Genomic DNA, 54,114 nt, shown 5'->3' with positions numbered 1-54,114 from the left:
TTTACCCTCATTATGGACCATGCTCCCCTGAAGTGGATGCACCAGAACAAATTAACAAATGGAAGAGTAACAAGATGGGTCCTGTCACTACAACCCTCCCACATCAGGGCGCAGCACAGGGCAGGAATCAAGCATGACAACGCAGATGGCCTGTCATGAGTATGCTGTTTCCTGACCCACGTAGCCGAAGTCCTAATGCTGAGCCGGAGTTGGGGGGCCAAGATGTGACTAAGTCGGAGCAGCTATAAGCGAGTGGTGGAAGGCAGGTGTATCTGTCCCATAATGGTGAAGGCTCTTTTCCCTATGAACTGAAATGGGGTTACCTCAGATTAATTAGAGACACCTGAGTCCAATTCAGGGCCACCTTTAATAACCTGGTGCTAGAGAGAGAGGAGAGAGAAAAAAACAAGTGACATCAGGGATGGAGCAGCAGGGAGAAAAGGCTTCTCCTAGGTGGAGGGCTCTTCCCTTATAGGGAGGAGAAACGTACTCCAACCACCCCCTCCACCAGAGGCTGACATGGCCAAAGAGGAGCCTGGCCACAGCACCCAAAATCAGAGGCCACTTTGGGAAGCGTGGCTGTTAACTTCAGCTTGGGCCAAGCCGTGTGTTAGCTCACATTCCAGGGAGCGCCGCGTCCTCGTCCCTCCCTCCTTCGCTTCCCCCATCCCCACAGCAGCAGCAGGAAAGGTGGAGTGGGGCTATTTTTGGGAGCATCTCCCTAGCAACGGCTGCCACCACCGTCTGTGGTGGTTTTTCCATAGGTGCTAAAATATTCTGTGCGGCTTATTAAAGAAAGCAGCTGGGGGAGAGTGGCGGGGATGGGGAGAGGTAGCCATCCGCTGCCTCACCCAGTAGTTTGCTGCTGGCAGCGTGGGGTACAGCCGACCCTGGCTGGAGACGGTGAAAGTGAACCAGGTGTATTTAAATGAAGACTGTCTCCATTGTGGGTCAGTGAAGTTCTCTATAGAAAACACCCAACGCCCCCTGCTGGCGATAGTCCTTCTGTCCTGCCATGCTAACTCTATAGAGAATGGCCGAGGAGGCACAATCAGCCGCTTGTTCGAGAGATGAAGGGGTAGAGTTCGTGCCTCATGTCTCGTCCTTTCTTTACCCACCATTCCTGACCTATGGCTGAGGTCAGATTGGCAGTGACAGCATTTTGGGGGGAGTCATGTCCAGGGAGGGGGAGAACAAGGTATCATAGAAGATTCATCTTCTGCCCCCCTTAAAGAAAAAAAAAGAATTTTGCCTTCTCATTCTATTGGGGGTTTTTGTATGGCTCCCATCACTGTAGTAGCTGAGCGCCTCACGAGTACTAAAGCGTTTTATCCTCTCACCCCTTCCCATGAGTCTGGGAAGAACTGTCTTCATGCTAGAAATGGGGCATTGAGGCACAGCGAGGTGAAGTGACTTGCCCGAGGTCACAGAGGGAATTGGTGGCAGAGCCAAGAGCTCCTGAATCTCACCCCAGCTCAAGCCCAGACTTCCTTCCTGGTTGCCTTGCTGTGAAGGAAGCACCTGGAGAGCTGTTCTGAGTGAAGACAGGGCCTGATCATGGAAATAATTCCACCATTCACATTTCTAGTGCCTTGACTCCTGAAGGGTTCCAAAGCACTTTCTCTCCTAGGCTGGGACACTGAAGCGTAGCTGCCTCTGAGCTGGAGCAGTGCACAACAACACAACAGTTTTCAGGAGGGGAAAACAACCATCTATAACTGAAGCTTCAGAGGGGATATTAGGTAGCAAGAATATAATTACCCAAACTGGAATTGGACTATGACAGCACCTAAAGCTCTTGGGGAAAGGGTCTTGGGACCTTTACGGCCACAAATTGTGGTTTGACAGTATGTCTCATTTGAAAGGTGGTGTTTACAGCTGCACAGCAGGCTCCTAGCATGCTGCTGATGTGAGTTCAGTACTGACTCAGAGGGAAGAGCACCCCCTACTGACTGACGCCAGCTCCTGCATCACCTGAGGTGCCTTGGAGGTCTCCCATCCAAGGGCTAAGCGAACTGTGCGCTGTGGGCTGCAAAGAGCAAGCTGGTTGCATGGTGCTGGCTCTTCTTCTTTACCACTGCTAAACTGCACTGAAAGGCGCTAAGACCACATCTTTCCCTATATTGCTGTTCCATGTAAGCGCTTGCTGTGGCTGCCACAGGGATGGTGTTTGATCACCAGTGAGGGGGAGGTGGTCTGTGGGATTACACATGGGAGGTGAGGTGTCCACAAGGCAGTGTTTTATTAGGATGTGATCCATGTTCTGAAAGGGTTTAGGAACCTCTGGCTGAGGAAATCCAATGAGACCATAACCTCCCAATGACTGGCCCTGAAGCCCAACGGTTAGGTGCCTAAGGGATACTGAGTAGCTAAAGGGAGAGCCCTGTTACCTGTACCTTGTTCTCATACGAAAATGAGGGACACCGCCTGTGCTTTCCTCTGATACAAAGCCCCTGTGCCTGCTAGAGGAGCAGCCCTGTGAAAAATAGCTGAAACATTTCCAGGAGGTGAGACCCAGAGAATGTTTTCCTGGCTGAATCTCTCAGCAGGTGAAGGTCACAGCAGGCCCTGAACTAACTCCACAGGGATCCTCAGAAGGCCCCTGGAGGCCCCTGCAAGGACATTCTTTGTAAATCTATAGTAGGATCACCCAGTACTGGGAACTGCTTCAAATCCAATGACAAGCAAAAACAGTGATGACACACGGCACCTTTGGAGAAAGTTCTGGAAGAGTGCGATAGCTGGTGAATTAGAGGGAGATCTCTGTACCTCCCTGGATTAGATGCTGGGTGCAGCATCTGGGAAGAAGGGGAAAAAAGGACCTGGATTTCTGTGCCTTCTGGTACAGACTGAGTGGTAAGCCTCTACAGGCCACTGTGCTCCATGCAAACATGCCTGGGGCATCTGAGTGCCAGCTGCATGTGTTCCCATTCCTGTTTCCATTGCTTTTGGTTGCACTCTCATCTCTCCCCATCTCTGCATCTGCAGTGTGTATCCATGGCTCTGAGATCACATGTGAGGATGGGCTAAAGTAGCGGAAAGCTGTTGGATTCTACCAGAGAGTTACTGACTTCTTAGCTACAGACTGCATAGCAATCTAAGAGAGAATGAGAGGGAGGAAGGAGAGAGGAAAAAATAGAATGGAGAAAAAGAGCGACTGGAGAGATTGTAAAATAGAGACAAACTGAGGGGGGTGGGAGTGGGGGGTGGGGAAAGTGACAACCAGAACAAAAAAGAGAAAGAGGGTGATAAACAGACAGAAGGGAGAAACCGGTTCAAGAACTCATCGATAAGCTGCAGACAAATAAAGCTTATGAAGGATGGAAATTCCTCAAAACAAAAAATGCTAAAAAGGGGGAGATACAAAGTGCAGGAAAGAGAAGGAGATAGAAACAAATGAGGGAAAGTTAGAGCATGCTAGAGGAAATTCTTAGGAGGAAGAACTAGCTACTTGAAAAATAGTGAGGAGACAGAAAAAGAGACTAAAAGGAGAGACATCCCCAGATTCCTTAAATCCAGGCTCGGTGACAGATTTCATGGTGGGATGAAGAAATCTCCCTCTTTTCCCTTTCCCTGACTTTTGGCTCTCCAGGACTCAAACAGGGAATAACACAGGACCTGGGTAAGAAATTATTATGGTTATTAGCCTCATTATAATTTTCCAGGATTTTTGCTATGCTAATAATGCATAATTTCATATGAATTATCGATGCAAATATATAATTATAAGTATGTGTGTGTGTATATACACGTATTTATGTCTGCGTGTGTGTGTGAGGGGGTTGTGTGTGCATATATAAATATATATAATAAACTGTGTGTGCATATATAAAGTGTAAGAGTGAGTGTGTGTGTGTGTATAGTTAGATAGACAGATAGATATACACACACACAAACACACATATATAGTTAAAGCTCCATAACTTTCCCTCCTTTTTTGACCTGGAATGTCAACTTTGGTTACATTTATGTGACTTTTTATTGTTAGCCGCAAATAATTTTTTGACTGCTCCCCTTTACAAGTTGTTTTTTGTTTTCTCTGTGTCTCTCACCCCCAATTGCTGGCACCCTCCACTTCTTCTGTGTGCCTTTCCAATCCATTTCCCTAATCAAGTCTAGAGATGAGGAGCTGGATTCCTTGAGGATGTGCTCAAAAACTCAGGCACTTCAGGGCACATGCCGGTTCTCTCTCTGTGAAGCTTGTCAGAATCGATAATCAATACCCCACACCCCTCTGTCCAACCTCTTCTAGGTCACTGATTGTCTGTGTTGCTGATCTAATTGGCAGAAATGAAGCCCAAATAAGCAGTCTAAAGAGGCTTCAAACTCTTGAGTTTCTTTGAAGCTGAGGAAGCAGCCAGCAAAATGCCAGGGAAAGTCTCTGCTCCATCTAATCTCTCCCTCTCCCTGTGTTTCTAGTGCATCCATCACTACAGTGCGTTGTGTTGTCAGAGCGTGTGGGTGAACCTGGCATGTCTCATGTGAACTCCTGCTGCCACCCCCCACCGTGGAGGTCCCTCCTGTACACATTGGACACTGCATCCTCATTAGTGGGCAAATTTCAGAGGGGCTCCCTCTGCTAGGAAGCTGACGTATTCCATCGCCAGAGTCCATCCATTCCCACATCACTTGATGGAGGTAGGAGGTGACAGCCATGGCTTGATGTCCCAGTTAGATTATTCCATTGTAACATACCCAGGAAGCACTGGTAATGAATGACCCAAATGGCTAGTAGGAAAGACATCTAAGGGCTGGTCTATGCACAGCTTTTGTGCTGTGGTATCTGTTGAGAAACTGATGTAATTAGATCAGTGCGACCCCCATCCCCACCATGGGCACAATTATTCTGGTATAAAATTGCTTACGCTGGTATAGCTTATTCCTGGAAATTTACCAAAGCAAGCGACAGTGGTATAAGGTACCTTTATACTGGTGCAGCTGTATCCGCATTAGGGGTTATACTGACTGATCAGATATAGCAGCACAAAAACTGCATCGCCGACCTTATAGAGCCAATCCCATTCGCTTTACTCAGCTGAACAGCCCCATTGACTTCAGTGAGGAGATAGTGACGTCAGTGTGCAAGGAGAGCGGGGTTTGGCCCAAAATGTATTTGAATGGGTGACATATGGCAAACAAAGCCATCCCCTTCCAATCCATGGGGCACAGTGCTAACATGGGTGCTAAAATGGACAGGGGCCCTTTGAAGTGCCCTGGCCTTGCTGGGAGGATGGAAAGAGAATAGTTTCCCTTCAGGATCTGCTCTTCACCTGCTGTGTTCTGAGGTGTAAAGCAGATGGGACTGGATATAGGAATTAACCTTTGGGGTTTTCTCTTGAAATCCCATTGAGTAATTTTTTTTCATTTGATCAAAAATGGAATGTGCTCTCACCCTCTCAAATGGGCAACGATCCATGGAAGGAGGCTGGAATCCCCGTCACTGGAGGTTTTTTTCAGACCACCCTGGACAAACACCTGTCCGGGATGCTCTACGTTTACTTGGTCCTGTCTCAGCGCAGGGAGCTGGACTTGATGACCTCTCAAGGTCCCTTCCAGCCTTACCTCTCTATGATTCTATGGATGTCAAAACTGGTGTTCCGTGTGGTCAGGTGAGGGAGAGAACCAGGGCCAGCGGCTGAAAGGGCCCAGAGGCCAGCGGCAGTGACAGTCAACTTGTTTCTTCCTTGTGTACATATATTCTCCCCATGGCTTCCAAGGGTGGAGGGGAGAATGGTTAGATTTACCTATCTATGTCCATGCACGTGTACAGTGTCATTATATTGCAGATTCTCGGGGCTGTGTGGTCTCGAGGCTCCTGACTTTGGAAGAAAGCTTCTTGGGACACCATGCTCTGAGAGGGATGGGCTCTGATTTCCTCTTGTTTGAAGTCTGTGTGTGGTTATTGGGGGGAGGCTCTATTCTCACTGCATCATTACCCAAGTGAGGGCCTTGCTGTCTGCCCTTCCCCTCCTCAAAGCCCATTTGGGCCCCTGCACTTTTTGTGCACAAGGGACAGAGTTGATGTGCGTCAAGCCTATTTGGTGCAAACTGAGTGCAAACATGTTTGCTTGTCTAAATGTAAGCCTTGCCTAGACGCTGCCAGTCCTTGCCCAGCAAAGTGTGCCAAGTTATTGTGCACCAGCCTGATTGTGAGCAGAAGCGAGCAATGCCTGGGTGCAAGTAAGGTTAAGCAATGAATATTGGCCTCTGTGCTGTATGAAGCCTGCACACCATCTGTCTCCTTTGCAAGGGGGCAGAGCGAAAACGGGGCGGTTTTGGTGTGCTGCAGGGGCGTGACTGACGAGACCTGAACATAGTCCTCATCATGCTAATGGAGCTCTTAGCTCTCTGCTCCCCTTAGGTTTTTCTGCTGAGGAGATCCCTGTTGGGAGCAAGCTCAGGATGGAGAGATGGGAGATCTCAGCTAAGCTCCTGTTCTCCCCACCCTACTCACACAGGAACCTCCATTCCTCAGGTTCCTGTCTAAAATGCTGCGTAGATCCATCTGGGTAGGCCCTGGTGCCGGACAAAGAAAGCAACGTCCCCATTCTTGTACATATATTATTTGCATTACTATAGCTCCCAGCAGGGCTAATTATGAATCAGGGCTCCATGGTGCTAGGGGCTATACAAACACAGAAATCAAAATCCATTTGGTTTCCCTGTTTTATGAGGCCTTGTCCACCCTGCCCATGTGGGAGCTAGAAGGATTGGCTGCATTGTGAGGGAACTATGTGATAACATGGAGTAAGTGATAGGGGGTTCTGCCCCCTTGAGATCCAGTGGAATATGGGGCTCCAGGTTTTAATAAATGTTTCCTAAATAGGGGGTTCCTTAATACTGAGTTTGGCTGTCACAGAAGGAATTGAAATGTGCCCCGCTGTTGATTTAGTAAGTGGAAATGGCGCCCCCACAAGGGATGAGTGATCGAAACATGCAGCCTACTGCATGTAGCTGTTGACAATAATAATTGTACAGGGGACACACATTCTTTAAAGAGAGGGCTGTTCTGGTGGGGATAGGAGGGGAAGAGGAAGGCGAGAGAACGGGAGGAAATAGAGAGGAAGGAGACAGAGGGAGGAGAAGGGGTTGAACTGGAAAGGAGGAGCTCTATTTCCTTCTCCTCTCTCTTTGTCCCTCCTCTCCTCTCCTCTCCTCTCCTTTTTGGAGGCCAAAACTGACTGGTGTGATCAGTTGTTTCAATTCTGAGACTAGCAGAGGCAGCAAACCCTACCCCTTACAGCATCGTCATGTAATTTGCAAGGAAAACTGACTTTTTTCAAATCAAAACTATCTTCTGTAAAATGTGTGAGGTGCTCAGGAAAACAAGAGGCTACTGCACAGTGCAAACCCCTTGCACCACACTTTGCCAATGCACCTCTTCCTCCCCACCCTGCCCTAGAGCTCTGTGAGTGCTCCTCAGCTTTGCCTCACAACTCCTGTTTGTTTAAAACAAACAAAAGGAAATATTTTTTCACACAGCGCACAGTCAACCTGTGGAACTCCTTGCCAGAGGATATTGTGAAGGCTAAGACTATAACAGTTCAAAAAATAACTAGATAAAGTTTATGGAGGATAGGTCCATCAATGACTATTAGCCAGGATGGGCAGGGATATTATCCCTAACCTCTGTATGCCAGAAGCTGGGAATGGGCAACAGGGGATGTATCACTTGATTATTACCTGGTCTGTTCATTCCCTCTGAAGCACCTGGTATTGGCCACTGTCAGAAGAAAGGATACTGGTCTAGACGAGCCTTTAGTCTGACCCAGTATGGCCGTTCTTATGTTCTTATTCCAGTCCTGGGGGATCCTTCATGCATCTCTTCCAGGGCCCCAGGTTATTACTCTGCCAATGTACTCCTTATGGATCCACTCCCTTTTGGCTAATAGCTACTGTAAATCATTCTGCAGTTTCACATGGAGAAATTATTCTTCATTTCTCCCCCTATGACTCTGGTGCATGGGGTGACAGGTACAAAGTGTCTGCTGCATTCCATCTCAGAGGCAGTTGCATTTCAGTGGTGAGATCACTTTGAAGGGTACCAGGAATCGGGAGAAGGACATAGCAATTGACACTGTGCTCCCCTGTGACCTACGCTCATGGCACATAGCCTTATGCATACACATTCCAGACTGGTTAATAGGAGTCTGACCTCAGCAAGTTCCAATTCTTCAGTGTTGTGACGTTATTTAGTTGTATTAGTTTAATCGAATGGAGCAGCCTGTGATCAATAGATGGCTGCTTGTGTCTTAGTGATCAATCCCTTATTCATAAATGTGTAGCTTCCCGGCCTCCTGCTAGCACTTATTTTCTATGAAAGGTAAAAATTGAGGGGAAGCAATTTCCCGATTCCTCACAGCCCTGCAAAACTATCTGACAACAGGTTAACAGCATTAGAATATACTGACTGTACATGCTTAAAGATAGTGGAGGGCTCTTTGATTTTGTACATGAAGGCTGAGCAAGATCCTATGGCTGGAAGTTGGAATTAGACAAATTCAAACTGGGAAAAAAGGTGCAGATCTTTCCCGGGAAGGGTAATTAACCAGTGACACAGATTACCAAGGAATGCAGAGGCTTCTCCATCACTTGAAGATGGTAAATCAAGACAGGAGGTCTTTTCAAAAGATATGCTCTAGTACAGAGATTCCCCAACTTTTTTTGCTGAGCACCCATTTGGAGATTTATGTCCCGTCGGCACCACCTCTCTCAGGGGAAGGGGTGTCCTGTATTCACAGCGGGTGACAGGTGGGGGGCAAGAATGCCCGGTACCCATAGGGATGGAGGGAGTATTCACCATGTGGCAGTTGAGGAAGTCTTCCACTCTCTGCAACAGTCAGGTGGTCTCAGCTGCCAGGACCCGTCTCTCTGCCTGTCTTGCTCCCCACCCCAGGTAGGAAGCAAAAGGGGCCATGCTGAAGGGCCGGGGTCAGGAGGGGAGCAGAAGGCTGTACCCATGAGTACTGCTTCCCTGCCAGTGACATCCCCCTGCCAGTGCCCCCGACCCTTCAGCACTGTCCATCCACTTCCCCTGCACTGTCTCTGTCTGACAGAGGCTCTGTGCCAGGGGTTGCGCTGAAAGGCCGCAGTCAGGAGGGGACTCTGTCTGGCAGGGGAAAGCGGACAGGGATCTGTGCTGAAGGGCCAGGGTCTAGGAGAGGTTCTGTCTGGCAGCAGGGTCAGCGCTCCCGAGACGCATCCTTTGGCTTTTGCTCACGCACCCCCACTGGCCTCCCCAGCAGAGGAAGGTAGCTGCCAGTTGGTGGCTGTGGCAGATGGGCATAGAGCCTGTTCCCAGCAGCTGAGACCACCTGTGCTCCCCTCCCCACAGCTGATAACCTTGTCACACCTCCCCAGGGGGGAGTGCCCCACAGTCTGAAAACATCTGCTCTAGTTCAAACGCCAGTTGTTGAATTTGACATAGGAATCATTAGCTGAAATTCTATGGCTTGTGTTATGTGGGAGGTCAGCCAGAGGGTCACAGTGTCCCTGGCCTTGGAATCTGACTGTGTGAAAACACAGAGGGGCAAGGAATCCTGCCACCAAACTAAAAAGTTCAAATGTTTCGAAACCACAATCAGCTCCCCAGCAGTTGTAAATGGGTGATGGGCACCTGCTGAGGAGCTGCCCCTGTGACTCTGCACTGCAGTTTTATTTCTGTGGCAACATGTCCCCTGAAATGTTTCACAGATCAAATAATTCTGGTGTCAACATGAAAAAGGCAACTTCCCCCTCCCCACCCCCTTATAAAAACTGGCCTGTAACCCCCGCACTCCTGACAATGGGATGTAGCACAGAGGCGATGGGCAGCCAACCTCAGAATGTGCAAGCCACTTAATGCGTGCTGTGACATTCCCAATCCTGATGCAAGAGAGGTCATTACTGGTGCAGGGTGGAGTTTAACACAATCAAACGTCCTGTCACTTTCACCTCTTCCCTTTCCCTTCCTGTGCATGGATGTGCCAGCCCACTCTACTTTTCCGTCTCACTTCCACTCTCTTTTCCTGGCTTTCTCTCTATCTACCTTTTTCTCTCTCTTCCACTCCCTTCCAGTTCACAGCCATCGCAAGTGGCCCACGGGCACAGAGGGGATCAAGGGCGAAGGTTTCTTTCTTTGTTTATTCTTTCCCATTGATAGCACAATGAAGAGGCTGCTTTTGAAACTGGGGCTGACAACTGAGTAGTTCAGAGTTTGGTTATGTCCTAGAATCTGATAGGTTTCAGAGTGGTGCCATGTTAGTCTGTATCAGCAAAAAACCCGAGGAGTCCTTGTGGCACCTTAAAGACTAACAAATTTATTTGGGCATAAGCTTTCGTGGGCTAAAACCCACTTCATCGGATGCATGCAGAGGAAAATACAGTAGGAAGATATATATATACAGAGAACAAGAAAAAATGGGTATTGCCATATCAACTGTAACAAGACTAATCAATTAAGGTGGGCCATTATCAGCAGGAGAAAAAAAGCTTTCGTAGTGATAATCAGGATGGTCCATTTCCAACAGTTGACAAGAAGGTGTGAGTAACAGTAGGGGAAAAGTTAGCATGGGGAAATAGTTTTACTTTGCGTAATGACTCATCCACTCCCAGTCTTTATTCAAGCCTCATTTAATGGTGTCCAGTTTGCACATTAATTTCAATCTGCAGTTTCTCTTTGGAGTCTGTTTTTGAAGTTTTTTTGTTGGAGAATTGCGACTTTTAGGTCTGAAATTGAGTGACCAGAGAGATTGAAGTGTTCTCCGACTGGTTTTTGAATGTTATAATTCTTGATGTCTGATTTGTGTCCATTTATTCTTTTACATAGAGACTGTCCAGTTTGGCCAATGTACATGGCAGAGGGGCATTGCTGGCACATGATGGCATATATCACATTGGTAGATGTGCAGGTGAACGAGCCTCTGATAGTGTGGCTGATGTGATTAGGTCCTATGATGGTGTCCTTGGAATAGATATGTGGACAGAGTTGGCAACGGGCTTTTGTCATAAATATAAAGGGAAGGGTAAACCCCTTTAAAATCCCTCCTGGCCAGAGGAAAAATCCTCTCACCTGTAAAAGGTTAAGAAGCTAAAGGTAACCTCGCTGGCACTTTACCAAAATGACCAATGAGGAGACAAGATACTTTCAAAAGCTGGGAGGAGGGAGAGAAACAAAGGGTCTGTGTCTGTCTGTATGCTGCTTTTGCCAGGGACAGAACAGGAATGGAGTCTTAGAACTTTTAGTAAGTAATCTAGCTAGGTATGTGTTAGATTATGATTTCTTTAAATGGCTGAGAAAAGAACGGTGCTGAATAGAATGACTATCCCTGTCTGTGTGTCTTTTTTGTAACTTAAGGTTTTGCCTAGAGGGATTCTCTATGTTTTGAATCTAATTACCCTGTAAGGTATCTACCATCCGGATTTTACAGAGGTGATTCCTTTACTTCTATTAAAAGTCTTCTTGTAAGGAAACTGAATGTTTTTTCATTGTTCTAAGATCCAAGGGTTTGGGTCTGTGGTCACTTATGCAAATTGGTGAGGATTTTTACCAAACCTTCCCCAGGAAGTGTGGTGCAAGGGTTGGGAGGATTTTGGGGGGAAAGACGTGTCCAAACTATGTTTCCCAGTAAACCCAGTTAAAGTTTGGTGGTGGCAGTGGAAATTCCAAGGGCAAAGGGTAAAATTAATTTGTACCTTGGGGAAATTTTAACCTAAGCTGGTAAAAGTAAGCTTAGGAGGTTTTCATGCAGGTCCCCACATCTGTACCCTAGAGTTCAGAGTGGGGGAGGAACCTTGACAGCTTGTTGAAAGAATAGGTTCTTGGGTTAGTGTTTTTGTTGCACATCTGCCAATGTGATACATGCCATCATGTGCCAGCACTGCCCCTCTGCCATGTACATTGGCCAAACCGGATAGTCTCTACGCAAAAGAATAAATGGACACAAATCAGACGTCAAAAATTATAACATTCAAAAACCAGACAGAGAACACTTCAATCTCCCTGGTCACTCAATTTCAGACCTAAAAGTTACAATTCTCCAACAAAAAAACTTCAAAAACAGACTCCAATGAGAAACTGTAGAAGTGGAATTAATTTGCAAACTGGACACCATTAAATGAGGCTTGAATAAAGACTGGGAGTTGATGGGTCATTACACAAAGTAAAAACTATTTCCCCATGCTAATTTTTCCCCTACTGTTACTTACACTTTCTTGTCAACTGTTGGAAATGGGCCATCCTGATTATCACTACAAAAGCTTTTTTTTCTCCTGCTGATAATAGCTCACCTTAATTGATTAGTCTCATTACAGTGTGTATGGCAACACCCATTTTTTCATGTTCTCTGTATATATATATCTTCCTACTGTATTTTCCACTGCATGCATCCGATGAAGTGGGTTTTAGCCCACGAAAGCTTACGCCCAAATAAATTTATAAATTTATAAATTATAAATAAATTAGTCCACAAATACTCCTCGTTTTTTATAGAATCTGATCTTAACCACATTTTAAGAGTTAGTCAAACTTTTTCTTTTCTTTTCTTTTCACTTTTTCTTTTCGGTGTAGTTGTAGCCGTGTTGGTCCCAGGCTATTACAGACACAAGGTGGGTGAGGTAGTCTCTTTGGTTGGACCAACTTCTGTTGGTGAAAGAGACAAGTTGCCCACTTCACATTCAACGGCCTCTTGCAATGTGTGTAAACTCCTTATGCGTAACAATCTGTTCCACCTTGTATTTTGCTGCAACATTCTTGAGTACTCTGAAGAAGAGTTCTCTGTAGATCAAAAGCTTGTCTCTTTCACCAACAGAAGTTAGTCCAACAAAGGATATTACTTCATCCACGTTGTCTTTCTTTCCATCAACAGTCATTGCTTCTTTCTTTCTCTAATCTTAGTTTCCTATCCCCTTGTGTGTTAGACCATCCCCTTTGGAGTAAAGGAGAGTGTTTCTGGAAAAGGCATTCTAAAAATTACACCAAAATAGGAAAGTATAATCTGCCCCCGTTATCTGTGTGAGTTTCCCAAGTGAGCAGCAGCCTGGGGTTGTATTTCCATGAAGATGTGACAGTTAAGGTGAGACAGCATTTGCTTATGTATCCTGAAAGCACCCTCTTTTATGGTTTCTGGAGACCCAACACACATCACATTGCCAGCAAACATAGCAATCAGCTCAAATGTTATGCATAGCACAGAGGTCGTAGGAGGTGATGCTATTGGCACAACTAGGTACAAAGGCAATAAACATGTAGAAAATAGGAATGCAGCCCAGAATCCCAGGAGAGATTATAATAAAACATCACAGTGGAGGTAAATCATAGGTGTACAAACATTGCTACTATGTGCTGTTCCTAACAGGGGTGCATTTACAGTATCACTGCCAGTTTTACTGTGCATGTCTGTTCTTGCTGAGTCTGGAACCGTAGGCTCAGTGATCCCTATGCTGTTGGAAATCCACAGTAGGGTTACATGCAATCTGAATGTCTGCTGCATTCCAGCCCAGAGGTGGCTGCATTTCAGTGGTGGAGCATCAATTTGGAGAGTGGCAGGAAAAGGGACAAGGGCCACTGCACTCTCTCATCCATAGTGAACACACTCAGTTCCATCGGATGGGACATAGCCCACTACATACACATTCTAGACAGAGGTGGTAGTGATCTGCCCTCAGCAAACGCCAACTCTTCCATGCTGTAACATTATTTAGTGATACTAGTTTAGCTGGACTGAGCAGCCTGTCATCATTAGATAGCTGCTTGCTCTAAATCATCAATCCCTTGTTTATAAATGGGCAGTTCTGCAGCCTCCCAGTGACACTGCTTATGATGATTTTTGAAGTGTGGGGCAACTTGGCGGAAGTAACTTTCCCATTTCTTATTGCACTGCAGCATATAGGGGTTACGTTCATATCACATGAACAATGGTACTGCTAGGGCCTGCTTAAAAGTCACTTTTCCTTTGCTGATGTTTTGCGACTAACCCTGTCGTATCCGGCTGTGATCTAGTACCAGTGCTGCAAACCATGACTGCCCAGGATAGGAGGTACCCTTTCTTAGCAGTGTGGAAGAGTGAGATGAATGTCTTTTTTGTAATTACATACCCAATAAACATATTTATTAGTAATTGATGATCAGTGATCAGGGCTCTGTTATGCTAGGTGCTCTATATACACAGAGTGAAAGACAGTTCCTGCCCTCAAAAAGCTTACAATCTAAGTGGACAAGACAGACAAAAAGTGGCCTTAATGAATGTTAAGCTTCAAGAGGCTATTTCTACAGGCCCATGGAATTACTAGGGTCAGCCAGAGAGTAGCCTGTTGGAAGCATCCGAATATATTAAAGATACTGTGCCAGATCCTTCACTAATGTAAATAGGCAGAGCTTCATTTAATTCTGAGCTACACCAGCAGTGGTTCTAGTCCTTAATATACTCTATCAATATCACTGTCCTATCACAAATGTATCTTATTTTCCATTTGTCAGTGGACGATATCCCAGCAATGCTCAGCGTCCCTCAAGAACCAAAGAGCCAGCGGCAATCTTAGATTGTAAACTCTTCAGGACTGTCCCTCAGTCATTCTATGTTTGTACAGCGCCTGGCACAAGGGGGCCCTGGCCTCTCAGCTCTGCCGTAATACAACAATAAATGACAAAAACAATTTCTCTTATGAGTGTGGAGCAGAGAAGATGCAACTTAAAATTCTCTCAAACAGTTTTAACTTAATTCCATTTTTATGCTGCTTTTGGAGGCAAGCGTGTCAAATAAAGGAACTGATCTAGGTAATGACCCCTTTTTAGAAGGCATCATCTACCGTTTTCACCACCAAAATGGGAATTCTGTTTTATGCCTAAAAAAGTGATTGAGCCAACGGCACTACTGAGTCAAATGCTCCTCTTGTTTGCATGGACATTAGCGGATGCAGTGGTGCCGCTGAACAGCATTTGGGTCTGTGCCTCCTCGCTTGTGTTGGGCACACAGCGGAGTACGTCTCTCAGGGCACTCTTCTAGAGAGGACTAGCTGTAACTTGTACCCTTCTAGTCAAGCATGCATTGTGCAATGCATCAGGCCCCGGATGAGAGTTCTGGGCCCTGGGTCTTTCCCGCTTCTCTGTTCCCATAACTCCCTCTCTCTCTTTGCCCTTTGTACTCCTTTCTCCATCTCTTTCTCCCCAGCTACCTCTCTCTCCTGACCCTAGCCTTCCCTGATGTCTTGCTTGCTCTCTCTCTCTCTCCCCCAATTTTGGAAGAAGTTAGCTTTTTAACATTTGCCCCAATACCTGCCTCATACCCTCTCTCAACCATGATGCACAGTGGCATATTCTCTTTCCTCTCAGCAGAGAGACGCAGGGAGCACTAGAGTATGTGTCTAGTTGTTTCAGAGTGATCTTTGCATGACCCATGCAAATGGTGCCTCAGTTGACATGGGTTGTGTGTGTTGGGGTGGGAGGGAGCTGGCAGAAGCCAGAGGTGGCTGAGAATGCTTAACCTTTTTGCATCTTTCCCTCTGACTTTGTCATCCAGGGGATCTTTGTGTACGTCCCTTTCTAGCTGTGTTTTCTTCCTCTCCCTCCCTCAGCATGTGGGCTGATCGCTGCTCAAACTTTTAATTCAGATGGTAATTGGAATAATAATACGGGCAGAGCCCTTCTGGCTCTGTTGCTGCAGCTGGCTTCAGGGAGCTATGAATAGCTCTGAGTCACACGCACGGAGCTGGTTTCACATCAGATCATTTTGTTTTGTTTTCATATTCCCCATCCCCATCCCCGGGACTTCAAAGAAAAAAAGTTCCCCCCTCACACTACCCCGCAATATAACTCAGGCAAAAGTATGTCAATAAAATCTCTATTTGGGTGCCAGAGAATGGGATGCCTAAAGAAATCAGTTGATTAATGAGGGTTTGGGGGGCGGATGGGGATTGCAGGCATCTATTTATACTGATGGAAAGAAAAGGCATACGTGCATGTGTAAAAATAGTGCACAGTTGATTGCAGCTTCCTCCGCTTACCTTCCACCTGTCACTTTTCTTCTTGGATTGTAAGATGTTTGGGGTAGGGAGTGTCTTTGATTGTGTTTGTACAGCACCTAGCACAATGGGATCTCTGTGTGCGACTGTGATACATAAGAACAACATAATGTAAAAATAGCCATACCGGGTCAGACCAGTGATCCATCTAAGCGAGTATTCTATCTTCTAACAATGGCCAATGCCAGATGCTTCATAGGGAATGAACAGAACAGGGCAATTATCAAGTGGTCCATCCCCTGTCATCCAGTCCCAGGTTCTGGCAGTCAGAGGCCTAGGGATGCCCAGAGCACAAGGCTGCATCCCTGCCCATCTTGGCTAATAGCCATTGATGGACCAATCCTCCATGAACTTATCTAATTCTTTTTTGAACCCCATTATAGTTTTGGCCTTCACAGCAGCCCCTGGCAATTAGTTCCACAGGTTGACAGTGTGAAAAAGTACTTCCTTTTGTTTCTTTTAAACCTGCTGCCTATTAATTTCATTGGGTGACCTCCTGGTTCTCCTGTTATGTGAAGAGATAAATAACACTTCCTTAGTCACTTTCTCCACACCCTTCATGATTTTATAGACCGCTATCATATCTTCACTTAGTCGTCTCTTTTCTAAGTTGAACAGTCCCAGTCTTTTTTAATCTCTCCACACCTGGAAGCTGTTCCATACCCCTAATCATTTTTATTGCCCTTCTTTGTACCTTTTCCATTTCTAATCTATCTTTTTTGAGATGGGGCAACCAGAACTGCCTGCAGTATTCAAGTTGGGGGTGTACCATGGATTTATAAAGTGGCGTTATGATACAGACGCTCCCCGACTTACGCAATTGTTCCGTTCCGGAACGCTTTGCGTAACTCGAATTTTGCGTAAGTCGGAAACGTATACCCGACCATTAAGCAAAAAAAAACCCCCAAAAAACCAAACTCCTATTTCTAGCTTATGGAACTTTTTCCATAAATGCGGATTTGCATACGTCAGGTCTTGCGTAACCCAGGGAACGTCTGTATTTACAATCTTATTTTTATCCCTTTCCTAATGGTTCCTAACATTCTGTTAGCTATTTTGACTGACGCTGCACATTGGGTGGATGTTTTCAGAGAACTCTCCACAATGATTCCAAGATCTCTTTCTTGAGTGGTAACAGCTAATTTAGACCCCATCATTTTGTATGGATAGTTGGGATTATGTTTTCCAGTGTACATTACTTTGCATTGATCAACATTGAATTTCATATGCCAGTTTGTTGCCCAGTCACCCAGTTTTGTGTGAGACCCCTTTGTAACTCTTTGCAGTCTGCTTGGGACTTAACTATGTTGAGGAATTTTGTATCATCAGCAAAATTTGCCACCTCACTGTTTACCTCTTTTCCGAGATCATTTATGGATCAAATAATAAATAATATTAAGGGATCTGAGTTCTATGTGCAGTTCCAAAGTTCTATGCCCGCTGTTTCTGTGACGGTCGAAAGAACCATAGATCTTTTCCACATGATCAAATTCTATATCCGTAATTCACCTGCTGTGCAGCTCCAGCAGTGGTAGCAATGGCAGGAGTACTATGGAATGCAGGGCTCAGAGTAGAGTTAGACAACACAGTGGTGAAAATGTCTGTGCCGTGTACACACTTGTGCTGTCACCATTGCAGTCACTGATGGAGGTGCACCAGTGGTGAATTATAGCTATGAAGTTTCCTTGTGCAGGCATAGCCAAAGTGCACAGCAAAATGGCAACCAGGAAATCCTTGGTGGCCACAGATTTGTTACAACATTATTGGAATCACCAAATACAAGGCCTAGGAGGGAGAGGATTAACTTGAAGAGCTGCAGGGGGGGGGCGTGTTTCAGGCTGCTGATGAAATCAGGGCTAGAGAGGGTGGCTTAGTGGTTTAAGTGTTATCCACACTAGGAGAGTGGGGTCTTTGTCCCCCTCTGATGGATGGCACATGTGAGAGGTTAGTTGGTCAGCTAAATCCGGGGAGTCAGTCCTATAGCTCACATGGTAGCAGATCATGCTTTTAGGTGCTGAAGGCCTAGGGCTCATACCCGGCTGAGGTAACATTGCTCTTGTAACCCATACCTATAGGGAAGGTTACAAGAGCAATGCCCAATGTGGAGCTTGAACTTCTATAGCCCTCAAAGGCTTAAGATGAGCAGCCCCAAGCAGCAAAGTCTGTAATCCCCACTAGCAGAGAGGAGATTGCTGTCTTTCTCAGAGGCATCAGGTATGAATCTCCTAGATTTTCCTCCATAACCATTGGTTTGAATCCTATCAGGCTAGAGTCAGCCCTTCATCTTTCTGAGGTAAATAAACTCTGTGTGGGTGGGTGTGTATGGATAGATGGGGGGAGGCGAGGCAGTGTTTTAGATGAGACCTTCCTGTTTCCTCTCCATGAGCAGTAAACCCCTTGGCACTTTTTGCATGAGTAGACTTCAGTGTCTGTGCCTGCAGGCAGTATGCCCTCTCCTTCACTGTGGTGCAGCGCACTGCACGCCAGCTGGCTACCACCCTCCTACACCAGAGATGACTGCGGTTCGGTGGTTCTGCCGAGCTATAAAGCCTTTAGAGATTAAATGTACTATATTTTTGTCCCCGGGGAACCATTTGGCTCTTTCTTCTGCTACTGTAATACCATTAAAAATAAATCGTAGATCTGATAATGCCCATGAGATTCAGATTAAAGTGGATCACATGGTGCTTTCTGAAGACAAGACAGAGATCTCTGAGGTGGCCCTGACATAGAGAAGCTGGTCATTGACCAGGGGGTAGTGTCATGGCAGACTCTGAAGCAGCACCTGCAACAAGGCACTGAGCAACAGCTGCCTCCCATCCCTGGACTAGTCGCTGGTATGTTTTTCTCTTCCAGGTTATGATAGATGTTGGGGGGGCATATCCAGATGGAAACAGCTAACAAGTTTATTTCTGTCTTGCTCCTGATTTGGGTAGCTCCGGGTTTTGTGATTCTACGGCTTCCCTTTGCCAGTCAGGGGAGTGCTGATTCAGACTGCCACACCACCTCTCTGGGCCTATCCTGGCCAGCCTCTCAGTGGGTCATGCAGTCACATAGCACTCTGGCAATCCACTCGGTCTCCTCTCTGGTCCTCTGGGCTGGCCCAAGACACAGTCCCTGCCCCCTCAGAGGAAGGAGCATCATAAATGCATTTAGACAAGTTGTCCCAGTAAACCAATGAAATCCTATCACCGGGCAATGACACACCCGGTGTGTTAAGCCTAGGATGCATGTAGGGTTTTCAACAATCCCGTATTACAAGGGATGTCCCTTATTTAAATAGATAATTGCCTGTCCTGTACTTAATTTCCATACAACAAGATCAGGAGTTGCTGGGTGCTACAAAAGCAGCAAGGAATATGCCTGGCGAATGTAGGTGAGGACTGCGTATTTATTATTAATAATGATGATAATAATTAATATTGGGAGGTGGAGGGGGGGTGCTAAGAAAACAGTCCCTTATTTTTTAAATAAATGTTGGCAACCTTAGACACGGGTGATTGAGCTATCCACACACATTGAGGGTTTCTGGTGACATCCTGTAATCCTGAGAACAAAGCTCAGCTCACCTGATCCTTGGGAGAGATAAATTGAGTCAATCACAGTTTCCCGGGATTGTGGTTGTTTGTAACAGAAGGTCTTCATCACCAGATTTTGACACAATGCATGTTTTTATTAAAATCGGATCCAAATTCTTCTCCTGGCCCTGATCCTCATGAACCTCCCTCCCCACCATTGTGGCCTTATTCCTTTACCATGAACATCCTCACCTAATGCCTTACAACCCTGGCATGAATCCTACTGGTCCAAATCCCCATGCTATGTAGCCTTTAGTGACCTTATCTTCCTGCCATGAGATCCTTCTGCAATGATCCCCTGGCTAACCCTTAGTCTTGCCAATAGCCCATTGGCCATGATCCCCTCTGCCTTAAGGCTCCTCCTTTGAATTCCCCCTCCCCGTTACTCTGTTCCCTCTGCCCTGATCCCAAAACAGGAGATGGATCATTTGATGATTACATGTTCTGTTCATTCCCTCTGAGGCACCTGGCACTGGCCACTGCCAGAAGACAGGATACTGGGCTAGATGGACCTTTGGTCTGACCCAGTATGGCCATTCTTATGATTTCAGATTGCTTTGTATAAACTCATTTGCATGTCAAGGCTATTAATGAACAACCCCATGGCTGTGAGGCCCAGAGTATGGGACTGGGATATCAGAACTGACCTGGCCTATCCTACGCTTGACAGTTATTTGTATAGTTCAGTCTCATTGGCTGAAATGCTGTGAACATTGATCTGGCTGTTTCTCTTTCCCCTGGCTGCGAAGTCACAACATGAAATGCAGTTGTCTGATGACATCACAAACCTAGGTGACTTCTGCTCCCTCCATTATTAAAGCTACAGACACATGCACACCCAGAGATGATTTAAGTACAGATACTTCTGTAACTCACTGTCACACTTTGAATGGTGCCTAGGCTAAGACAGCTGCTACAGAGGATGGCACAACAGTGGACGGCTCAGACAGCCCTGTCACAGAAGAGATGTGACCTGTGCTGGAGCTAATTTGCAGACTGCTACTTCTGTTGGAGTCTACAGCACTTCAAAAATGCCACGGCCGCTTTTCCCCTCAGGAACATTGGAGAGGGCCTGTCCACAGTCCCAAGGCCTAGCTAATGAGGAGGAGGAGGAACCCATATGCTGTTACCCGCATCACCCGCCACCTCCTCCGGACCATACTAAGAGCCTCATCAGCCCAGGGGACAATCATCTGGAAGATCCAGAGGGAGCCATTCCATTTTCCTTAAAGGGATTTGTAAAAACGAAAACTCGTGGCACAGCGAAAGAAGAAGAGTCGAAAAATAGAATGTTTGCAAAGAAATTGGCCAGACACAATCTAGGCCTTGAAGATGACTCCTTATCTCCAGAAGCACTGGGCTTGAGCTTGGAATTTCAGGAACCATTTTACAAAGACCTGGAGATGTGTGATACCTTATCAGATGATGAGGATGATGACTGGGGTGGGAGCTATCATCACCCTGCCCTTGAAAAAGCCCGTAAGTCCAGGTTTGCCAGCATGTCACCTTGTAGCCCGCATGATTCTTTATATCACAACACAGCTAGACAGTTGGGAATTGAGACATTTGCTCCCTGCCTCCATCCCAGCAACTTGTATGTTTCCTGCACAGCTCATGACAAGGCACCTGAAAGTTGTGCTCTTCATGAAGAATCCATAGGAGACAGGGAGTATCCATCTCTGCAGCTGAGCTATGAAGAACTCAGAGAGGAGAATTCCATGCTCAGGAGGAAGATCAAAAGTATCCAGAGTTTCTCAGAAAGTCAGACACGCATGGTGAGAAACCTGGAGAGAAGACTGAGAGCCAGTGTGGTCAAAGAGGAGAAAGAGGCTCAGGGTTTAGAATCCATTGTCCATCAGGCAGAACGGAATCTGCAGGGGATGACCCAACGGGCCCTGAAGGCAGAAAGTAAGGCTGCAAAGCTGAAGCAGGAGATGTCCCTTCTCCAGGTGGAGCTGGAGAGCTTCAAGGCAGAGAATGACGTGCTGCGTGCAGGCCAGTCTGCCAGCCTGGGGGCAGTGCAACAAAATGTAGACGTTGCCTTGCAGAATCTCTGCCAGGTTATAGCCAATGCACACTTGTCAATCAAACAGCTGGTCTCAGGAACGGAAATGCTGCATTTTGTGGCTGACCTCCTGAAATCCATAGACAAGATTTCTGAAGTCAAAAAGGAAGATGATGGATGAAACAGCACTTAGGGGGCTCCCACCTGTGAGTGTATAGACTGAGATCACATTGTTCCCAGACTGCAATCAGAAATGCAATGTTTGCTTTCACATGCTGAAATGTTGCGTGTCTTCAAATAGGTGGCCTTTATCCTTCCCAGAAGTACTTTTATTGTAATTAAATATGAATTTCATGTACTAATGGAGTGTTAGCCCCCGGTGTTCTGTTTCAGTAGTGCAGTGCCACAGGCTGGGAGAACCAGCTCTTTGTCCTGTCCTCGACAGAGGTCCCGTGTCGAGGTATTTTACAGGCTTTGGGCTACAAGCCAGAGCCCACATTGGGAAGGGGGTGGCACAGAGGCTCGGTACCAGCAGGAGGCCCTGCAGATGCACTGGCTGACTCAACCAGAGTTCTTTCACGGGAGCTGGGGCAGAGCACACCAGAGGGGGCTGTGTTATCCTTTATCAGATAGCAATCTACACTCCCACCTGGCTTATTTGTGCTGGCTGGCACAGAAGGTGGCTGGGCCTCAGCTCTGTGCACATCTCACCTGTCCCTCTCCCCCTGCCCCCGTTGGTGGCTTGGGGAATGGAAGGAACCAGAGTTCTGGGCATGTTTGCATAGGGTTACAACGAAGGGAAAGCTCCTTATACCTTCTTAGCACTTACCTTGAACTCAGGGTCAATCACAGTCTGTCCCCTTTAGATGCAGAGGGTTCCTCTCCCTGGAACCTTTACATCCATGCATGGAGAAGGATGAGAGAGACTTGCTCAGTAACCTTTATGAAGTTGTTAAATATCCAAGTGTGATCTGAGACAATGTCCCTTTCTTCACACTACTAGTTCCAGTGCGCCCTAACTGTGTGTGAAAATGCTTTGATTTCCATGTCCTTGTCCCATGGCAGAAAGGGAAAGTGCTGAGATTTAGCCATCATGGTAGCTGTACTATCTCAAGAAGGGGATGTTCCTCCTCCCACTGCTAGACCTGCGTGTGTTGATGTGGCAACCCTAACTCTGAATCTCCTACCTATTGCAGTTTGCTAAAGAATATACAGCACAGGCAGTCTTGTCCTTGCTCTGGTGGGACCATCTCCAGGGATGAGGGGGGATAGTCTCCATCACCCCTTAGCCTTTCTGTTGGGCTTAGATTATCAACCACAATTCTGCTGCAATATATGCAACTGCACAATTGCATTTTACACTGAGGGCCTCATCTATTTTACTAGAATTTTCTCAACAGCCTTTAATGCTCTTGGCCACCAAGGAAGGGTGGCAAGGCTCCAGCCCCTGATGGAGCTGGGTGGGGTGGCTCTCAAGTGGCTGTGTTTATTTCTGCCCAGGTAGGCTAAGAGGGTAATTATGGACAATTATTTGTCTTCACCTTGAGCCCAGCCAGTAGAGTACCCAAGGTTCTATCATGTCTTCACTGCTGTTCACTCATGATTCCATTCTGTCCATGCTCCTCTTCAAGTGGCCATGTATGGATGGTCTCAGATACCAAAGTGCCTGAGCAACACTTTTATCTGGCTGTGAGGCAGCTGGTTGAAACTCAGCCCAGCCAAGCCAGAGGTAGGAGAAAGTGTTTTGAGGAGCTGGCTTGTGGTTTGTCCATGTTCATTATTCAGGGAGTGTGTCCACCACTAGTTAGCCAGAAGCAGAACCTGGGGATCACCCTTAGCAGCGTGGAACTCCATTTTGCACCAGTGATCAGAAGCGGCTATTACTGTCCCTGGCTTAGAAACCCAGATGTTTCACTTAGACTTGGACCGTGACCAAATCATCCACCATGCCTTTCTCACATCCAGGCTAGTCCACTGTAATGTGTTCCTAATCGCGCTTTCCTTGAATTTGCCCTGGAAAAATGGCTGCTTACTTGCTCCTGATGATGGGAGTGAGGGAGTGGGCTGCTTATGCCTGCATTCTGCAATGGCTGCCAGGAACCCAAAGAGTACAGTGCAGGATTAGCACTGGTCCACAAAGCCCTTCCTCATCTAAGAGTCATCACCCCTTGCAGTATGTCACTGCAGCTCCAGTCAGCCAGGACAAGTTGATTCTTGGTCCTTCGGGTTCATGGTTCTTTGGTTTAATCAAGACCAGGCCAGGGGCATGGCTTTCTCAGTCCACTGAACCCTCTGCAGCTGGTTATCTAGCAGAGTCCTTCCTTGGCTGCTTTGGGGGCATGTTGTAAGGCCTGTTTATTACTGCAGCCTTGTCCCTATCTCTGGATACTTCCTGTGTATCACTTTGCTTTTTTGTATCCGTTAACCACTTTCCTTCTCTGTCTTTGGGGTGTGTTCACTGGGAAGCGTTCCCTCTTGCCTGGGGTGGTGGGGGTGGTTTGCCTGAAGGCTTCTGAGCTCCTTTAGCCCTTGTTTTTGGTGTATTCTGACCATCTGATCTCTAATCCCCATGTAAGCTTTTATGTTACTGTAGTGCATAATGCTAGGTGCCTTAGAAAAGTGCTAAATCATGGGTTCTTGACCTGGGAGTTATGACTGACCTGCCCTTCCCATATTGCTACCTGGGAGGGGAGACTGGGTTAGGTACACGGGAGCCTTGGGGGCTGTGGTATGGCAAAGGGGGCTGCAGTATGGTGATTGCTGGGAACGGCTGTACTGTCTGTATAAATCAGTTCTTTATACCTGTTTTTACAACTAGTGGATTGAGACCAAGTCTTGGCGAGATAGAGCAACATTATGAGGCCTCTCCTGAGTGATCACAGAGACCTGGGAACTCCATGCTCTGCTAGCTTGGCCAGGGACTGCTCTTTTTGGTTGTCATGTTGATGGGATTTTCCTTTGTTGTTTGTCTCTAAGGTGTGTGCTCAGCACCAATCACAGGTATGGCTGGAGCCACAGCTCATCAGGGGTGAGTCCCAGCCTCACCCGGTCCCATCTGAGCTCCGCTGTTTGAGACTCGAGACACGTACAACTCCCACTGCATTTCACGATCTGAGATACCCTGATGATAAAGCGAGCCATGGGTAGCGTCCGAGTTAACAGGTGAGTGACCCCTTCTCAAAGGCTGTCGTCATCCCTGGGATTATGGGATTCCTTGCCCAACCCCTTCTCCCCCCAGCGGCATGTGTGTCTCTTTAAATCTATTCCAAACTACACCTCATCACTCCCCACAGTGTCAATGGCTGCCAGGCCACACCTGCTCTGCTTCTCCACTCCAAGTTTATGGCCCTTTTCCCCTGCTCCCACCTTATTAGGAATGTGCCACACATATGTGAGGAGTTACCAGTTCTCAGCCAGATCAGTCCCTTTAGTGGAAAGGGGAAGCAGATGAGGGGAAGGTGACGGGCTGAGGCAGTTGCCCGGCAAGAGGGGAGATGAATTACAGATTTCTGCTTGTAATCATCAGGAAATAAATGCCCACCTTCCATAGACCTCACTTTGCCCTTCCCAAATGAAGGGAAGAGGGTGAATGATTTGGGAGATGATTATTATCACCTTGAAGAGACCCCCATGTTTGACTCATGCGGCATCTCAGGAACAGTTAGAGACGGGGTCAAGGAAGCCATCTTGGAGAACTCCAGATGGTATGCTAACCTAGGGAGATCAATGGAGTACAGAGACGGTCCTTGAAGGAGAGGCACTGAAAGCCAGGATGCCCCCTGTGGGCTCCCTCCTCCTGAAAGTCTATCAACTTAATTCTACCAATGGTCAGAGCATCCACTCTGATTATGGGATCAGGGAACAACTGTGATGTCATAGAGAGCCTTATGTGACCTAACAGTAGCAGCTGTCTTCCTGACAGGGAGCAGGAAAGTGGTTGGGATATTCTGAGGGAGAGGGGAGCGTGAAAGCGGGACAAGCAGCTCTCAGAGAGAGGGAGTTTCTCACAGGGAATCTGCCAGCACTTTGGCTGTTGTTGATCTCTAAATTACACCTTTGGCTCTGGATACAGGATGCTGGGAGCCATGTTCGTTGCTGTGGCAACAGAATTGTCCTGAACTCAGGAAGTGTATAAACATTGTCACAGATGCACAATTAGATCAGTGAGGAGAAGGCAACAGAAAATAGAAACTTCCAACCTTATATAATTCAGGGCCAAAATGTTATAAGATCCCAGGCCCTTGTGCTTAGTCTTCTCTGCTGGCTGCATCTGCACCTCATTGTAAATTAAGACTCTCAGGGCTTTGAGGTATTTTCTCAGAGTTAAGGCAAGTCAAGATTTCAGTGTTGTGAGCTTCCTCACAGTGGAGTTCAGTCAGGACTTGGGTAGAATGAGTTTCCTTGCAGCGATGCTCTGCAAAATGTCCAACCAGGGATCCACCAATCTTTAGAGCCCTGCGTGGATACAAACACGTGTATCCACATCCAAGCTGTGACCCGCACAATGTATCTGCGGATATCCGCAGATTTGCAGGTCTCTACACCGGGGGCCGGGCTGAGGCTCTGAGGTACCGCACCCCCCCTCCACCGGAGCCCAGTCGAGGAGAGCCACGCAGGCAGCTGTGAGGAGCCCGCCTGGAGTTGTGGACCCTCCACCTGCCCTTGGCTGGGCGGGGAGCCTGAGGGGCGGGGACACGGCCGGGAGCTGCTCTTAGGTCCCGTCACCCCCCACATCGCAGGCAGATGGAGGGTCCGCTGCGGCTCCTCACGGCTCCCCAGTTGGGCTCCACGCTGGCCTGGCCTGGGGAGGGGGGTGACCTGGGGAGCTGTCCGAGGAGTGCTTGGGCCCCCAGCCCAGGGCAGGTGGAGGGTCTGCCGCAGCTTCCCGCAGCTCCCTGCCTGGCTCTGACTGTGGCCGGGCTGCTGCTCCGAGCTGGCCGGAGCCAGAGAGCTGTGCTGGCAGCTGGCTCCCTCCACCTGCCCCGGGCGAGGGGCCCAAGCAGCCCCCGGCCTCTGTCCCTGCCCTGCAGGCCTCCCACCCAGGACAGGTGGGGCGACCCAGGCTCCCCACAGCTGCCCGTGTGGCTCTCCCAGACCGGGCTCCAGTGGGGGGACGGGGGGGGCCTCAGAGCCGCAGCCCAGCCACAGTAAGAGCCAGGGGGGTAGCCGCAGAGGACCCTCCACCTGCCCTGGGTGGGGGGCCCGAGCAGCACCCGGTCCCTGCCCCCCAGACCCTGCACTCAGGGCAGGTGGAGGGTCCACACCGCATTCCTCACAGCTGCTCGCCCGGCTCTTACCGTCAGAGCCCTGTGTGGATACATTTGCATCCGCATCCGCACTGCTGTCCATGGACATAAAGCGGATACTTGTGGATTTGCAGGGCTCTACCAATCTTACTGCTGTGTCTTGGTAGAACCAGCTGGGGAATCCAGTGTTGTGAACTTCCTCATGACAGTGCCCTGTCAGGACTCCAACACTTCCTCACAGCAGCATCCTGACAATGCCAAAGAGGACCCAGACAGTGCCAGAGGAGGACTCGTGCTCTTCCTCAGAGCTCTCCCTTGGCAGTGCCCAGCTAGCCACAACTCCAGTTGTTTCCACTTTTTCACAGCAGGACTTTGTCTCTGAGAGCATGAGCTTCCTCCTGGGGAGCCAGTGACCCTGTAAGTGCTCAGGTCCCCCCCCCCACTCTTTTTGTTTATACCTCAGCAGTTTTTTTTCTCTGAAAGGTACAGCATTGTCTCAACTGAAGAGGATGGGCACAAGGTCTCTGCTCTAGGCAACATGAATGGGCACAGCTGGAATGGGAAAGGACATGTCCCCAGGCGGAAACGCCGTAACCGTTTTGTGAAGAAGAATGGCCAGTGCAACGTGTACTTTGCCAACCTGAGCAACAAGTCTCAACGCTACATGGCCGACATCTTCACCACATGTGTGGACACTCGCTGGCGCTACATGTTTATGATCTTCTCAGCAGCCTTCCTGGTCTCCTGGCTCTTCTTCGGCTTCCTCTTCTGGTGCATTGCTTTCTTCCATGGTGATCTGGGTGCCACTGGGGTGGGCGGTGTCCCCAGTACTGCAAAACCCTGCATCATGCATGTCAATGGCTTCCTAGGAGCCTTTCTCTTCTCGGTGGAGACACAGACCACCATTGGGTATGGGTTCCGTTGTGTGACTGAGGAGTGCCCGCTGGCCATCATGGCAGTAGTGGTCCAGTCCATCGTGGGCTGTGTCATCGACTCCTTCATGATCGGCACCATCATGGCCAAGATGGCGCGGCCCAAGAAACGGGCCCAGACCCTCCTTTTCAGCCATCATGCTGTCATCTCTGTGCGCGATGGCAAACTGTGCCTCATGTGGCGAGTGGGAAACTTGCGGAGGAGTCACATTGTGGAGGCTCATGTCCGGGCTCAGCTCATCAAGCCCTACATGACACAGGAAGGTGAGTACCTCCCGCTGGACCAGCGGGACCTCAATGTGGGCTACGACATAGGCCTTGACCGCATATTCCTGGTGTCCCCCATTATCATTGTCCATGAGATTGATGAGGAGAGCCCACTCTACGGAATGGGCAAGGAGGAGCTTGAGATGGAGGACTTTGAGATTGTTGTCATCCTGGAGGGGATGGTGGAGGCCACAGCCATGACCACCCAGGCTCGCAGCTCCTACCTGGCCAGTGAGATCCTCTGGGGCCACCGTTTCGAGCCTGTGGTCTTTGAGGAGAAGAACCGCTACAAAGTGGACTACTCACACTTCCACAAGACCTACGAGGTGGCTGGCACCCCTTGCTGCTCAGCCCGGGAGCTGCAAGAGAGCAAGATCACCATCCTGTCTTCTCCGCCACCTCCTAGTGCCTTCTGTTATGAGAACGAGTTGGCCTTAGTCAGCCAAGACGAAGATGAGGATGAGGATGAGGTGGAAGTGGGGCCCGGGTTAGGAGGAAGCACCAAGAAGGATGGAGGAGTCATCCAGATGACGGAATTTGGGAGTCACTTGGATCTGGAACGGCTACAGGCTACCATCCCCCTGGACACCATCTCCTACCGCAGAGAGTCAGCCATCTGACTCCTCCTGCCTTTCCATTCCACATCTATTGCCCACCATCTCCTTCTCCCTTTCACTCCAGTGCTTAGTTGAAAAATTCCCCAGAGAACCTCCTTTGCCTAGGTCTCAGCCCCTGAGCATGTACAGTGTGAGACATGCTCATGTTTCCAGTGGGCACAACCCACACTGGAACAGACTTCTTGCAACCAGATGGGAGAGCAATATGTGTATTTTGAACTCCCACATTGACAGCTGATGTGAGGGAATGCCCCCCACAAGCCCCACCACTGTTTGGGGCTGGAACCATGGGAAGACAGGCTTGGACCCAAAGCAATCACCTCAGTACAACCGTTGGCCACTAAATGGGTCCAGCTTGTTACCAGAGACGAAGTAGGCTATAAATGCCAACCAAACTGGGAGGACAGGAGAATCTGGGGGTCATGGGGAAAGAGTGAAAAGGATCCGAGAAGTGGGGTGTATTTTGCATGTTTTTTGCTTGTTGTACATGATATTATTGTATATAAAACAGATCAAGAACCAAAATCCATATTCTTCCATTTAAAATCCCAGATCAGGAGTCAAGGACTCAGTAGCCCTCTTGACTCTCTCTCTGGCCCTTGGCATCCTTGACTCTCAGAGGCAGGTTGACTCCACCGACCCATCCCAAGTCTCCCTTGGTTCTTTTTTAAAACTAGTCCTGACTTTTCCCAGAGACGCCCACCAGAGGAGGCAGAGCTCTGTGTGTGCAGAGGGAATGTTAACTGGGGCAGTGTCTGGATGACAGACAAATGACTCGTTCAGGACAGTGGTTCCTCCACAAACTCTTTCCACCTCCTCTATCCTCCTCCCTCTGTGAGCAGCTCTACAACTGAATTTGTAACTATTTATTTTTAAAAAGAAAAGGAGTATTTGTGGCACCTTAGAGACTAACTTCATCGGATGAAGTGAGCTGTAGCTCACGAAAGCTTATGCTCAAATAAATGTGTTAGTCTCTAAGGTGCCACAAGTCCTCCTTTTCTTTTTGCGAATACAGACTAACATGGCTGCTATTCTGAAACCTGTTTATTTTTAATAAAGTATAATGCCCCAGGGGAAGTCTGGAAAGAAGAGAGAGAAAGAGACCCCACGGCTGAGGTAGTGTGTAGTATTATTACTGCTAGCATCTATTTGATATTTATATTGCAGTAATGCCCGGGAGCCCCAATCAGGGCCACATTGGCCTAGGTCCTGGAGATGCCCATACGAAGATGGGCCCTACCCTAAAGAGTTTGCAGTCTAAGAACACAAGTGGCATATGAAAAGTGTTGGGACAGGGATACCACCCGTTATATACGCATAAACATATCCACTTGATATAGCACTCGGTGCCCTTCGGATGGGGGCAAGGCCACCTAGAGGTTGATGAGCCTCCTAGGGGAGAGCGGGGTCTTTTAGCTCAAGCAGGAGAGGTTCATGCATTAAGAACCACAGGTCCCAGCTTCAATCATATTGCCAATAGCCCACCCAGGGTTACAGACATTGTATTCAATTATTATACATGTACATACCTTTGCTTAAAAATGATGATACGTGAAGTGTCAGCTATGCCCATGAGGAGACCAATCCTGCTCTTGTTGAAGCCAATGGGAGTTCTGCCAGCGACGTCAACAGCAGCAGAATTAGAACCTTAGTGAGCAGCAGGCCAAAGCACCAGATCTATCTAAAGCTTTCTCTTACTTCAGTAAAGTGGTGTGCTCTTAACTTGTGTTAGCTAACTGGACGTATAATCCTAGTGAACACAAGGCACTTTATAGTTGTCACACACATTGGCAGGTTGAGTTAAAGCCCACCCCTGCCATACTCTTTAATTCAACCTGCAAACTTGGAAGAAGACTACAAACTGCTTTGTCTTCACTAGGATTTCATCTCAAGTTCATTAACTCAAACACACCTTTTTTTGGTCGTGAAGACAAGGCCTAAAAGAGACTGTCTTGGAAGTTATCCCACTACTGCCACCCAGTGATTTATTTATACAGGAGGAAGCCAGGGAAATCCTCCCCCTCCTAATTTTCTCTTCCTTGGTTCTAAGCATTCACTAGCTTCCCAGCCCAAGGAGCTGTATTTTCCTCTTCTCACTAGGCCAGAGCCTGAAGTCATTACTCAAGTTTTGCTCAGATAAGATTCTCACTGAAGTCAAGGGGAGTTTTGCCTGAGAAAGGGCTCCAGGTCACCAGTTATATTACAGGCATGCTTAATAGGTAGGTGAAGAAATGGGGGTTACAGCAGCTATTGGTAGGTTTTATTAACAATTGCAAAAACTCCTCCATTAGTGGGCATATAAAATATGTGCAGAGAAGGGGGGAGGGAGTGAGGAATCTGTGAGTGCACTGCACTGCCGCTTAGTGGTTCAGTGTGGCCTACGGGAACTATGGAGACGCTTTCCACCCAGGAAATGGAAGCCGTGGAGACAGTCCTTCAAAACTACAGAGAAAAAATACAAGAGAGAAAAAACAACCAGATTGACGGAATAGCTGCTCTTGGTCCATACAGCTAAACCCCATGGGAGAGCAGCTGCTTTACATGAAAGAATGACCTCCCACCCCATCTCCTGGGGCACCTACGACACAAGGAAACAGGAACAAAATACACATGTAGCATGACAACATTTTGTAACTGGCACAAAATGGGGGAAGGGAAGGAGGGAATGGATAGCACAGGGAGTAGAAGAGAGGAGATTAGGAGGAGGGGATGAGAAGGAGAAGCTTAGGGAGCAAGAGTAGGAGAAGGATGAAGTGAAAGTGGGGGGGATGAAGGAATAAGAAAGATGAAGGGAGCGAGGTTGTGAGGGGATCAGGGAATAGGTAAGGGAGAGTTAGGAGGAGGAGAAAGGAAGGGGGAGTAGGTGAGAACCGCCAGGTATGAGGAGGAGGAACGAGGGTAGATGTGTAAATGGTCCTTCACCCACCTCCCTAAATAGGTCAGCAATGATTCATTCATACCTCCCCCATTGGAAGGTACATATTAGTAAATGTGCGTAGGAGCCACATAGATTATTGTGTCTCTAATGGATTTTCCCATCACTAGCATGACATGCACCCTCATGTACCACTTGCTGATCCATGTGTGTCCCTGTCCCTACTTCTCCTCTCTTCTCTCCCAGCTGCTAATTAATGAAGGGTTTTGTTTGTTTGTTTTTCCCCTTGAGGGCATAAACAAGGCTCAGTATTGACCTGGCTTTTAATATAGCTTTCAGAGGCTTGTGCCTGTCGCTGGGGCACTGTACTGGAAACAACTAATGGACCGAGAAGGAAGGACTCCCTGTGTGAGGACACAGGAATCCAGGACACACATCCACAGACTGGGGAGGTGTACACAGGGAGAGGAACCCACACAGCTGTGCACCTGTGTGCCATGTAGCAGTGTACACCAGCGATAAGGCAGTGAATGTGCAGACACAGGATGCTCACAAGATCGTCATGTGTCTGCATGTGCACAAGACTCTGCACATGCAGACATAAGGATGGGCACAAATACGTACACATGCAAACATGGTGACATGAATGTGTGTACAATGCTCAGTGCATGCAGACATGCAGCCTTAGGGGAATGTGAACAATGGTCTACGTGGGCAAATACATCAATATGGGGCCCTGTGCTCTTTGCACAGGACTCAGCTTGTGCAAACATTGGTTTGGGCCTGTGCACACAGCTATCCATGTGCACACATACAGAGAAAGCATGCACACAAAGGTCTATGTGTGCAAACGTATAGAGATGGAGAAAGTGCGCAATACTCTGATGTGTAAAGATGAGGTGTGTACAATGCAATAAATGTGCAAGCATGCAGAGGCAGAGGTGTGTACAAGCAAACATGTAGAGATGGGGTAGGTAAACAAGGCTCTACACCCGAATTGACAACTCATAGCATTCAGGTATTGGGAGTATGGCCTCAAAAATATCATAAGATCGGCTACAAATCGTGAGACTTTTAAAAAATAGTAGGTTTGGGGATCATTTTATTTGTCTTCTGGTTTCTGTTTTTATATTTCCTCTGTAACCAGGAGGACTAGAAATATACTTTTTAAAAAATGAAAGCTGAGAGTCTCATTGAATCACATGATCCGAGCAGCTGGGGCTTTAAGGAAAAAAACACCAAATATTGAGAGACTCGCAATCAAACTGTGAGAGCTGGCAACATTGCCACACATACAGAAAGAACAGAAGAGAAAGCTGAGGGAGACAGATGGAAGGAATGGTGGAGAGAAGAAGGAGAAGAGAGATGAAAGGAGGAAAATGAGCTCCTAATTCTTCCTCTCTTTCCCTTTGCTTTCACATGACACCCTGCCTTGCTCCAGCCCCTCCATTGCACCACGGGAGGGAGTGCCTCTCTCGGGAAAAAAGGGAAACTGAATGCCCAATGGTGAGGTGAGTGCTCTCTCCGGTGGAGTGATATGGAGTTAAGACAGAAATAAGATCTGCTACCCCCTAACCCCCAAACACCATAACCACAGTCACAACTCAACCTCAACTCTGGGAGTCCAAAGCCAGTGAAAATGGCATCATTGAAGCCCTGTGGCCTGGTAAATATGTGGAAACCCTGCAGTCTGGCCTATGGTGTTGCCATGGAAACCAAAACCTTACTGAGTTATTATTATTTCCCTGGAGAACTCTTAGACCAGGACATGACACCCTTGAGAAGGGCTCCCATATGTCCCTAAAAATGAGGAGGGTGCTTGTTTCCAGGCCTTGCCCTGGTCACCCAGGGTTACAGCCAACTCCCACAATTTGTTGTATTTCTTAAACCCGCAGCTCCTGGAGTCTTGTGAATACCTGAGAGTCTCTGCTTTCATTTTAAAAACAAAGTACAGTACGTTTCTATCCCGCATGGTTGCAAAGAAAAGCTTGAAAACTAGAGACTCAGAAACAAGATGGCAAATAAAAAGATCTCCAATATTTATTATTTTTTTAAATCTTCAGATGTTGTGGGGCCTGACTCATGCTACTTCCATGCTTGGAGTTGCTTTCACGGCTTGTCCCTGTTGCCTGTACAAAAACGGTCTGGTAGTGATTTGTGTAACACCTGCAGACTGGCTGCCTGAGTGGGTGATATTCAGGACAGGCTGGTGTGGCTGGGAGCGTGTGCACTTTAGGAACCATGTATCCCCCCTAGCATACCTGTCACACGTTGCTACCCCCTCCCTTCCCCTCTGCAAAGAGGACTCCCTGTGTAGCCCTTCTCCAGCTCTCCAGCCAAGTCCTCACAGCGGCCTTCCCCAGGCACCTAGCAGCAAAACCACAGGTGAAGAAGGAGAGGACAAGCCAAAGCCTGGTGGAACATACTCTCCCACACACAAACACTTGTACACCACACTCACTTACTCTATACATACACTAACACATCCCAGGCATACCACAACCTCTTCCCACAAACATACTGTCACCATAAGCTCCACAAAGACACATCACTCACACCATGTATAATCACCTAGAACAAATCCACTCTCACAGCACATGCACACACTGCCAATTCCCCACAGACATATAAACACCGAGACACAAACGCTCCCTACACATGCAGACACCACAATCTCCTCTGCATACACTACTATACAGCGCATGGGGCTGTCCAGCCCACATGTCCCCTGTCATATGTTCCAGGATGCTTGCTTTCCTGAAGCGGGTCCCGCAGGAGAGTGCTTCCCACCTGCCTCTCATCCCTGGCCCTCCACACTTTGTCATCGGGCCCGTCCTGCGAGCCTCCCCGGCTGCCCCTTACATGCAACCTAAATTGGCTACACAAGAAACAGATGGTCTGCCTCTGAACTGCACCCAGGAAACATCTGTATGTGCTTGTGCTTCACACCATCCGCTTCCTTGCCCTCATGTCCTGCCCTGACACCAGGTGGTGGGACCTGCTGCCACCTGAGGAGGGTGAGGAACCCCAGCAGGTCAGTCTGTACTCCACTCTGATCCTTCACGGAGCCATGAGCATGGGCATGGCTCACAAACACTTGTCCCTTTTTGCGGTGAGAGGGAGACCCTAGCGCATCTCTACGTCGAGTGCATCAGATTGCGGCCCCTCCTCCGGCTCCTTCAGAACCTCCAACTGCGGTTCTGGCTGCACTTCTCCCCACACCTCCTGCTCTACCCACGCCCCATCGGTGGCCCCACAAAGTTGTGAGACCTCCTCAGCAACTGCCTCCTGGGGCTGGCCAACTCGGCTGTCCATCATACCCACAGGAGGAAGCTGGGTGGGGTGGGGCGCTCTGTGACAGTGGGGCCCCTTTCTGTTCCCTTCTCACATCATGTCTCTGGGCAGAGTTCCTCTGGATGGTGTCCGCTGACTGCTTAGATGCCTTTGTGTAGCAGTGGGTGTCATCTGAGGGGCTCTCCTCAGTATCCCCCTCAGGATCCCTCGTTATTAACCTTTGACTCCACTTCTACTCCTGTTTTCTCTTTTGTTGGCCCCTGTAATCACTCGTAACCTGGGCTCAGTGATTCCGCCCCCTTAGCTAAGGGGACTGGTGCCCAACTCCAGTACTACTAATAGTTCACACTACCATGCATACAACACCCATCAGCTATATAAATTAGAGATATAAACACAAACTACCCTTTCATAGTCTCCTAGCATACACACGCCCACCACGAATACATAAACCACACAGCGTCCCCATACACACCACAAACTCCTAACACATGCGCACTCCCATCGCAGACGTACCCACACACCACAAATGCCACCTAGTCAAACTTCACAGATATACTCAACACACGTGGAGTTTTGCCTATGGTGCTATGTATGTGACATTCAGAGCACTACACCTGCTTCTCCATAACAGACTCCATACCGCCTCACCCCAGCTTTGACTAAAGCAGATTGGTCCTACTACCTGCTAGGGCACAATATTGGACTTCTTCCCTTCGGCAGGATCTCTTAAAGCTCCAGTGCTCTGGAGGGTTTCTCCCTCTCTTTGCTTGCCACCACTCCCCCCTCCCCCCCCCCTTCTGTGGGTACTTCCCCCATCCTCTTTTAACTTACTGTTAGGCCCCTCCACACTGGGCCCAGGGAGCAAACAAAGGGCTTCATCCTACCTTTAACCTCAGGATCAAGACTCAGGGCCCAACCCCACAGCTTATGGAAAATTGCTGTAACAGCTGCACCACCGCCTTCGCTGACATTTGCTGAAGGAACATTTTTTCATTTTTGAGAAATGGTCTTTTTTCCGCCAAAATGAAAAAAAAAAACCGTCTTTTTTTTTTTTTGAAACCACTCTCAGCATTTTGCAATTTACCAAAAGCCCGGCAAATGAAAAGTGTTGACTAAAAAACATTTTTTGCATAAAGGTTCAAAATAGTGAAAAAAATGGGTCCAATTTGAATTCTGCAAAATGGAAACACATTTGACATCTTTCACACTGAAAAGCAAATGTACTATTTTGTCAACCAGCCCCTGATTGGGTCACGTCTGGGCAGGGGCTGTTAACACGTTGTACTGGTGTAGGTCGCTGCCTTCTACAGCGGGACTTCAGGTCTTCCCGAGATCCTGTATTTTTGCAGCAGAGGTCTTGAGTTCTCTCATTGCTTGTCCATGTGAAATACTAAGTGGCCATGGTTATAGGGGCCAGGGGAAGAGCGAACCTGCCTTCATAAGCTATTAAGGGCTTGCTCCTGCTCCCATTAAAGTCAATGGGAGTTTTGCCATTGACTTCAGGAAGAGCAGAATTAGGCCCTAATGGACTGCCACTAATAGTGACAGCATTGGAAAAGCCCAAAGGGTGCCAACTATGCACTGAATCTGTGAAGTTGGGATTAACTATTCCAGACTGTGGAGGGGGGATTAAGCTAGGGAGGAATCTGGCACTGGGGAGTTGAATTCCTCATTCAGGCCTGGAGATGGCCTTGGTCAGACTGTTACAGCATTGCAAAGGGCTCCAGTCCGTGTTGCTACTCAGCTGAAGGGCGGGGGGGGGGGAGGGGGGGCAGAGGAGATAAGAAAACGCCCAGTAGGGGGGATGCGTTGCGGGAAGGAACCCTCCTAGAGCCAGAGATCTATGCAGTGATCTCCCAGTGCCACTGAGTGTTTCTAAAAATTCCAGTAAGGAAATGGAAATAAGCAGGAGGTGGGAAGAACCCTGGGTATGGAGGGGTGAACATATTGTATCCTGGCTTTTACTATTGACAACCTCAGCTCACTCAGCCCATTGCCTTCTCCGTTCCAACCTAAATTTCTATCCCTGCTCACGTAGGTGCCAAATTCATTAGCAAGGCAGAAATCACCCTTACAGTTAGATGCTGCTTCTTGCTTTCCCCACTCCCAGGAGACTAAATCACGCCCTGAGGGGAGAGAAACTACAATGAGGTTTGACTGGAACTCTTTACTGAAGAAACCTAGCCCATTGTCTGTCCTAAGAGCACCACCTAGGGACCAAAGGGTAGAGTGCAGCTCAAAACCATAGAATCATAGGACTGGAAGAGATCTTAAGAGCAGGGCCAGCCCACAATATTTTGGCACCTGAGGCGGGGAGCTCAAATGATGCCCCCATGCCCCCTCGCTTGGGCCAAAACTTTGAAAGGTCTCAATTCTGCCATCTTCCTGTTCTACTGCTCTCATGGTACTGCTCTGCTACCTACCCCAATAAAGGAGAACTAACAACTTAAAATGCCTTGTTCAAAAATTTTAAGTATCACTTAACTTTCAAACGCCTGAACAGCAAATGTAACTCTTCTTGTCTGCATAGTAAACACTGGCATTTTTATCTGTTTGAATAATCAAAGTGGTGCTTTCCGTGCCTTCTTGATTGCAAAGATTTGAACTGCTTGACAGGCTGTGTGCGCAAAAAATTTCTTCTGTGCAAATTTTTGAAGCAGAGTTCAAATTTGTGTGCCATGAGGCAAATGCGCCCAAGCGAGTAAAATGCTTATACATTTAAAAAGTTTTAATTTACAATTTGTGATAATAGTTTTACACCATGTTATTTTATAAATGTCATTTTTAAATACTTAGAAAAAGGAAATTTAACCATTCTTCATGAAGCAGAAGTTAGTTTTAAGGATTATGTTTTATGATCTTTTTTATAGACAATCACGAGCATATATCAAGCACATATTAATCATGATCATTATCAGTCCATAGGCTTCTGCCCGTTGGTGTCCGCTTTCACCTTTCATTCTATACACATTTCCGAAAAGGTTTTGATAAACATATAATAAAGACAATTTAATAAGTATGCCATTATGTTAATTTATATGGGTTTTCAGATAGAGACATCATAAGTAAAAAAAGAAAAACAAGAGTTTGTGTTTTAAATTTAAAATTTTCCTAAAAAATATCAATAAATGATTATCAGCCAAGAATAAGATATGTAATTACAAATGCATTTTAATTTCCTTATTGGTCGAAATGTCAAAGACTGCTAAACTAACCTTACTATTTTTCCCTACGATCTTTTTCATTTGCCCATTCAATATAAACTCTGTCCAGATCTATCAGTCCTCCATCCAGCTGGTAACTCTTAATACACATTAGCATGTCCAAATGATCTACTTTACTTGTAAATGATTCCGTAGTTTGTTTTTTAGAGTGTTCATTAAGCTAAAGTCACGCTCACAGTCTGCACTTGATACTAGGAATGTTCCTCCCATATCCATCAACTTTGCAAGATCCTGAAACTGTTCGTTCTGGTGAGCAAATGTCACCATATCCGGGATACTTAAAACCAATTGGCTTTTGATTCTTTCAGCTACTGCAAACTTGAAGTCATTGTACTGACTGACTATAACAATCTCTTCAACAAGGAAGTCTTGTATTTTGAACATAGGGATTTGACAGATGACGCTTTAAGAAATCCAACTTCCATACATCATTCCACATTCTTCCTGTTGAATATTCTCCCAAAGCTCTGGCATCTCGACAATATACACAAACCACTCCGTTGTCCTCATCATATGTGAATATTTCACGAAGTTTAACACTATGTGACTTCGGTGTAACCATCTCTATAGTCTCATCCAGCCATCCATATTTAAATGAAGTCACTGTTCTTTTACACTTTAGACCTTTAAACAGTGACATTTTGGGATTGATTTTTTTACCAGATTGGCTTATTTAAAATTAATACTTTTATTATATGGCTACTATTTCAATGCGCTTAACAGCGTGACTTGACAAAAGGGCAAACGGGAGATCATTCAGATCAGGATACCGGAAGTTTGTACATAGCTCCAATCACGTCCATGCATCTGCGGCAAAAACCTAAAGCAAAGTTTCACTAACAAAGTAAAAGTAACTTTTAACAAGTTAATGTTTGTACTTCCACTTGGTTCCTTCTCACAGGTGAGTCTGAGAAGCAGTTTCAGCCCCATGCTTGAATGTGTCCACGTTCAAGAGGAGACCAATGAAGTAAATGGAGAAACATGGGGTTTAAAGTCAAGTCATTTTGATTACAGTTTTGCTTCATGCCCATACTTTAATTTCTACATTATTATAGCAACAAATAGTCTCAATACCCCCTAGAGGGCTATATACTCTTCGAGATATCAGCTTGCAAGCTTTGAGAAGGTACAGTCTTGACTCTCAATCAAACAGATGTCAGGATAGCAGCTACTAAAATCAGGGCAGAATCCGAGGAGGAGGCAAGGCACATTGCTAACTGGAATGATGTGAGTTCAGTGCCCTGTACTTTGTGATGAAATCCAGGATGGAAATGAATGCTCCAGTGGAATAGTTGTGAGACATTGGATGTTAAAATAGTCACTGGCCCCTTGAACTAGCAGGACTATTCTGGCTCCATCCCAGGACTTAAAATAGCAAGTCTGGGAATGCTATCCCAGTGAGATTTTTTTTATCCTTGATTGAGGCGTGTTGGTAGAGCTATTAGAGGTTCCCTGGGCTACAATAGCTGAGATTGCTGCAGATCAGGAGTGAGGGGCATTGGCAGGATTGTGTGGTGCAAGGGGTGAAATGCATGGTCCTTGTCTGCTCTGTTTCAGATTCTGTCTATTCTGCAGCATTGACATTATCACATTGAAGTTCTAAATGCGTAGCACTTTCTAAAACAGAAGGAACAAGTCTGTGCCACCCACAGAATATTCCAGGCTCACATGCTTATTTATTTACACTATTAATTTATATTATGATAGCACCTAAAGGCCCCCGCCATGACTGAGGCTCCGTTGTGCTAGCTATTGTACAATCACATAATCAGAGACAGTCCCTGCCCCAAAGAACTTACAATCTAAATCAGAGGTGGGCAGACTACGGCCCGCGGGCCACATCTGGCCCGCGGGACCCTCCTGCCCAGCCCCTGAGCTCCTGGCCCTGGAGGCTAGCCCCCAGCCCCTCCCCTGCTGTTCCCCCTCCCCCACAGCCTCAGCTCTCCGCGCCGCTGGGTGGCTGGGCAGTGCAGCTGCAGAGCCGCGGGCTGACCGGTGCTCTGGGCGGCATGGCTGTAGCACCGCCAGCCACTGGTGCTCCAGGCAGCGCGGTAAGGGTGCAGGGAGCAGTGGGGGTTGGATAGAGGGCAAGGGAGTTCGAGGGGGTGGTCAGGGGTCAGGGCGGTCAGAAGGCAGGGAACAGGGGATTGAATGAGGGTAGGGGTTCCAGGGGGGACAGTCAGGAAGGAGAGGGAGGTTGGATGGGGCAGCAGGGGGCAGTCAGGGGCAGGGGTTCCGGGCGTGGGCAGGGGACAGGGAAAAGGGGTGGTTGGATGGGGCAGAGGTCCTGCGGGGGCAGTCAGGAATGAGAGGAGGGGTTGGATGGGGTGGTGGGGGGCAGTCAGGGGCAGAAGGTCCAGGGGCAGTCAGGGGACAGGAAGCAGGGGGTGGTGGATGGAGCAGGAGTCCCGGGGGGGGGGCATCAGGGAATGGGGGGGGCCATCAGGGAACGGGGGGGTTGGATGGGGTAGGAGTCCCGGGGGGGCTGTCAGGGGGCGAGAAGCAGGGGAGGTTGGATAGGGGTCGGGGGCCAGCCCACGCCTGGCTGTTTGGGGAGGCACAGCCTCCCCTAACCGGCCCTCCATACAATTTTGGAAACCCGATGTAGCCCTCAAGCCAAAAAGTTTGCCCGCCCTGATCTAAATAGACAAGACAGGCAACGGATGTGAGGGGAAATAGAGGCACAGTGAAGTGAAGTGACTTGCTGCAGGTCAGTGGTAAAGCTAGGAACTGAATCCAAGTCTCCTGAGTCTCAGTCTACCTGAGTTTATCCAACAAACTCTATACACACGTCAAGAAATATAAAATAATAACTCATGAATACTGATTAAGTGCCCCCTCCCCCAAAAAATAGTTTTCAGCCCTCCCTTCAATCAAAAGCTTCAAGGAAAAGATGAGCCTTACATTATAGTATTTTAGCCCCTAACTAGATAACCAAATGAGCTTTGATGGACCAAAGGCGAGGTGCATATTCCAGAGGCTGAGACCCTATGCTGAGAATGCCCTGCCTGCAGCCATTCAGATCCAGGGACTATTAGCTAAAATACCTCAGCTGCTCTTGAGAAGAGAGGAGGTTTCCATCAGCCATCTGACCATATAGGACTTTAGAGATAAAAATCAACACCTTGCATTATATCTAGAAGTGAACAGGGGGCCATTGCAACCTCTAGAGAACAGGTCGGGTATGTTTCCAAATTGACAGCACAATGCAAGGAGGCAGCTGCAATCTACACTGGGCTTCTGAGTTGCCAAGCGCAGGCCCCTGTAGAGAGGACTGCACTAATCCAAGGTTAGTCCTGGAGTTGACCGGGGCCTATCCAGCGCAACTAGGGGAAGGCCTCCATGTGTTTCTATTGTGGGAACTGGTCATCCAAAAGGCGTGGTAGCTGAGCAAAAAAACCCACCCTCCTGAGTTATTGCAGGAAGTAATTCCCTGCCACCTCCCACCCTGTGCTGTGTGAGCAGGCTGTTGAGATGCCCTTTGTTAATCGGTGCCCCGTGCCTGGCATTTGGCTGGCCAGCACAAGCTGTCCCTGCCGGAGAAGCCCCTTGCATAAGTATTAAAGTGAAGCTGGGTTGAGATGTTGAACTAATCCACTGGGGCATGGTGGGAAGCCGCATATTAAAGCTGTTCTCTCTGCCCTCCCTTCTCTCCACGTGTTGTTTATCACTCCTGCCCCTCCCACGGAGGAGGTACAGTATGTGAATTATCCTGAGAAAGCTGGTTTCATAACCGCCTGTCCTCCTCAGGCCGCATGGGGGCAGCACGCACACTGAAGTCTTTCCAGGATTAAGGCCAACCGCATTGAGCATGGTGTGAAAAACAAGCTCAAGCAAACACAGCACACACGACATGTACAGCAGCACCCCCACACAGTACCTGCACATGGCACACATATTTAGTCACCGTGCCCACATGCTCACACAGAACTCACACGACACACATATTCACTGCAAACTCACAAGCACGTTCACCACCAATACACCACACATATATACACAGACATGATATGCACACTTCTCACCAATATACCACACGTACTCAGGACAAGCACATTCCTCACCAATATACCACATGTACACACGCTCACTGCAAACTTACTACACCAAGTCCTCACAAATACACCACATGTACAAATGACACACTCACCACAAACTTACAAGACACATTCCTCACAAATGTACTATATGTGCATGACGCACTCTGAGACAAAAAATTGATCCAGAATGGTCTCTGAAAAAGTAATCTTCTTCATGATGAATGTTGAGGTGAGGACTTACTCCCATTCACATAAAAAGGGAGGATCTTGTTTTTCCAGAGGCATAGGAAGGTTTAAGGCTGGTTTTCTAAGACAGTGGTCCTAATTCTGGTCCACAGTCCACTGGTAGTCTGTGGAGCATTTGTATAACCCACGCTGGCAGAGTGCACGTATGAGTCGTGGAGGAGACTCTACCTTTTACAGCTGCCCCTGCAAGCATCCAGGAACTTCATCAAAGCCACTTGTTCTGGGGGTTTTAGTGGTTTGGTTCCCAGACGAGACACCTTTGACCAGATTTTTAGATGCAACGGGCACCTGCAGCTCCACCTGAAATCAATGGGAGCTGTGGGTGCTCAGGGCCTCAGAAAGACCGGCACAAAGTGTCTCAAGCTGAGCACTCAAATGGGAGGCAACCGAAATCTGAGGCTACTTTTGAAAATTTTGGCCAAAGAGTTTGGTTGGCTGTAGAAGCAGGTGAGGTGCTAGCAGCCTCCACTAAGGGCTCCAGCAGCTAAGGCCAGGTCTACACTCAAATGTTGAGTCAATTCAGCTATGTCATGCAGGGGTATGAAAAATCCACACCCATGAGTGATGCAGTTAAGTCGACCTAACCCCCAGCGCGTAGACCGTGGAAGAATTCTTGCATCGACCTAGCTACCACTGCTCAGGGAGGTGGATTACCTATGTTGACAGGAAGACCCCTCCCGTCGCTGTAATGGTGGCTACACTGAAGTGCTACAGTAGCATTTCAAGCATAGACTAGCCCTAAAAGAAGGATTGGGGAGATAAGTCAATGTCCACCAGCAGGAGAAGCGCCAGGAGTTACTACTGGGACTTAAGCCACTTGTGAGGTCAGAGCCTGGATCTTCCTAAATGAAGTACCTCATGGAGGAGCGGAACATAACAAGCTGTTTTTATGAGGTAATCCACATTCTGAAAAAGGGTGAGAACCCCTATTCTGGAGTAGGGATGTCTGCACTTAGGCTTCCAACAGCATGGGCTGTGGTGTGGTGGGAGAGTTTAGCTCTTCAGATGAAAGGTAACAGATTTCATGCGAGAAGTGAGCAATTTTGTCTGCTGGATCAGGCCTCAGCCTCTGATACTGTAGATCTGGCCTCCCTGGCTCCACCTCGAAAAGCTCTCTTTCCGTGTTGGCTGCTTTCTATTTGGCAATCTCCCGAACTTTGAGGGCCAGACACAATCCCTAAGACCTGTGTGCAGAGCACAAAGGGCAAGAAAAGGTAAATAAACCACATTCAGGATGGAGCTCTTCTGAAGATGCATCAGATTAACTCTCTTATGTATCCCAAAGATATCTTCGTCACAGGGCCGGTCACATAATGAACAAGTAGGGTTTCCAACTTTGTAATATTTTAAAAAAGGACACTCCAGGAGGAGTGCTGGAACCTCCCCTTCCCCCCCTGAGGCCCCACTCCTGCCCCGCCTCTTCCCCCGAGGATCTGCCCCCTATTCGCTCCTCTTTCTCCCCCTGCCGGCCTGGGTCGTCTGCAGAGCCAGGGCTGGGAGCTGCAGCTGCTTGACGTAGGTAGGAGGTGACCCTGGCTGAGTAGGGGCTGGCGTAGGTGATGACTTGGCGCCTCCCCTGCCCACAGTAACCGGACTTTGGGTGTCCGGTCAGTAGATCTGGACTTTCTAGTCGAAAACCAGACACCTGGCCACCCTATGAACGAGATGATAGGGAGTGCTGTCATCTCTAACAGTTTGCATAGATTATTAGTTTCACTGACAGCAAGATAAGTTTGCTGAAATCTGACAATATCTTTCTAAAATTTAGTTTTGGAATAAGGAGAGAGAGAGAGAGTGAGCGTCTTTCACAATATCTTAGCCCAATCTTCTGGCACAATAAGGCTACATTTTGCATCTCATTTTTCTCTGGATTGGGGTAAGTTCATATTCTGTAATTACCGAGCCAAAGGTAGAAGTTGTCAACAAAATGAGTTGACTGAGTCCCCAAAACTGGCAGCCATGTCTTCTAAAGATAAGCTGATTTCCAAGATTTGATTCTATAAATGGCTGTAATACTTGACAAACAGGAGATGTGAGTCATGGAGCTGATATTTTTCATTCACTTGCATGAGAGCTCTCGAGTTTGGTTTCTGTAAACATGTCCCCTAAGCAATGTATATTATGAATTAGTGTAGTTAAGTTAGAGTAGCATCAGTTTGCCTTGTTATTCTAAGGTGGGATGTTAGATGAGGAGCAGGCATCTGAGTTAACATCCATTGAAATGACCAGGGCAGTTTACATCTCAGAGCTATAGTCTCAGGTGCTCTGCACACTAAGCCCGACATTTTGCTTCGTGTTTGGAAGGTTTTCTTCGTAACCATACCAGCTAGACCCTTTTCTTAAATGAAAGCTGAGATTCGAGAGGACAACAGAGCTTTGTCTGGCACTACCCCACTCCTGGGTGGGGGAGCGGAGGGAGGACATGCACCTCCCTTTGAGAAACGGTGTTCTTAGCTGGTAGCTATAGATTATTGAAACCTATTTGAAAAAGGTCTGACCAAATCCAAACTCCTTTAGGGTAATAAGTAGGCACAGCCTCCTGACTCTGTGAAATGCCTTCTTGCTGCCAGTGGACAGCAGGTAAGCATTTCATCTCAGGACCAGTAAATTGTTTTCAAAGGCTTTGGCAATGTCTTTTAAGGCCTTTGATGAGTGAGGATTGAAGTAATCATGGAAACAGTCTGCTGCTTTTCAATCCTGTTTGTATGTTCTTTGCCCATATGTGGAACAGTTTTGTTACATCATTTTTATAAAGCGCTCACTTTTGGAGGATAAAAGGGAGTTTAAATCATAGTTCAGTTTTACTAAGCTGTGTTGGAGGTGATCATTGTCTGGGTCTCCACAGATTTAATCTCATTCCCCAAGTTTGTCTGCTGGAGAAGACTGGTTTGCTTCTTTCTGGTATTGTGTGTACTGAACTAATGTACATCCCTCTGATATTGGCTTTGAGAGCTTCCCATGAGAGCCTCTGATGAATTATGTGTAGTCTGAGATGATCTTTGAAATTGTTTGTATGAATGTTGTGTCCTTAAATAGGGATAAATTAAATCTCCCAAAGCTGGATTTTGAGTGGACAACACCATTTCTACAAAGTTTGTGATGGGAGTCTGATCCTAAATTGTAATCCGATATACTGCTGATGACCTTGAGTCAGAGCCATATCCTGAGCAGGCATATATCAGTGAAACTGAAAAGGCTTGACTTCAGTCACCTCTTCTGTCATTCCTAAATGTTTATCTTGCTCTGCAGCCCTCGGTGGGAGAGGTCTAGGCTATTGTGCCTCTTTGGGAACCTCTCTTCTTGAATTCACTCTGGCATGTCTATTTCATTAATTATTTAAGGTCAGTACCAACGTGGACACAAGAACAAATGGATATAAACTGGCCATCAGGAAGTTTAGACTTGAAATTAGACGAAGGTTTCTAACCATCAGAGGAGTGAAGTTCTGGAACAGCCTTCCAAGGGAAGCAGTGGGGGCAAAAGACCTATCTGGCTTCAAGACTAAGCTTGATAAATTTATGGAGGAGATGATATGGTGGGATAACCTAATTTTGGCAATTAATTGATCTTCAACTATTAGCGGTAGATATACCCAATGGCCTGTGATGGGATGTTAAGTGGGGTGGGATCTGAGTTACTACAGAGAATTCTTTGCTGGGTGTCTGGCTGGTGAGTCTTGCCCACATGCTCAGGGTTTAGCTGATCGCCATATTTGGGGTGGGGAAGGAATTTTCCTCCAGGGCAGCTTGGCAGAGGCCCTGGGGTTTTTTCGCCTTCCTCTGCCGTGTGGGGCACAGGTCACTTGCTGGAGGATTCTCTGCACCTCAAAGTCTTTAAACCACGATTTGAGGACTTCAATAGCTCAGACATAAGTTAGAGGTTTGTTACAGGAGTGGGTGGGTGAGATTCTGTGGCCTGTGTTGTGCAGGAGGTCAGACTAGACAATCATAATGGTCCCTTCTGACCTTAAAGTCTATGATTCTATGACTGATCTCACTTAACGTCCTTATCACTTAAATCTACTCTTTATCAGTCTCTCACAACGTATTCTGAAGTTTTCCATTCTATTTCTCATACTTTCTACACTGAATTCTCCTTCACTCAGGGGTCAAATTGGGGGAAAACAGGTGGTGCTACTCTTCCAAGCTGCCAAGAGAGTGGATGAAATGGGATGCTGCTCGTTGTAGATTATGCAGCTGTTCAAAATATGATTTTGCAGCACTCTGATCTGTACTAATATCAAGCTCCTTAAGCTTGGCTCACCCTCACTGGGGCCTGAATATATTCATCAGCTCCGCTAGGCTTCTTGGGCTTAGATCCTCCTTGATTGGGGAAAAAAGATAATTGATATCTCCCAAATGCCACTAATTTGTGGCACTGACAGTAACTTGTGTAGATCTGTGAGCTTCCCTGTCCTTCCTTACATGAAGAATGACTCACTGGGCATATGTGTTAACACCTCGCTGAGACGAATAGGGCAGCTCACACTTCTCAGAGCTATTGTTCCAGGCTTGCTTCTCAGCTAGACACGTCCGCATTGATTCACGTTGTTGAGGTTTTCTTTGCAACCATAACACCTAGAGCCTTACTCTTTTTAAAAATGAAAGTTGAGATTGTGGAGAACAAGGTAGCAGCCATATTTTACATGCTGTATTGCCACGTACCAGTGCAATCTAAGCCCTGCTTGTGCTTGATCATCCTGTAGCTCCTTCTTATGCAATCGTGCCTCCAAAATTAAACGGAGACAACCCAGTTAGGCTTCTTAATTTCACTACCTGATGGATCTCTCTGAATTTGTCTTTTGGAATGTGAGAGGTTTAAATAATTCCTGTGAATGATCTAATGTTCTTCCAACAGCATTGGCTTTTTCTAAGAAACTCATTTTATCCCAGAAGGAGAAAAATTGAAAAGAAAATTAGTTGTCCCTGCCCTTCATACATCATTTAACTCCATTCTAAAAGAAGAGGTCTAGCTGTTCTCATTCATAAGAATGTTCTATTTAAGTACATTCTCACCTGGCCCAGTCCAGGTAGACATCCTAGGTTTAATCTACAACCTTCAGAGTATAAATACTGGTCTCTTTCTGAAGACATTCCCATGAAAATAAGAAGCAGATCAACACATCCAACCCGCACAGACCTCTCTCCTCCCATCCTCCTGCTAACTGCATTCAACAACTGCACTCTGTCTATCTATTTTAGGACTTTTAATGTGCCCTTCATCATAATAGCTTGGCATCTGATACAGGACCAGATTCCTTGAATTCTGAATAGCACCTTACTCCACAGGTGGTCTCACTGGCTCCAATGGGGCCACGGGTGGAATAACATGCTACTCTGCATAAATAAGACAGCCAAAATTAAAAAGTAATTATAAAGAATTGGTAGTTGCTAGTCTGCAAACAGGCCATTAACTCTGCTGTTCCCACAGGATGGAGAGAATATATGGAACATCTATGGCATCTTGTGAGTGTCAGTATCTAGAGGGAGGGAACAGAATTGAGTGTGTGTGTGCTGACTCCTCCAGAGAAGGAAAAGTGTGTTTTGCATTTTGTTCTGAGAGCATGATCCACAGCATATTGTAGGCAATGAGAGTCTTTTAAATGATTTCAGTGGGTTTTGAACCAGGCCTAAGAGAGGAGAGACATGGGATCATCCTGATCTCAGGTGGTAGAGGGTTCCATAGCTGGGGAGCCTCTTCCAAAAATGTCATAGAGTTTAAGTCCAGAAGGGACCACCGGATCATCTTGACTGACCTCCTGTATATCCCAGATCCTTCCCCAAGTGGCTGAGAGATGCACTTTGGGCATAAGAACATAAGAATGGCCATACTGGGTCATACCAAAGGTCCATCTAGCCCAGTATCCTGTCTTCCAAGAGTGGCCAATACCAGGTGCTTCAGAGGGAATGAACAGAACAGGTAATCATCAAGTGATCCATTCCCTGTTGCCCATTCCCAGCTTCTGGCAAACAGAGGCTAGGGACACTATCCCTGCCCATCCTGGCTAATAGCCATTGATGGACCTATCCTCCATGAACTTATCCAGTTCTTTTTTGAACCCTGTTATAGTCTTGGCCTTCACAACATCCTCTGGCAAGAAGTTCCACAGGTTGACTGTGCGTTGTGTGAAAAAATACTTCCTTTTGTTTGTTTTAAACCTGTGCAGGCTGTCCCGGTGTCCTTGGGGATCCAAGTATCCTTGGAGGTTTGTGTAGATGGCAAAATACATTTCTGGTCACCATTAGTCTTTAGGTGCCATTCTTTAGCGATGAGTGAAATAGGTCTACAAGACTGAGCCCCAGTTTGACAACTGGGGGGAAGTGGAGATGCCCCTGCTAGAGGATGTGGTCATGGATTCTGCCAGTTCTTTTAAACGCTTCCCTTTCTCTATAACTATCATGCCCATCTAGCGTGGGTTCAGCTTGAGAAGCTGCCTTTATTCAGGTGCCTCTTTATTTTGGACACTGGGGCAGCCATTAATTATTAATTATTATTATTATGTATGGTTTCAGAGTAGCAGCCGTGTTAGTCTGTATTCACAAAAAGAAAAGGAGTACTTGTGGCACCTTAGAGACTAACACATTTATTTGAGCATACGCTTTCGTGAGCTACAGTTCACTGGATGAAGTGAGCTGTAGCTCACGAAAGCTTATGCTGAAATAAATTGGTTAGTCTCTAAGGTGCCACAAGTACTCCTTTTATTATTATGTATATTACTATAGCAATTAAAGCCCCAATCAAGAGAGGGTCCCCATTGTACTGAGTGTGGAACAAGTACAAATCAAGATACAGTCCCTGCCCAGAGGAACTAACACTGCAATCTAAGTCAGGATGCAAAAAGTGGGTGTAGCAGACAAATACATAGGAGAGAGCAGGGGTGGGAGAATGAGAGCAGCAGTGATCAGATCACAGGGTTTGCATGCACAGCTTGATTATGATTCAATTAGAGGATTTATTTAAAAATTAAAGCATTTATTTTAAGCCTTTAAAATAAAAGCACTGAAGTGTCCACACACACGTACGGATTGCATTATCTTTAATTAATGTGAAAGATTTAGGGCCAGATTCACTGAACTTGACACAGGGTAAATTACATCCCTCTGGTTCACAGTGTTGGAGGGGGATTCTCCCCATTGGGCTGTGTCTACACTCAGGATTTCTTCATATTCTCCCCCAGTTGCTCTAGCACTGCCTCCACTCCACCAGTGCTAGTGACAGTGAAAGAGCTAATGTAGACAGACTGTAGGCAAGTTAGCTGCAACCCTGCTCAGAGCACCCATGCAACAGAGTTGTCTAAACCTGAGAGCAACACCAGCAGTCCGACTACCACTGGCACCGACAGAGCCGCACAGGTCGGAGAATTCCCTAATGATACTGACACTGCTTGCTTTCCTGCATGGCCAGCTTTAGAATCTGCTGGGATATGAATCAGGTCATTCCCTGGCCCCATCCCCTTTCTACTCAGTGCCACCCACTTTTTTTTGTCTGTGCTGGCCTTCTTCAAGCTTCCCAGCAAAGGGGCAGTTGTAGCTATTTTAAGCTCCTGCACCTTCACCCCTGGCTAACTTTCTTCTGCCAGGAACGTCAAACTACTAGGGAATACCCTGGGTTGAATTGAGCCCCCAGGCTTTTGCATGGAGCTATACATTTTATAATTTGCATTTCCATCCATTTACTGTTACATTAGCCATAAAACTGTCAACGTTCAATAAAGCTATTTAAAAACTGCCATCAATATAAAAACAAAATATGTTTAATGTCTAAGAGCAGAGGAAAAATTCAGAGATTAAATTAGCCTGAAAGCAGTAGGCCCTGGCCCAGTCACCCTAAAATCTGACCCTCCCCAGAATTCCAGTCCGCTGCTTCCCAAGTAGTCCTAATTTGAACGTGCTGTTCTAAGGCCCCTAGCCATCTGCACCGGCTGATGCATCTCAAACTTGATCTGCAGCACTTCTACTCCAGCCCTTCCCACACCTTTGCTAATACACCTCTGTGCTGACCCCCTGCACCCTCCCGTACTTCCACTGATGCACCTCGGTTCTTTTGGAGCGCACAGTGCTATTCCCTTCCTGGGCCCTCTGACCACCTCTATAAATATACCTCAGTCTGACCTTTCAAACCCAGAACACTGGGACCTCACACCGTTCTGCCTGTGCACCTGAATTCTTACCGACATTGCCCCTTGCCAGTCCAGTCCTGCTGACTCACGCATTGATAATGCGCCTCAATCCGGACCTGCAACACTGCGTCTATCAGTCTGGCACAGCCGCATAGCTCTAGTGACGCACCCCGTCAGACAGGTATTTTGCACAATGCTTTAGTCCGATAATGAAAGGGTTAAATGAGTTGCAGAGTTTGTGTGAGTTCCTATGTTCCTATTGGTGACAGGGGGTTGGGAATACTCACGGGTAACAGAGTGCGGTGTTATAGCATGTTCTGGTCCGCAGTTGTGTGTACAAGTAATTTAGTCTGAGTCTGGGATAGGCTGCATGCATAGGTGCAGGAGGTGCTGGTAACGGAGACTGCTCTTTATTCTTTAAGATTCCTTGGGAGTCTTTCTTCTTGTGTTTAATAGAAGTTCCGCCTTGTAGAGAAAATCCAAGTGAGCACTGTATTGGTACTCAACACACCTGCTCCCATGCACTTCCACGCATGCAACTATTGGGTCGCTCTGCCGAAGCACCTGACTCCTCATTTGGATTAATATTCCTGTCCTCAAATCTTACCGCTCTAGCAAAATACTTCAGTCCTTGTCTGCAACACCCCTTCTTAGTCTAGTCCTGCCTCCCCACACCAATCTACCGTTGCACTTCAGTCCTTCCCTGCAGTCATACTCCTTGCCATTTTCCAGTCTTGACCCCCCCACTCCTCTTCCAATGCACCTCAAGTCTTATCTGTACAATCCCTTCTATTCTAGCCCTAGAATAGCCCACACAGTTCTGCTATTGCAATCCAATGTTGATCTGAAATACCCTTGGTCTTCCACTCCTGTGGCCCCTACACAGTAGTTCTGCCAAGCCACCTCAGAAGTTTCCTTCTCCGGCCTCTGCTATGACAAACCTGAAATTCACACTCAGCTCTTCCAGCGCTCCTCAGTTCTAGCACATAGCTCCTCCTGGTATTCCTGTCCTACAGCTACCCTCCACCCTTACAGAATACCTCTGGGTTCCCTTTTGCAGTGGGTGGAGGTATTCTGGCTGATTTTTGTGATTACAGGGTTTGGATGCCAAATAAATAAAGTACAGCAGGAGAGAAGGATTGCATTTGAGTACATGTTTCTTTGTGCTTTGTAAAATGTTATTGTGACATGTTTGTGGGACTATATTGGTGTGTATTTATGTGAGGTTTTTTGTATGTTTATTAGGGCTGTCAATTAATCACCGTTAACTCACGCGATTAACTCAAAAAAATTAACTGCAATTAAAAAAATGAATTGCGATTAATCGCACTGTTAAACAATAGCATACCAATTGAAATGTATTAAATATTTTTGGATGTTTTTCTACATTTTCAAATATATTGATTTCTATTACAACACAGAATACAAAGCGTATAGTGCTTACTTATATTATTATTTTTGATTACAAATATTTGCACTGTAAAAATGATAAACAAAAGAAATACTATTTTTCAATTCACCTCATACAAGTACTGTAGTGCAATCTCTTTATCGTGAAAGTGTAACTTAGGGCTTGTCTACACTGGCACTTTACAGCACTGCAACTTTCTCGCTCAGGGGGGTGAAAAAACACCCCCCTGAGCGTGGCAAGTTTCAGCGCTGTAAAGTGCCAGTGTAGACAGTGCACCAGCCCCTCGTGGAGGTGGTTTTTTTAAAGCACTGGGAGAGCTCTCTCCCAGCGCTGCACCACAACCACACAAGGAACGTTAAAATGTTGCCAGTGTAGACTAGCTCTTACAAATGTAGATTTTTTTCTTACATAACTGCACGCAAAAACAAAACAATGTAAAACTTTAGAGCCTACAAGTCTACTCAGTCCTACTTCTTGTTCAGCCAATTGCTAAAACAAACAAGTTTGTTTAAATTTATGGGAGATACTGCTGACTGCTTCTTATTTACAAAAAGAACAGGAGTACTTGTGGCACCTTAGAGACTCACAAATTTATTTGAGCATAAGCTTTCGTGGGCTACAGCCCACTTCATCGGATGCATGCAGTGGAAAATATAGTAGGAAGATTTTATATACACAGAGAACATGAAACAACGGTATATAAAATCTTCCTACTATATTTTCCACTGCGTGCATCCGATGAAGTGAGCTGTAGCTCACGAAAGCTTATGCTCAAATAAATTTGTGAGTCTCTAAGGTGCCACAAGTCCTCCTTTTCTTTTTGCGGATACAGACTAACACGGCTCCTACTCTGAAACCTCTTCTTATTTACAATGTCACCTGAAAGTGAGAACAGGCATTCACACGGCACTTTTGTGGCCGGCATTGCAAGGTATTTAGGTGCCAGATATGTTAAACATTCATATGCCTCTTCATGCTTCGGCCACCACTCCGGAGGACATGCTTCCGTGTTGATGATGCTCATTAAAAAAAAATGCGTTAATTAAATTTGTGACTGAATTCCTTGGGGGAGAATTGTATGTCTCCTGTTCTGTTTTACCCACATTCTGTATTTCATGTTCTAGCAGTCTCGGATGATGACCCAGCACATGTTCGTTTTAAGAACACTTTCACAGCAGATTTGACAAAGCAAAGAAGGTACCAATGTGAGATTTCTAAGGATAGCTACAGCACTTGACCCAAGGTTTAAGAATCTGAAGTGCCGTCCAAAATCTGAGAGGGAGGAGGTGTGGAGAATGCTTTCAGATGTCTTAAAAGAGCAACACTTTGATGCGGAAACTACAGAACCCAAACCACCAAAAAAGAAAATCCACCTTCTGCTGGTGGCGTCTGACTCAGATGATGAACGTGAACATGCATCGGTCTGGACTGCTTTGGATTGTTATCGAGCAGAACCTGTCATCAGCATGGATGCATGTCCTCTGGGATGGTGGTTGAGGCATGAAGGGACACATGAATCTTGAGTGCATCTGGCATGTAAATATCTTGAGATGCCGGCTACCACAGTGCCACGTGAAAGCCTGTTCTTACTTTCAGGTGACATTGTAAAAAAGACGTGGGCAGCATTATCTCCTGCAAATTGTAACCAAATTTGTTTGTCTGAGAGATAGGCTGAAGTAGGACTGAGTGGACTTGTAGGTTCTAAAGTTTTACATTGTTTCATTTTTGAATGCAGTTATTTTTTGTACATAAGTCTACATTTGTAAGTTCAACTTTCATTTTAAAGAGATTGCATTACAGTACTTGTATTAGGTTGTAATAAAAAGTAAAGATAAAATGAGCACTGTACGCTTTGTATTCTGTGTTCTAATTGAAATCAATATATTTGAAAATGTAGAAAACATTCAAAAATATTTAAATAAATGGTATTCTATTATTGTTCAACAGTGCGATTAATCACGATTCATTTTTTAAATTGCTCGACAGCCCTAATGTTTATGGTTAAGAGTAAATATTTGTAACTATCTTGTAAATCCATGGTCTTGGCAGAACTTCACATCTGTCACTGCTCTGCATGCCATGGTGTGTTGGAGCTTCACAGCAGCAAGGATGGGACTTAGATCCTCTGACTCCAAAAACCAGGTGCCTACTGCTACAGAGAGAGTCTCTGTTAGCCTCTGTGTGTATGGTTATGTGAGCTTGTATAGGTGTTTGTGTACTTTTATTTGTGTTTATGTTGGTGAATTTGTGTTTCTTTGAAT

The 54,114-nt window shown here is 46.8% G+C and overlaps 2 protein-coding genes across 5 annotated transcripts; both read left to right on the top strand.

Moving 5' to 3' along the window:
* The first annotated feature begins 2,751 nt into the window (after positions 1-2,751).
* KCNJ4 (potassium inwardly rectifying channel subfamily J member 4) lies at positions 2,752-29,233 on the top strand. Of its 4 annotated transcripts, none has more exons than XM_074950177.1 (4): positions 3,191-3,622; positions 4,420-4,638; positions 24,556-24,741; positions 27,315-29,233. In XM_074950177.1, the coding sequence occupies exons 3-4, from the start codon at positions 24,704-24,706 to the stop codon at positions 28,642-28,644; spliced, it is 1,368 nt and encodes a 455-aa protein (XP_074806278.1). In that variant the 5' UTR covers positions 3,191-3,622; positions 4,420-4,638; positions 24,556-24,703; the 3' UTR covers positions 28,645-29,233. The 4 variants fall into 4 exon arrangements, with proteins under 4 accessions (XP_074806270.1, XP_074806278.1, XP_074806259.1 ...); XM_074950158.1 differs by having other exon boundaries at positions 27,309-29,232; XM_074950169.1 differs by lacking the exons at positions 3,191-3,622; positions 4,420-4,638 and adding an exon at positions 2,752-2,856 and having other exon boundaries at positions 27,309-29,232.
* LOC141985975 (endosome-associated-trafficking regulator 1-like) lies at positions 20,606-21,760 on the top strand. Its single transcript, XM_074950148.1, has one exon. It carries the CDS (start codon positions 20,606-20,608, stop codon positions 21,758-21,760), a length of 1,155 nt encoding a protein of 384 aa, XP_074806249.1.
* Positions 29,234-54,114: the final 24,881 nt, after the last annotated feature.

The sequence above is a fragment of the Natator depressus genome, chromosome 1 (assembly GCF_965152275.1).
Source record: "Natator depressus isolate rNatDep1 chromosome 1, rNatDep2.hap1, whole genome shotgun sequence".
In the NCBI taxonomy this organism is placed as follows: domain Eukaryota; kingdom Metazoa; phylum Chordata; order Testudines; family Cheloniidae; genus Natator; species Natator depressus.
Note: the sequence above shows the minus strand (reverse complement) of the source record. Positions and strands in the feature narration are given on the sequence as shown.

Coding starts and splice junctions, on each gene's coding strand:
- LOC141985975 (XM_074950148.1), top strand. CDS start 20,606: ATGCCACGGCCGCTTTTCCCCTCAGGAACATTGGAGAGGGCCTGTCCA.
- KCNJ4 (XM_074950169.1), top strand. CDS start 24,704: ATGATAAAGCGAGCCATGGGTAGCGTCCGAGTTAACAG. Junction 24,742..27,308: donor GGTAGCGTCCGAGTTAACAG/GTGAGTGACCCC, acceptor TTTCTCTGAAAG/GTACAGCATTGTCTCAACTG.